Here is a 72,089-nt window from a genome sequence, read left to right as displayed (position 1 = left end):
GACGCTCAATCCTGCTGAGCTGTCGTGAGCACAAATGTAAAGTATGAGGAGATACAGTTGGGGGGATCTGCCTTGTGTGGGGCTGAATAAGTTCTCTAAATTTAATAGGCCATGGGAAGAAGTCATAAAAATCTATCTGAGCCAAAGAATGGTTCGATCTGAGCTATACTTTAAAGAGATTGATCCAACAGCATTATGTGCGATGGCTTCAGAGGCAAGAGAGACTAGGGGCAAGAAGAATAAGAAAGCAGACAAAATAATCCTGGGCAGAAGATAATGAGGGATTGAACTAGGCCAGCTGAGCTGGGAAGGAGGAAATTGATGGACGGGAGAGAAACTGCCAGTGCAGAAAACTGACATGATTTGACAGCCCTAAGTAAGAAATCCTTCACAAACATGTGTGCCACTCCTAGTCACTGTTTCTTAGGGCAGCCGAGATCAGTGGACCATCTGTCATTAATGCTAATGAATAAGTCGGATTTTATTCCACATTTAAAGCAGACTGCCAGGGACCCAGAGACCCCGCATTCACAGAAGTAAGGGACTATCTTTTTAAGGTTTATTTTTATTATTCTTTTGGTGTGGTGTTTTGGGGTTTTGTTTTGTTTTGTTGAGACAGGGTTTCTATGTATAGCCTGGCTGTCCTAGAACTCTCTCTCTCTCTCTCTGTACACCAGGCTGCCCTCAAACTCAGAAATCACCTGCCTCTGCCTCTGCCTCCCCAATGCTGGGATTAAAGGAATGTACCGCCACTCTCTGGCTATTTGTATTATTCATTACATAAAGGCGTGTGTTCCTGCATGTGGGTGGGTGTGAGGGGTGCAAGTGCCCTTGAGGAACTGGAGTTACGGACGGTTGTAAGCCACCTGACATGAATGCTGGGAACTGAGTTCACATCATCTGGAAAAGCAGCCACTGGCTAACCACTGAGCCACCGCTCTAGCTCACGGCCAGGACCAACTACCTACTTATACCTGTATACCCAGAACAGCTGTAATTCCCATACCTCTAATCCCAAGAGGAGCATTCGGGAGGTTGTCATCTTGATCCTGACTTTCCTCAGGGTCTCCTACGCCTGTCCTGCGCCAAGAGGTAAACCTGTTTCAGAGCTTCCTAAGGGAGTGGCCTCGAGGCAAGAGACCCAAAATAATCCACAGAGAACAAGACCTAGCACGGAGTAGAGGCAGAGGACATAAATGATTTAGTCTTTGAATGAGTTCCAAGAATCCCAGCATGTCCCAGCGCTCTCTGGAGACCACAGCTATTGCGCTGCTCATCTTCTGAAGTATCCTAGAGAAAGGTGAGCTCTCTCCAGCTTCCGCTGCAACCTGTGTGCACTGACAGGGAAGTAGGGAAGAGGAAGGGCACAGGGCCGAGTTGCAACTTCTTCCCTAGCCGCACCCCACCTCCATCACCAGGGAAATTGACAGCAGTGTTCTCTCAAGGGCAGACAGAAAAACCGAATGCACTAAATAATATCTTTTTAAATTGAAGTCAATAAAGCATTCGGGAATATTTGCAGCATGAACAACTCTCACAACGAAATAGCGTTCCCAGCTCCTTCCACAGCAATAGCTTCTGTTCCAACACTTGTTCCCCTCCTTATCATCCCTCTGTTGCTTCAAGCCATGATTTGATGAAACTCAGCACCAGGAATAAAACAAAACTTATTAAAATGAAGCTGTCAGACTGTTGTCATTTTACTCCGTGGCATTTTCGGTTGTTTAAAAACAAGGTTTGCTCTCCAACCTTTGGGGCCAGGCTTGGAAGCAGCACCCGCCTCGGGTCTTTCTGCTTGTCTCTTGTGTCTACAGAAGGTTTTCCTCCAATATTGAAGTTCACAAAGGTCCACAGGGAGAGCCCTCTAGATCCCCCTCCTCCGACTATCTGCGGGCTGTCATTATGTAGGTGTGAAGCTTGGAGATTGAAAAATGACAGTAATGAGAATTCTGCTACACTGCACTCCAGGAGGAGTCCTTGAAGGCCCTGGGAAAGTCAGGGGGAGGGGGGACAGAGTACATTATGATATGCTGTGGACACACTCAAGGGAAAAGCTTTACCTTCCTCCAGTTACGGCCATGTCAATGATCTTAGACTTGCAGATGAGCCACATGGAAGAGACTCAGGAACTTTCAAGGTGAGCTTAACACTTGTGGTGAAAGGGATGCAACCTCCTAGTCTCCTCAGATGACAATGTGACATTATCAAAGAGTGATGGTGCCCTCCATGGAAACCATGTGCCTACAGTGGTGGTTGGTTTTAATTGTTGGTTTAATTGGATTGAGAACCACCTAGGAGACTAATAAGATATATATCTGACCATGCCTGGGGTAGAGAGACACCAGAGAAAGCTGATATATGGGAACAGCAGCTGGGTGGAAAGACTGCCCAGAATACAAACTGTAGCATCTGGTAAGCTAGAAGCCTGAGTGGGACAAAAAGTATAGGAGGAAGAAGCCAGGCCGTGTGTGCAAACCTCACTCTCACAGTGTCTTCTGCCACTGCCACTGTCTGTGTGCATCCATCCCCAGTGTCTTCACTCTAGCCTCTTACCACGGACCCATACCAGCTAACTTCCAGAAAGACCCCAAGCTTTTGGTTTCAGGTTGAGGCTGCACGCTCCTTAGACTGAGCAGACACTTGGTTATCTAACTTTCACCATGAAGAGTATGAATGTAGCATTATCCAGCCTCCAGTTAAATACATAAGCCAACCTAATAAGCCACCTTTGTGCTCTCTCTTTCTCTCTCTCTTACACACACACACACTTGGTATACTCACTTTTCTCAACACGATGGCAAAATACTTGACATAAGCGATTTAAAGAAGTGGAGGTTAGTTTGGCTCACAGCGTTAAGGTACAGTCCATCATGGTGAAGAAAACATGACAGCGGAAACACTAGCAGCTAGCCACGTTGCATCCACAGTCATGAATCAAAGAGATGAATCCTGGTGCTGAGCTCAGTTTCCCAGAATCCCACTCTATGGGATGGTGCTGCCTTAATTCAGGGAGGTCTTCCCTCCTCAATTAAAAATCTTCCGGAAACCCTATCACAGACACAACCAGAGATATGTTTCCATAGTAGTTTTAAATCCGGCCAAGTTGACAATGAAGACTAGCCATCATGCCTGACCCAAAGGTGGGACCAGCATTTAGAGAGATCAGGTGACCATGCCTGGATGAAGCCATGCCAAGAAAGCTAGAAAAGGAAACAAGAGGTTCAGGAACCTGAAAACAACAGTGGCTAAACTACCTGGCAGAACTTGAGAGAAAACACAGTGACAGCACGGTAGGCCATCATCTCTCTCAGATCACATACACTTCCTCCCTCTTGCGTTTCCACGTGGTGTGGTTTTAATTTGGTTCCTCAATGCCTTTTCTAATAGGATTTAACACACTCACACATAACATCTCTTCAGCTGATACAGGGCCAGGAAAGATGCAGGTATCTGGTCTGGTATAATCAACAGAGATCAGACCATGCCCAGGTCCTTGGAAGAGCAGAGACAGGGGCAGCAGCAAAGAGCTGGGTGCTGGGTGGAGGAGCAGAAAAGAGAACAAACTGTGAGAATGAGGTTAGAGGTGGTGCTGGATCTCCCCCTCATGCTGCAGTACCCCCTCTCCAGCCTGCATGGACTGAAGAGTATGGGCTACAGACTAAGGAGAGAAGCTTAAGAGCACACTTTGCACCCGGATTGAATTGGGCTCCCTTCCACGTTACCTTGAACACAACACTGAGTATCTCTAAGCTTCTATTGTTTTCATTTGTTTACAGTGGGCGCTATATCACAGTCGATTGTTGCTAGGGTAACATGAGATGATAAATGTAAACCTTCGATGGTATTTCAGAGTCAACCCATTATCCCTACTAATCCTAGCAAAACTTGCCTCTTTCTTTGCGGAACTGCATTTCCACTCAGATTTGGGCTACGCTGTCTGGTGAGACTTGCTACTTTTTTATATGACGTTGATGATAGTGACTGATGATGTGCTGACCACGCATCCCAGGTTATTCTAAGCATGGTACATTTCTCATAAGTACCGTCATTGATTCTAGGATGCGCATATAGCTCAAGTACCTGACTCTTTGAAAGGAACAGGGGTGCAGATGTTGAGATGCCTGGCTTTGGTTATCCTGCTTTTCTGTGACCTGGTAATCTAATTTGAATAGTGGTTCTGTGACATGAGAGAAAAATAATTCTGTGTAAGCCAGAAGTGGGATGCTTAACACAACAGAGCCTAAAATATGGGACTGATTGTATTAAAGCAGTTGTCTTTTAGAACTTAAAAAAAAAAAAAAAAAAAACAACATTCTGAGCCCTTCTGGCTTTTCAGATTTCTACTGAGAAATCTGCTGTTATTCAGACAGGTCTGTGGCTGCTAAAGCAGTTTTAACATGTCTGCAATCTTCTGACACTCCTGCCTTTAAGAGGGAGACCCTCTGTTCTTGGCACCTGCCCGGATAAAAGAATAGAAATGACACTGTGTGGTTCCTGGAGTTAGGAAAAAAAACACTGTCGGTCTTCTGCTGCTTCTATAGGACATCCACTCTGTGGTCTTTAGTTCTAAAGAAAGTCAGTCGGAACCTGTCCACCTGAGGTAGAGAACCATGTGGAGAGACCTGCCCAGAGGATCTAGCATGGTGGGTTCTTTTCAGCCTGGCCACTCTTTGAGATGAAGAGACTTTTCAAGGGACCCCAACCAACCCTAACTTTTATCTGCAACCTTGGCTGAGACCTGCCTCTCTGAGCCCAGTAAACTCCTCAGAATCACAAGCACATGATGTATTATTGTATTATTTCAGGCACTATGTGGAGAGCATTACCAAGTGGAAGCAGATAAGTAGGAAGGGGAAGTCAGGGGCCATCATTCTGACACCAATCTTTACTAAGAACCAGTAAAACTAAATTATCAGTTCTGTGTCTGGGGACTTGGCACATGGAGATTAACGCTTTAGGGACTTAATCGAGCTGAGAATGATTTAATGCATCATAGTGCCTATACATTGCAGAATATGAGAAGCTGCTTCTAGAACCAGTAAAAAGAAATGGACATCACCCAAGATATACAACGGCGCATTGTTGAGCCATATTAGGTGGCCTGACAGATACTAGCAAGCTTGAGATCTATTGACGATGGATCCTTCTGACATGAAAAGCAGCTTACGAAGCCAAGAACTGAAGCTTCTAGACTCCATTGTTACTGGGCATCCTACAACCTCCCCATCACCTCTACCAAAACAAATCCGGAGACAGAGGTTAGAGGCAGAGGCCCATTTCATTCAAGTTTGGTGTTGAGAAGATGGGGTAAAGCCTGCCCCAATTCAAGCACAGGTATAACCCATTTTTCCAAACAGGGAATGGTCTCGGGAGCCTCGTAAAGTGATGGATGGAAGACTCATGCACTTGGCAGAGTTCTGCGACACAGACTTTGACTGGAAGGTCTATAGAGTGGTGGTCTCGTCTATCATTTCCTTCAAAGTCATCTTCAGGCCTCACCTCCTATGTCCTTGTTAACACACTAATGTGCAAGTAAAGAAACCACAGTGATAGGCAAAGAAAGAGAGGGTTGGGATTGCCTCTCCTTAAACTTTTAAAAACCATGTGCCAGGATAGTTACAGATGGAACAAAGCAAGGAAAATGGAGGTAGCAAAGCTTTGTTGAGACTGATAAGGAAAAGACTATTTTTTCCTAGTAATACATTGCCACCTTCATAAATTCGTTTTTATTCTCTTCGTTTAATTCTTTTTAATCTGCTCTGCTCCATGTTATAAAAATAGGATCTGAGTCCTAGCTCAGGACTTGTTAGTGACAAGACATTCTGCACAGCCTAGAAGGTCATAAGGTTACTATCAAGCTGAGGCTTTCTGGTAAAGAACAAAGATACACCACGTACGAGTCAGTCACTATGGGCCTGTCAGTTGCTTGGACAGACCCTCTCAGGTTAAGCTGCCTGTTCTAAAGAACTTACAAATACCATAAAGCCTATATAAAAATGTGGGTGGGCACAACAGTCCCGTGGGCCTTTGGTCACTATCCTGGGCGTGTCATGCTTGACCTTGTAATGAATTCCGCCTATCTTCTTTACTACCCTTTGTGTCTCACCTAAATTCCTTCCATGGAAATCTGTTGGGATTGTTCTGATGCCTTATTATTATGCTAATGACCGGCCCTCAAGATACTGGTTACACTAACTATCCTTGTTTTGTTTATCTGCCTAAGACATTATACCTGATTGGTTTATTAATAACCTATACCTGGGTGGGGCAGGATGGGGTAGGCGTGGCTAATGTTCCCTTGCTTTACAGGACAGGAGAATCATGAGAAGTAGATGGATGGGAAGAGAGGAGGAAGGAGAATGCCATGATGGGTTAGCAGGGAGAAGGAGCTACATGGGCTGAGAGGAAGAACTCCAAGGATGGTGTGTATGGAAAAAACACCGAGATGAAAAATATAAGCAAATATATTGGGATTATGGATGGAAGGTAGACCAGATGAGGATGATTAAGGTGGATGGAATTGGATGGGGGCTGGGAGATGGATGGTGAGGTTATTCAGACAGCGTTGGTAGAAATATCTGCCCAGCCCAATGTAATAAGGCAAGTATAAACTCTAACAGGTGTCTGTGTTTTATTATCTGTGATAGTGGATCAAATAATAGTACTGCAATAATTATAGGGCTAATAATAAACATTATAAAAGCCAAAGGGAGACCAGAGTGAGATCTCAGATAACAAACATGATTTCAGAACATTTCAAAATGCTGAGATGGCTCAGGGAGTGAGGCTGCTGGCCACCAAGTCTGATTAGCTGAGTTCTTTCCCCAAAGCTCACTCAGCCAAAGAGAGAACTGATTTTAGAACATTGTCTTCTGACCTCCATACGCCTACTGTAGAAGGCACATACATAAACACACAAATAAATGTTTTAAAAAATGCTGAGTGTGATTGCAGTTTTTGCATGCTACATTTAAATTCAAGTAGATGGGACATGTTTTGAAATGTCTTGAAAGGACTGTGGCTGTTGAGGTGGGACATTGAACAGATAACGACATGGGCTGCACTGGATTCATTTTTATTGTTACCCAGAAACTCTCCCTTCATTGGAAAACAAGCCTTTCTCTCTCCTCTCCTGAGAGGCTTAAGAAACCCATCCTTCCCCTGCTCCTTCTAAGATGGAAGGCTGTCACTGTCTTATAAAATCCTGTCTCAGCAATCACCAATGACCAAGAGATTAAACACCCGGATGTTGGGAGAACTCAGGGTCTGCCCCCACCTCCCACCCTGCTCTGCTCATACCTGAGTGGGGACTCAGCAGTATGGGAGGGAGAGACTCTGCCTTCCCTTCCAGGTGTGAATCTGAGAATTGACAAGTTGAATCTGACAGTGGAAATGGTCCCAGCCCCCATGAACAATGAAGCCTACACTTGCAGGAAGGAATTAGTGGGCCCCAGGAGGACCATGTGATGTTTCCCCAGCTTACTCACACAGCCAGCACTGTTTGATTATCTGCAGCAAAAAGTATCCTTTACCACAGTACCAGTGACACGGGAGCACACCTAATAAATGCTTCCACCTCCTGCTGTTTCCCTGCTGTGCTCCTGGCAAGCAAGAAAAAAGTCACGTGTTTGTGAGAGCATTCAAAGCCAACAGAACTCCACTCAGCTGGGGTCAGTGGTGTGCTTACCTTCCAGCTTCCTGGGAAGCCTTTAAGATGTAGAAATGGAATTCTCACCCCAGACCCCTTAGTAAGAATCTTCAGGGATGGGATCTGGGTATCTACATATAGTTAAGTGTCTATGAGTGGGTTTCTGATTAAATAAACACAGTTGTTCATCTCTACTTCTTCTAAAAACCCACTGAAATGACAGCAAAAGTAGTAAAGCAAAAAGAATAAAAGAGACAAGGTGAAGCCTGGCTTGTTGGCGCACGCCTTTGGTCCCAGCACTCTTGAGGCAGAGGCAGTCAGATCTCTGTGAGTTTGAGGCTAGCCTGGTCTACAGAGCAAGTGCAGGGTTACGTAGAGAAACCCTGTCTCAAAACACATACACACAAAGAGAAAGAGGAGAGAATGTGTAACACAGAAACTCCATCCAAGATGAAAAAGTTTTATTGTGACTGCTTCTAACGCAGTCTCTTCCTCATTTGAGGAAGTCTTCCTCATAGATGACTACTTTCACAGGGGTCATGGGATGCTGTCCCCAGAGGCTTCACCTGTCCTAAAATCCAAGTTGACCTCACATTTAGCACAGTGACTTATCTCTGTGCCTTCAGCCAAAGTTAAGGAGATATAAATAAATGAATGAAGAAAGGAAGGAAGGAAGGAAGGAAGGAAGGAAGGAAGGAAGGAAGGAAGGAAGGCTTTTGTCATGCTTACAGTGACGACACGGGCCCAAGTCAGAAGTCAGTGCTCTTTAGCCAAAGCAGCTCTCAACGGTCTGTTTCACTACCTGGAGAGTTAAGCTGCTGCAAGAAGGAAAGCCCAGAGACAATAAGAAACCCAGAAGAAATAAAGATAATGCAGAAAAGAAAACCTCCATAGAAGCTACAATTAATAGTTACAGATATTAAAAGATAACAAATCAATGAAATAAAACGCTCTTTAAAAACTATTTCAGAGCAAGAGGAATCAAATAGGAAATATGTTAAATGCTTCCAGAAATTAGAATGTTTTAAACAGAGCACTTTCTATGTAGAGGAAAGATGAATGGCCATTCAAAAAGTATCCCAAAAGCAAAAGCATGAGGAAAGAAATTAATCTCCCCAAACAAGTACTAGAAAAAAAAAATTCTTAGAGCAAAGGACTTGGGCTTCCCTCTTATAACGGTAGAAAATAGAGAACCCAAGCCTAGAACCCCCAAACCTCTGACCTCATCACAGGAAATGCACGAGATTGGCACAGGAAGCACGCAGGTACCGGCTGTGTTTTACATAATTTCTACTTCACTTAATCCTCATGATGATACTAAAAATTTGATGCCATCATTATTTCTGTTTGAGATGAAAATGTTAAGACACAAAGAAAGTAATCTGAGGACTTAGATTCAACATTCAACTTACATTCTTTCTCCTAAGCACTGTGCTTTGTGGTTTTGGCTGGTTGGCTGGTTGGTTGGTGGGTGTGTGAGTGACTGGGTGGGTAATTGGTTCTCTGGTTAGTTGGTTGTCTGGTTAGTTGGTTTACTTTGGTTTTTGTTATTTGAGACCTAATAGGTTCTCATTATGCAGTCCATGAAGGGCTCTAACAGGCCCAAGAATGGCAGCCCTGCTCTGGCAGACATTCTCTCCCCAATTACCCTCTCTTGGTAAATCATTAGATTCCCCTTTTTAGACACTTTCATACTCCTAAAGCTAGTCATCAAGGTCCATTTGCTTATTCGGCCACTTCCTTATGCCTGACTCATTCCTCAAGCTAATCACCCAGGTCCAGGTATCAAAATTTTCTATTTGGCTACACTGACTAACAGGACCAATCAGAACAGACCAACTCATCCTAATTCATCTTAGTACAGACCTCCTTTTTTTTCCCATTGAAAACCACCCCTGCAGGACTGAAGAGATGCTCATCGGTTAAGATTGGCCTGCTCTTTAATTAGCTCCCCCTGAGGGGGAAGCAGCATTACCAGGCCACAGAAGAAGACAATGCAGCCACTCCTGATGAGACCTAAATGACTAGGATCAGAAGGAAGGAAAAGAAGTCCTCCCCTATCAGTGGACTTGGGGAGGGGCATGCATGCAGAGGGTGGAGGAAGGGAGGGATTGGGACGGGAGGAGGGAAGGAACCACAGAGGGGATACAAAGTGAATAAAGTATAATTAATAAAGAATAATAATAATAATAATAATAATAATAATAATAATAATAATAATAATAAAAGATTGGCTGCTCTTCCGGAGAATCAAAGTTCAATTCCCAGCACCCACACGGCAGCTCACAACTGTCTGTAACTCCAATTTCAGGGGGTCCAACAACATCACACAGACATACATGCAGTCAAAACACCAATCAAGGCTCATAAAATAAAAATAAATGAATCATTTAAAAAAAAAAAAAAAAAAAAAAAAACAAACCTTTAAAAAAAAAAAAAAAAAAAGGAAACCACTCCTGCAAAGCCATTTGCTGCTGTTGCTACCAGATTCAGATTCAGCCACTTCAGCAGGACTATCGGACGTGCCAGCAATATAAATAATAACACAAAGGCTTATTGATATTTTACTCTAACTTTATCCCAGCTAAGCCTGGCACTACGTCCAGCCGTGTGGCCAGGTCTACCCCTCTGCTTCCCTGTGATGCCCATTCGTTCACGCCTGTGTACACTGATAAATCTCTCGCCTCTCATTTCTTCTCCCAGAATCCCTCTCTCTGACCGGAAATTCCACCTTCCACTTCCTGCTCAGCTATTGGCCGTCAGATCTTCAGTATAGCCAATAGATAAATGAGGAAGGATAAGTATTTACAAAGTATTAGACTGGTGATGGGCCAAAGAAATAACAATAACAAGATCCCGCTGGTCTTTAGCTCTCTGCCAAAACAGAATTAACAACTGAATACACAGAGACACAGATCACACAGTGCACCCCAACAAGCCACCTCATCTCTTGCTTACTAAAGGACCTCTTTAGTAAGTGCACTTTAGTGGTGCACTTCTTTAATCCCAGCACTTGGCAGGCAGAGGCAGGTGGAGCTTTGTGAGTTCAAGGCCGGCCTGGTCTACAAAGAGAGTTCCAGGACAGCCAGGGCTATACACATACCCACCCCCCACCCCCCAAAAAAGAGAGATATCTTTGTGTTGGAAATGGTGTGGTCTGTGCCTCGGCCAGGTCAAGAGAAGAACACCCTACAGTGTGTGTGTCCCTTTAGTCCAGGCTAGCTTTGAACTCATGTTTCTCCTGTCTCAGCTTCCTAGGTTCTGGGATTATATGCATGTGCCACTACGCTCTGCCCATTTTGCTGCTCTGTCCCTTGTCTGTTAACATGTATATACACATGTATGTACACCCAGGTGCACACCGGCCTTAAACTGTGCTATCTCTCTCTTACTTCTCAGGTAGCTGTTAATGAGTATCATTTGGTGCATTAGTTTACTTTTTTATTCAGTCTTCGGAAAGACTTAATTTTTTTTTTTTTTTTGGCCATATTTTAAGTTGATGATTCTCTGCTTTTCTCTCAGGAACTTCACACAGAAATGTGAAAGATGGGTCAGCCTCTCCGTGTGACTGACGTACCAGCTCCCATGGCCCATCAAGCTGCCAAACATTCTTTGCAAGTCAAAACACCCTGGGAAAGAAGTCTTCAGTTTGTCCCATCTACTGGGGTAGGGACCTGCTGGGAAGGGCTTTGGGAGAGTGGGAGAGCTCCCCTACCGGGTGAACTGTGAGGGCCAGCTGGCAGAGTGGGCAGATCCTGACACAAGAGCAGGGATCGTTTTATTTGAAATTGTGAAGAGAAAGTCAACCGTGTCTATCTTTGGGATGCTCCCTGTGTATTCGGCTGGGCTCAGGCAACCCTCTAAGTAAGATCAGAGATAGAAATTGCCACAGAAGGTGGCTTCTGAGGACACTGTATTAAATGCAATCAAAACCTCATAAAATGAGTCAAAAGCTACAGGGCCACTGCACAGCACGAAAAAGGCCATCATCCAGGTGCCACTGGTGCAGCTGGGTAAGGTCCGTGACATCTGTCTGTGTCTCTGTTCCCATAGCGCCTCCAAGGCTCCCTTTCAGCTTTGCAAAGATCTTGCGTAAGTAATGCTTATTTTCTAACAAAGGCCGTCTGTGATGGTCAGCTTGACAGGATCTGGATTCATCTAGGTGACAAGCTTCCAGGCGTACCTGTGAGGGGTTGCTTAGCCTCTGGGCAGACCCGTGAGGGGTTGTGTTGACTAGGCTAACTGAAGGGGGAAGGTGTACAGGAAAAGTCAGTCACGCCATTCCCTAGGATGGGGTTCTAGACTGTATGAAAAGGAAAAGACGGAGCACGGGCATTGATTGCTTTCTTCTCCAAGCTCCTACTGCCGTGACTGCCTCACCCTGATAAACAGCACCAGAGAACCGTGGGTCAAAATAAGTTGTATCCCTTAAACTATGCTTCTCGGATTATTTTAATCACAGCAATGAGAAAAGAAAGGAAGACACCGCCTCTTCTGGATTCTCAGAGGATGAAAGGGCCAGCGGGGAAACTAGGGCTGCTCTAGAGGCTGTGGGTCAGATCTTTACCACTGGCCAAGCCATTGGAGAGATTAAAAAGCAAGAGAGGCACAAACCGGGAAAGGGAGAAAAGGTGGACAGACCAGAGCCACTTTCAGGAAGAGTTGTCCTGCCAGGTCACTGAAACTGGGTTTTGGGTAACATAAGAGCATTGGTTTTTGTTTTTAAGCCTCTACATTTTAAGTATGCCTTTCACTGTTTAAAGGCTAATTTAAAAAAAAATCTTAGAAATCATCTGTATCTAGATCAAATTTCATGAAAGATAGCATTCAACAAACTGGACATCACTAAATCATTCCAGAGTGGATAACACAAAGCTATTCCACTTGAATATTTTTAAATTAATGTGAAAAGTTGATAAAATAATAAGGAGCTGTGCAGTTAAACCAGCTTCTCCACATATTTAGGGAGGTGTTGGATACTCTTTATGAACTGGAGAGATGGCTCAGTGGGTAAGGCACTTGCCACCCAGCCTGAGCACCTGAGTTCAATCCCTGGGTCTCACATGGGAAAGGAAGACTTGACTCCTGATAGATGTCTTCTGACCTCTGTAGGTGCACCATGGCCATGCACAACAACACACACACACACTAAATAAATTACAATGAAACAGTATGTGTAATAAAAAGTCATTTTTATGAAGCAGAAAGACTTTTTTCTCTTTGTTTTATAAGAAGGAAACTCTGAAGATATGGAAAGCTTAGAGATTTGCCCTTGGTCATAGCATTAGCAGTAAGAACTGATAATGACTGAATTAGTGTAGTTTGAGGCTAGAGCTAGACCCAAAGGCCCCTGTGTCAAGGACTTGGTGACCAGCTAGAGGCACTACTAGAGGAGGTAAAACCTTGGGTGGTAGCCTAGGGGAAGGAAGTTAGGTCTTTGGGTGTGTGTCCTTAAGGGGAAACGGGGACTCAAGCCCTTTCTCCTTGTTTCTCTGCCACTGTGAAGTGTATCGGCCTCCTCATGTGCTATGATGAACTGGGAACCACAGGCCTAAAGTAATGGGGCCAAGCAACCATGAACTGAAACCTTTGAACCATGAACCAAAATCAACTTTTCTTCCTCATAAGTCGGTCATCTTGAGCACTTTGTCACAGGGACAGAAAGTCAATTAACGTTGTGCTACCCAAGATAGAAAGCATTTGTGAATGCATCATACCCTGTGGGACCTTCCTGATGGTTCTGAGAAAACAATGTTGCTTGTGGGACCAGTTAACTGAAGCTCTGAAGGTGAGAATTTCCTTTTCCAAGATCTCATGGTATCTCTGACTGGCTCATATAATACCTATATTCCAGATTCCAAAGTCACCCTTTTCCCATAAGAATTCAAACCCAGGTTTCCTGAACCGTGAATCCATTCCACTTTCTGCTAAACCTCTGATGCTTGAGAGGTTGGAGATCCTGAGTGGGATCTATTGAGCCAGATATTCTGAGAGCCCTGGCCTCCCAAGGCTCTGCGTTGCTTCTTCCAGCTCAGTGGGTATGGAAGTCTACACAAATCGATTGAAACTGTTCCACAAACAGAACATACCTTGGGCAGTATGGAAGTCCTGGCATGCCCCTGTGTAGCACAATATTTGGGATTTGAGATCCAACCAAGAAAGACCACAGTTTTTGACGACCTACGTGTATCTCAATGTGTGTCGTCGCTCAGCCATCTACCAGGTCCATACATGAAATTGAAAACTCTGCAAAGGCAGGATCTCACAATGCAACTGGTGAGCAGACATCTACAAAACTGCCCCGCTAACCCCCACACGCAAAGCACTCTCCTCCCAGTGTTCAAAGTCAGGACCCAGTGTGCAAGGATGCATCTATTAACTTGACTGTCACTTTTTTAAAATTCAAAGTTAACTTCATTCTGACATTGATTTTGATGTCTAGTGTAATTTCATTTTTCAAGCAAAATTTAAAGACTGTCATTTCCACATACTTGCACCCAATAAGAAACAGCTTTCGTGACAACTTTTTTTTATTAAGTTTCCTCATGGCCAAACAATAGTGCCTCATTCATCTGGATTGAAAGACAGGGTTGTCAGAAAATCTGTAAGTAGTTTCTGCACAAATCCCCACATGCTATGAATAGAGCCTCTGTCCAGTCCTTTTCATAGATTGGCTTCAGCACAACACTTGGCCCGGTAGGTTTCTTAAAACCAATCTTCAGATGCCATAAATGTCCCTGGGGTTTTCTGTTGACTCTGGAAACACCATCTACTGTATTGAATCTTTTCATGCAGAGTGTTCATTCCTTTACTTTCTACATTCCTGAAATATTGCAAGGTTCTGGTGTACCGGAGGTGTGCTTTTGAAAACTCATGTTGCTCATTGCTTCTCAAATTTGGTGAAAAATAATAAACGCTGCTTTTTTTTTTTTCTGTCGACATTTTCACTTTCCTAAGCAAAGTAAAGGCAGCAGCTATGAGAAAACAAACCTTTACATTAAATTAAAAAAGTTAAAAGTTTTTCTCTTTTTGTGTATCTAATTCTTATGTAACCGTGAAACTGGTTTTCTGTTTTATTTTATCTACTCCTTATGTAACCAGTTTTTTAATTCACTCTGAATCAGTGGAAATCTCGGTCCCACGAGAACCATGAGGGATTTGAAAGAGAAATAATTCCTCTGGCATATGGAGCAAGCCTCTATCTGAGAAGTCACCTTCTCAGGGGGAGGTTTCTCCGAGGTCAGGATGGGAAGGAGGCTGGTCTGTCACCAGCAGCCTATGAAGGAGGCAGAAAAGGTGGAGCAGGTGGGATGTGAGTATTCTCAGGTTATGTTTTTTTTTTTTTAAGCAATTAAATAAAAAGTTAGGAACCCTATGCTTGTTCACATTTGTTTTGGTTGTAGCTGCTCCTGGGAAGGACAGTATTTTTACCATCTGCAAACTGGCAGTAACTCTCAGCCCCTCCATTACGGAGCAGCATATGTTGGAAGGCAGATTTTCTGCCTCTAGCGTGCTTGCTCTGCTCCTCCGGCCCCTACTTTACAGTCACTTTTTCTGTGCGTCCATGTGTGGAAGTCCACCATCCTGCTGTGTAAGCCAGGGCTGGGCGTTTCTGTTTAATCGGTTGCCACTCCGAGTCTGCCGTTCTGCCAGGCAGCTTGGTCCGTTTGTCCATCTCCGTGTTCTCTACAACCCCCAGGGGTGAGTTTTGATGACCCGGCTTGATAGATGATTAAACCAGGGTTCAGAGGGATAAAAGGTGACTCATTCACAGTCAGGAAGCTCATTGGTGGGAGAAGCTGAGAACCCAGGAGTTCCTGATTCCAGAGCCTGGCCCGTCCATCCCGGTGTGGCGGTCCTTACACAACGTGTCACATCCGCTAGGAGATGTGAAAGGCCTGCAAGTACAAAGAGCCAGGGTGTGGTGTGCAAAGGGCACACGGGTTGTGAGTTAGGCCTAGCAGGAACCATCTAGTTCAAGCTTCTATCCCAATAAGCAAATTCTCTCTACAGCATCCCATCCAAACACTGTCTCAGCCTGTGCTACAATTATTCTAAAACACAGTAAATGGCTACAAATAGGAGTTCGTGTAAGCATAAATATTCTCCCATGGTTGAGTTTCCGCAGCAACATTCTGTTTAGGAGCAAGCGTGCAAACAGAGGCACTCAGGTTGGATCAGAGAATTCCCACCCGCAGAGCCCGGCGCCTGGGGAGAGACCATCAGGGAGCTGCAATCAGGATCTGCCCTCCTGGTTACCATTTACATGCCTGCCTGGGGCTCACAGTCTTGAAAGTGGTCCCCCAAAGGGCTGCACAAACAAGATAAGTACAACACAAGCTCAAAGAGGAAGCCCTCATAAGCCCACCAGCCAAAAATCATCTGTTTGTAGTCTTCTTGCTTCCTGCCAGGCCTTGCCCACATGTAAACACGATTTTTAGAGTTGTAATCAAATGTACATTCAATTTTCTCTTCCACTTTGCAATAATATTATATCATAAGCATCCGATGCTCTACACAGACTGCATAATTACAATTTTTAGTGACTGTATGATAGTCCATCAAAATGACATGACATAATTTGCTTAACTACGCACTCTTAAGCTGTTTCTGGTGTTTTCTTCATTATAAATTACTCCACAATGATCATCTTCTTTTTTTTTTTTTAATTGATTTTTCTCTTCTTTTGACTGGTATGCCCTGTAAAGATACATTTAAATGGAGTTTATATCTTCAGGGAGGCAGCACACAGTTCCAAGACCTTAGCAGGGCTGGTGTTGTGTGTGGCTGTTCGTTCGCATGTTACTTAATATTGCGTGTCTAACAAGTGTGTGTTGTAAGCCCATGAAAAGCCTGCTCTCACTGAGCCGACATGCTAAAAGAAATAAAGCTGAGTCGTAGAGTGTTTGCCTGTCTAAAATTTACAAGGCCTACATTTTGGAAAAAGAAAGAGAGACAGAAACAATTTTCAAATCTTCACTAATCTTGTCATCTTTCGGTGTGTGTGTGTGTGTGTGTGTGTGTGTGTGTGTGTGTGTGTTGGTTGGTTTGGGAGCATTGTTCTGTTTTGTTGAGTCTTTCTGTTTTACAGTGTTGGGGGTTCAAACCTAATATCTTGCACATGTTAGGCAAATGCCCTGCCACAGAGTGTCTAAAACCCCAGCCCCTCACTTTTTCATCTTTAAATTCTACCATATTCACTTACCTTTTCATAATATTTGTTTTACTTTTAATTGCATGTGTGCTCACACACACGAGTCGAAGAATTTGTAGAGGCAAGAGGTACCGGCTTCTATGGAACTGGAGTTACAAGCGGTTGTGAATCACCCCGTATGGGTGTTTGTAACCAAACTCAGGTCTTCTGCAAGAGCAGCATTTCCTTTTAGCCACTGAGCCATCTCTCCGTCCCCTGTGTGCAATGTTGGGGATCAAACACAAGCCATCATGTAAGGTAGGCAAACATCCCACCAGCTGGGCCACACACTCAGCCACGTTCACTTCTTACAGCTTCTTACAGCTTCTTACAGCTTCAGACACAGGCTTTTAAGCATGACGTTTTTGTTACTGGATCTGTTGTCAGAAAGATACTGGACGGAGCAGAGCTTAAAGGTCCAGTTAGGAGACCACAGCGACAGCTCAGAGAAACTGGATTGGATTCTGGAGATGCGGGATGGAGAGGGGGCTACAAGCCCAGAGACATTCATAGAAAGGCAACAGGCTCGAAGTCCAACTCATCCACTGTGCAGATGTGACAAGTTCACTTGTTTGGTAGCTCTTGGGGGTTGGGGACGGGTCAGAAAAATGATCCTGCCCTGGTGTTGCGTATAGGACACACTCTGAAATCTCTGTGCTTGTCTGCCAAAACCCCAGCACAAGGAAGTCATTTCGGCTGACATCTAGCCATCAGCTCCCGAGTACCAACACATTCTGTTGTTCATAAAGTACCCCTGAAGTTGGGGCTCTGAGCCCTAGTCTTTACTGAGTGATCATGGCAAGCCACCTACTGTTTATCTTCCCAGTAGATAAAATACCTTCTGACTGTCTTACTAGTTGGCTCCAAGCATCACGTGGAATCAGGTATGAGATTTTTCTTGCCAACTCTGATGTCTACAGAGGTTCTGGGTCGGGGTTGGGGGATGAGAGGGTTGAAAGGGGAAGCAGCTAGCTGTGTGTCCCAAGCTGAACAACAACAACAACAACAAAAAGGCAGAGCCCTAAAAGAACATCCTGTGAGGTACATAAATGCTAAGAGTGAGCCAGAAAGGTTGTACTGGTTAGCTGGCTGTCACAAAAGACCACACACTGGTTGGCTGGACAGCCCAATGTCAAGGTGCCAGGGCTCTTGGTGCTGGCTTTCTACCTGGCTGAGAAGCAGCTACCTGCTAACCCTGTCTTTGCATAGAGGACAGAAGGAACTCTAGGAAGACTCCCTCTTCTTACGAGTGCTGTCGTGAGGGCCTCATCCTCGGGACTTACTGACATCTGATGAATTACCTTCCAGAGCTGTCTCCTTCGCTAGGGTAGGGCTTTTAGATTTTTGTACGTGACAAGACTTGATTTGGGAGGACAGAGCACTAACAGGAACAGACTTGAGTGGGAGGCTGATGGGGCGCTGAGCCCCAAGACAAGGAGGACTGAAGGTGGAAAATGAGTTTGTGAATGGTGGCTCCATCACGCCCCCACCCCCACCCCCCATACCACCCTAGGAAGCTACCAACTTCACCGCACGTTGGCCATTTCATCTAGAGTGGAAACTCCCTTAGTCTCCACCAAATATTTTATGGAGTAGCTGCCGAGTGCCAGCAAGTGTTCTCAGTGCTGGCAGATACGGCGGAGCAGGCCCTGCTTAGCGTGCAGCTCATTGGATGCTAAGGTGACCCAGGGGCACTCAAGAAACACATGGTCTAGCCCATCAGGCCCAGTGGCTGTGCAGGGTACAGGCTCTAGGATTATTATCTGGTATCCATTTCACCATGTTTTCTGGGGCTGGTCTTGTTACGATGTTCTCTGAAGAGAACAAATGAATAGAAATCAGAGGCATTAACCCAGAGGTCTGTTCACACATCCCATCTGTTTGTATTTACTCTGTGGATAGACCTTCCAGGGTCACCCCCACACGGCTCCCCTCACTGAGTAGCCAATATCTGTGTATGCTGTTTAACTATTCTCTAGGCTCCCTTCTTTCAGCAAGTCCAGAAGGGCGTTGCTTATTTAGCAAATGACATGTTCCGAGTTATTAATACATTCCAAATATTAAAATTTCAGTAGAAGCGCTGGGAAAATCATGGCAGGATCATAATTTAGGGATGCCAGGTGGCTAATGAATGCTTAGTGCCCAGGAATATCTTGATTCCTCTGCCCCTCTCTCCCAATTAACAAAAGCGCTGATGATCTCAGGGCTGTTTCTGGCCAGCTGGAATAAATCAGCCCCCTGGCAGCTGTCCAAATGATATATTTTAAGGGCGCAGGCCATGTGGCTCTCTATTGCAAAGCAATTGGGGTCACTGTGTTTGCATATGGATTAAGTCAGTGCACAGGGACCCTACCTACTAACGGTGCCCGCTGCGGCTTGACACTCAATAGCTATTCAGCAATGATAAAGAGGAGGCCGACCTAAGGACCTTTCGGAATGCTTCCCGTATTCCTGCCTCACCGTTCCCATTTATATTCCTTTGAGCAAGAAGAATTCAGTTGTCTTCCCCTCTCTAGTCGCACTGTTCCTATTCTTAGAAGGAGTTTTCTACAGTTGACCAAAAAAAAGATAGCCAGGTGAACACGATCAGAGAAAATTCAAAGGTCCAGTCAGACGGGATTTGCAAATTGTCGGCTGGGGTTGCTAGTTCTCAGTGATTCCAAGGCAAGAAACATGCAAGTTAGAGTAGTTTTGAATAAACTATTAATTGGATGCGCTGTCCTCTAGGGAAACCCAGGGCAAATCCCAGCGAACTCAAGTGCTGATAGCTCAGCTATAAGGAGTGTCGAATCTAGGAAGTCCTGAATATTCAGTCTCTACTCCCTGGAGCAATCCCCAGAGACACAGAGGAGGCAACTGACTTAGTCCCTGTTCAGCCACTCAATAAACATTCGCCAATGGCCTAGTGTGCTCAGCACACCGTATCAAACAAAGCAAGGATGCAAAATGCTCTGAGAGCGACCCTAGCAAGCTAGGAGCTTGGTGTTTAAGAAGGATTTAGAAGTCCACAAGAGAACACAATGTTGCCAGTGTGCACTCATGAGATCTGTCGACCCAAGTCCTGAATTTCCTAGGCTTGTTTTAACACTTTATTTTCTATGCTGTGGTCCCCATAAATCATTGAGATATCCCAAAGGTTCTTCTTCTGCCTGGAAGTGAAACCAAAAACTTTTGTCTAACACTGAGTTCTTAGTTTTAGTCTTTATTTATCTGAGTGTGTCATACGATAAGGTGACAAAGCCACCCAAACTCTGCGAACAGGAAACACGAGATCTTTCGGTGAGGTCTGCTGTCCTGTAGCTCGCTCTTGTCTGTGTCAGTTAATTGACTAAGCACCGGCCAGGTGAACAACAGTGAAGAAGGCACAATTCTGAGTTCCCAGGAAAAGCGACATATGAACATATGGACATGTGAACTGGATGTACTTGAGATTTGCCCTTTGACCTTTGCAGTAGCAGCACTGGGAACCGCAATGGGAGCTTAAGCAGATGCTTCAGGGCCTGTGAGCTGCGCTTTAGAAGAGTTGATGTCACCACAGCACAGAGATAGGCAGCGGAAGTGGAAGTGGCCTATCACATAAAACCCCACGGAGAGTGGTCTGAAGGGACTTTTGGTGTTGTGCTATTTCTGCAGTGCTGGGATTTATCCCTGCGCTCCTTTAGGAAGGTGTGCTGCCACAAAGCTAGGCCACTCCTATCCTTTCGTACTTTTTTTTTTTTTTTTTTTTTTTGAAACAGGGTCTTGCTAAGTTGCCCAAGGGAGCCTTGAACCTGCAGCCAAGGCCCTTGTCTCAGCAGGTCTGTGCCATTAGGTCCAGCTGTGAATTCAGGTCTTGAGAGAAAGCATGTGGTATGAAGGCCACAAGTCACCTCCAGGAAGGCAGGAGACATTTGTCTCAGCCCTGTCCCCAGCCTCCCATCACTACAGGCTACACACATTAGCACATTCTGACGTGATGGAGAGAAGGAGGCAGCTTGGAGGGGGAGGGGCTAACGTTGACTTGAAGTTAACCCTTCTAAGCGGGCCCCACATAAATGTAGAAAGTTCTGAGTTGGCTGAGCTAAAGGGAGGAAACCGTGCTTTGACGGTCCCTAAGAAAGATAGTAAACAAACCCGTCTTTCTCTTTAGGGCGTGGTATTCTGTTTTCTGGGGTATATGTACCATCAACGCAGTATTTTATTTTTATTTTATTTAATGCTGCCAATGTGAAAATGTTCTCTCTGTACTAACTCCAAACAGCCTGGGCAGTAGGAAATGGGAAAGAGAAAGCGAATAAGACCCACGAGGCTCAGCGCACCGGAAGGGGAGGGGGAGGAATCTGGGAAAACGCACGGGACATTAATTGCCGGTGACAGCCCCTACACCAGTGTCCTCCAAGTCCCCGTAGGTTGTATATGTCAGTGACACAATCAGAAAATTCTAGAAGTGGCATGGGGATGTAGCTCGGGTAGTAGAATGCTTGCCTAGCAGGCACAAAGCCCTAGATTCAATCCCCGGCACACTGGGTGTGGCTAGTCTCCACGTTTGGCATGAAGTGGGCAGGATCAGCCCTTCTTCGCTGAGCCGGTCACTCCTCATCTGGGGCGGAGCCTCAGAAGACCCTCTCCCGCCTCTGCTGGGATGCTAACCGGATTGACCCTGTGCAGCTAGCCGCTGGGAGTTCATGAGTCAACTGTCACGCCCTGTGCAGAAGGCCGCACTACACAGCACCGCTCCCCAACCTCCGGCTCTTCCGCCCACGTTCATGCGGCGTTCACTGAGCTTCAGAAGGTTAGTATGACTGTCTCGTTCAGCAATCACTCAACAGCCGTTTGCTCTCAGCCTTGTTCTGAGATCAGTTCTGAGTCTGCGAGGACTGCCGCCCACTGTGAAAAGATCGCTCCTAGCCGGATGTGGTGGCGCGCGCCTTTAATCCCAGCGCCCGGGAGGCAGAGGCAGGTAGATCTCTTGAGTTCCAGGCCAGTCTGGTCTACTGGGCGAGTTCCTGGACAGCAACAAAGACTAGGGTTGACATCAGCACTGATGTATGGGTAAACGTAAGCATTAGAAGGCAGTTAGACAACGTGCCGATTTAACAAGACAACAGTAGTAGGTCCCCTTACCAAGGCCTGTGACTTCCCCAGGCATGCATGTTTGACCATGTTTGCAGTACCAGGCAGTAACTTCCTCCGGTGAAGTAGACCTCCAGTTAGAAAACAGTTGGCTATACCTTCTACAGTGATGTCACTATTGTTTTAGTGGGCACATGTTGCCTGACAGGTTCTTCTGTGAATATAATCCCTGTGTTTTTGCCCCTCTGTTCTGTCAGGCCATGATCATGAAGCCAGTCCTTACCTATTCTAGATGTACAGTGTGATACGCTGTTTCACACACATGCAATGGCCTCCTTCATTTGTGACTAACTTCTCGGTGAGCATCTTTTCTGATATTTGGTGAGTTTCTTACAATCAGGAGCCACACGTCATTGCTAATGCATGACCCCATCCCAATCACAACACCCACGTGGAAGGCAGAGTTGGAGTCTAACAACGAGCCTGATCTGGGTAGGTGTATGGGGCAGGCAGTTATCCGACCCCATTCTCCATGGGCCCCCAGTCTTCCTTCCGTGTTGTCTTCTCCGCTCTCATTCACAAATCATATTCTACAAATACACGCTTGACCTTCAAGCCGCCAAATACATGCCAACTTGACAGAATGAGCTCAGAGAAAGCAACCTGCAGCCCCTACCCTTCTCAACCCAGCTGCTTGTTCTCTGTGTGAGTTCGGGTTCTGTGGATGTGGCAAGATCTTGCATTCTCAAATCCTCACTCTCTCCTCAGCGCTGATGTGCCTCCAATCCACCTGTTCCCCGCTTGCTCCCTCCACTCTCTCTCCTCAAAGTTCCCCTTCTTGCTTAACTGTAGGTCCATTCTCTCCTCTGTTATTATTGTTGTTGTTATTAGCGGAGTCTAATGATAGCCCAGGCTAGCCTTGGATTCACTGGGTAGCCAGGCATGACCTTGAACGGCTGGTCCTTTGCCCTCTGAGTCTCTTCATCAATCCTCCTGATTTTTTTTTCCTTCTTCCCCTTCATGCTAGAGTTCTTAAAGAGAATTGCTCCATTTTCAGCCTTCATCTCCTCCCACCCACTCGCTGTTATTTATTATTTTATGCGCACATTTCTTGAATAGCTAATACGTGCTTTCAATTCAGAGTTTAAAACACTGCAGAATATGCACAGCGAATCCTTGTCCTTCCAGCAGTGTCCCAAGCCCCACACTCTCCCCAGAGGCAGTCCCCGAGTCCAGCGCCTTCCTTAATCTCCATAGATCATGTGCGTATATGTTTATTGGAATCTTTATACAAACAATGGCAGCTATAGATATTTTCTACCCTTGGGGTTTTATTCATTTAAAATGTTTTAGAGGTTGTCCTGTGTCAGGATAGCCAAATCTGCCTCATTCTTCCAGACAGCTGCCAAGATCTCCCTGTGAGGTCATGCCCTCAGCCCTCTTCCCTGGACACCGAAGCTCTCTCCGTCCTTTGTTCTAACAAGCACGCTGCCGAGAGCATCCTCACGCGTGTGCGCTTTCTCACCCTTCCGGGCGCCTTTTACAGAGTAAAATCCGCAGAAGGAAGTTGCATTCTACATTTGGAAATCGAATTGCTCTCCACAGAAGTCAAACCATCTCATCAGCCCACAGCAAGCCCTGGGAAGGCCTCGTTTCCCCTCGGACTATGCAAGAGACTTTTTAAAACAACTTTTTACTTTTGCTAGTTTGAAAGTATACTTTTTTTTTTTAAATTTCACACGCATTTAATTCTTTACCTTCTCCTTCCCCTTCAAATTTCTCCTGTACCCCCAAATCCCCCTCTCGAGCTAATGTTCTCTATAATTTTATAGCTACGTATGCACGTGTGTCTGGATTCTAGAACCTGTGGCTAGAGAGTTCCTAGACCCTTAATTCCATTTTGCTAAACTGATATAATACCCGACTGTCTTCTGAATGTGTATCCTCATCTTCAGATCAGAGCAGCTCTCAGCCCTTATCAAAGAAGCCTCATTTCGAAGCAGGCAGAGGCTATTACAGAGCGCCACAGGGAGTCAAGGTACAGAGGATAAGGGACAGTAGGGAGCACAGCCCCAAGGAGGACCATCTATAGTACAAGCCCTGCCCCTGGTGTTCAGAGAACATCTCGGAAGAAGAGGTGGAAAGATTGTAAGAGCCAGAGGCCGGGAAGGACCGCTGGAGAGTGGTGTCTTCTGAAATGGTGTCTACTTACCTGCATGAGACTACACCGGACAACCTTCCACAAGCCCTAACTCTTGTTAAAAAGCTGTGGAAGGGCAGTGTCTGCTGGGGATGGGAGACTCAGTTTGCTCCATGGACAATCTTCCTGCTATGCTGTCCATGCCCAAATAGTCATCCCTACCCTCAAAAATGTGTGGGAACACCAAAGGCACTTTCAGTCTGCATGGGTTTTTATGGATATACTAAAGCACTCTCATTTTTCAGCCTTTGGAGTTTCTCCCTCTGTTCCTATCTTGGGCCTGGTTGGAGATGGTCTTTGATGGATCCTGGGACCACGCTAAATTAGAAAAAAATCAATTCCTTGACTGTGATATTAGTGGCACATATTTTTAGTCACTGAGTAACCTTCTATAATACACATTATATGCCCAATAAAACAAATGCACCTACTGTGCTATTTGTTTCCCCTGCCTTCTGATGGCAAAAATCCAAAGCCTTTGTTGGCCCTCATGCTCTTCAGCACCCAGCTCTGTTGGTCCATGCTGTGAACAATCTCTTTCAACTACATGCAGTCTGGATTAAGGCTCGCCTCCTGCTTCTCTGTCCTGTCTCTTTGGCCTCCCTGGAACTCCTGAGACAGAATCCTTGGAAAGGCCATCTGCTCACCCTCGCTCAGCAAAGACAAGGAAAAGCCCAGCTGGGTCACACTGGGCCCTGTCCTGCACCATTAATGGGATGTGCAGACGACTGTTTTACACGCATCTATAGGGTGTGCAGACAAGGGCATCACACCCGTCTAGAGGGTGTGTAGACAAAGGAGTTACACACATCTTGGAGATGTACAAAGGTTTTTACACACATCTGGGGCGTGTCCAGACAAAGCGGCGTATGCTGCTCACCAGACTCTTTTTGCCTCGCAGCAAACTTCACAGTCTAAAAATCGCCCCGCGCAGCTCTCCCCCACTGGGCTTCTGCTACTCTCGAAGTCCTGGTAAGTCTGAAACTGTGAGCCGAGGCTCATCCAGGGTTGCCTATCTCTGCTAGGGGCAGTCTCTCTCATCCCTTTCTTCCCTTGCAGCCCCACACCCCTGCTCTCAGCAGCAGCTCCACAGAAGCATGCCTTTCTTGACCCTTTTCTTGCTGTTTTTCAAGACAGGGTTTCTCTGTGTAGCCTTGGCTGGCCTTTCTTGATCCTTAAACACTCCCCTGCTGCAGTCCTTGGCACACCCATGCTCAGGAAACTTCATTCCCTCCCAGGCACCAGCCCTGGGTCAGTCCTCAGCAGAGAATTCTGAAACAGCTAAGCTCCCTAGTGTGGCTTGGGGTACCCTGGCTCCAGATGAGGTACCACGACAGAAGAGTCCTTCTTCAAATGTGAGGAGAAAAAAAAAGGGCGGGAGGTGTTCCCCGGTGGAACGCATTCTCAGGACCACACAAACCAAGAGCATTGCCCAACACCTGTGATCGGAGAACTCCAGAGGCGGTGGCAGGAGAATTCCAAGTTTAAGGTCATCCTCAGGTACATATGGAGTTCTGGGTCATCCTGAGCTACATGACTGTCAACGACGACAGAAAAGTAAAATGTCTTCTCTGTTCACGTAATGGCGCTGTTTACTTACGTATGTTCGTACGACTTGTACAAGCATCTCGTTTCTTCCTTTGGCTGCGTCCCATCAGCGTTTGGGAGAAGGGTTTCCTACCGTTTCTGTTTAATTGTTACCGACTTAACTGTAGGTGTTTTTTATTCCCGTCTCCCCATTTCCTCTGCTCCAGGCCCCTTCTGCTTGGGTTTCACTGTTGCTGCAACTTACACCCCTCCCCCTAGAGAATCCAGTGGCAGAAGGCCATCTCTGAGAGTCTGCCCCACGCTCTAGTTCCAAGAGAGTCCAGCCGTGTCCCCCCGCCCCCGAAGCCCCCGACCCAGTGGAAAGGTGTCCTAACATGCACTTAGGCCAGGGTGGCCGGAGACTCAGAATCCCTTGCACACTCAGAGTTAGTTGTCTGGGCTTCGGACTGGGGACAGTGAGGAGAGGGCACATCTGAGAGAGCAGGACAAGCCGAGTAGGCTGCTCGGGGTGGAGGGAGAAGGGAGGGGAGAGGTGCGGTGCTGGAAGGGGTGGGGACAGGAGGGCTGGCCAGGGCAGGAAGCTGCCGCGGCTACCGCTGTGGGTGCAGGGGCATTCCTTGTTGAGACAGCACAACAGAGGACCCCCCCCCCCCCCGAAGTCGCTTGCTTCTCCACCTTGGGCCATGGCAGAAAACTCGGACAAAGTTCCTATCACCATGGTAGGGCCCGACGACACCGAGTTTTGCAGTCCCCCGGTGAGTACCTCCTGAGTCCCCAGTCCTGGTGTGGAGCAGATCCGGGCGCAGGGACCCCGGCTGCGTGTGGGTGCCATATCCACTTCTGGGATCAGGGGCCTGTGCCATTGAATGCGTGGTGGCGAGGGAATCAAAAGAGGGTGCCCGGTGTGGGGGTGGAGCGGCAGGGCAAACAGGACCCACCGCGGGTGTGGAGGGACCCTCAGAGGGTGCCGGTCTGCGGGGCTGGGGCCCTGCCTGGGGGAACAGTCTGCCATGGTCCGTCCACGCCCCGGGAGGCAGCCATGTGCGTGTGCCCGGGCCAAGGCTTTCTACTCCAGTCCTCGGGGGTCCCGCGAGCGTGGGTGGTGCGGCGACCCGACCCTCTCCCGCTCCGCAGGCGTACGCCACCGTGACCGTGAAGCCCTCCGGCCCTACACGGCTGCTCAAGGTCGGAGCCGTGGTCCTCATTTCTGGCGCCGTGCTGCTGCTCTTCGGGGCCATCGGGGCCTTCTACTTCTGGAAGGGGAACGACCATCACGTAAGTTCGAGGAGCGTGGCTCCAGGGGCCGTGCGCCCGGAGCTGGGACGCAAGGGCCGCCAGGACCCCCTAGGTGGAGCCAGAGCGCGCCAGAGCGCCGCGGGGCGCAACTTGCAGCTTCCTTTGGTCCCCTGGGTCCTCTTGGGACGCCTCCCGTCGTGGACACAGGGCACAGAGGAGACAAACCCAGGGTCTCTGGGACGAAAACAGGAAGGGAGAATGTTCGAGGACGCCCTGAACACTACGGGAGAAGCCGTTCTCTGCCATCTCTGCCTAAGGCAGAAGCCGCCCAGGCAGTTGGGAGACAGTGGGTAGGGCAAGCGGCCTCTCTGAAATTCTCATCCAGAGAGAAAGAAAGCAAAGTAAATGATCCTGAAGGCCCGTCCCGGCTGAGAAAAGCTATAAATTGTTAAAAGGCAAGGGTAGAAAGAATATTGAGACCCGAGGCAGGGGCTAAATCTTTATCTATCAGGTTTTCGTGTGTGCGACCTTCTCTGTGTTAAAACAGAAAGTCAGACTTCCTTGGAGGTGACAAATCTCTTTTAAGACTCGGTCTGGTCACCTGTGATTTAATGGCAAATGTCTCGCTAACCACTCTCCTACTCATTTATATTAAGGCTGGGTAGACTCTCAAGGAGTATAAAAACGGCTTCTGTCTGAACTGGGCAGAATTCCAGCGTGCTCTCTAAATACCTGACTGTGTCCACCTATGTAAAAGGGGCCATTTTATCTTGATGACCATTGCCACGCCAGGCGTAAGCTTATTTCAACTAATGGAAAAGAATTCCATCTCCAGGGTGCACACAAAGGGCTCTTTCTTAATCACTGTCCTCCGAGCCTCGCTGACTGCTGCTGTTTCCTCCTCTTCCCATGAAATTCAAAGCATGAACGAATTCCAGTACTTAGAGAAAATGGTGCTGAAAGCAATTCAACCATTTTACACATCACATCTTCTGCAGTCACTGCATAATTTGTATTTTTAACTCAAATGCCTAATGTAGATAAGCATGCCATTTAGCACTGAGTCTGTTTTAGAGAGACTATATCAAATTTACAAGCATCAATTTGTAAGATCAGAATTGCGCTGTATTTTGTGCGGATTTGAAAAGTGCCTTAATGTATTTGTGTTTTAAATATAGATGCTGGGCCAGATGCTCATACATGAAAGCAGGGAATTTGAACATGAGAATGTTTTCAATGTCTTCATCCCCATTAGGAGCAGGGTTGAGATCGGCACCCTTTTGGGAAATTTGATGGTGTTAGAATGTAAATATCTTTTAGGTAACAAAATCTCAATAATGGAAGTCACTTGGAAACAAAATTAACTTTGCTTTTTAAGGTTGTTTGTTTGTTTGTTTTTTGGTAAATATTTTGGCCATGAAATGCATGAAAGCAATGCTATTTGGCATTTAATTATTCAAGATAAACATGGCTGGCCGACAAGCTTCTTGGAGAGAGTGAGCCATCACACTGAAGAAGCGGGCTCCCTTTCCTTATAGCTTTCATTTTACTGTAAGACGTTTGGTTGTCTGGTTCAAGAGCGCAGGATTAAATTCTAAGAATACAGAGGAATAGTGAATCACATTTTTATTGTCAACAATCAAAGTTATTGCTATTTCCTACGCGGACAGAAGGATGAAGAAAATCATGGCAGTTCTTTTTTTTTTTTTTTCTGGAAAAAATTGTCTAATGCCGTTCCATATTATTTAAGTCTGGAAAACAAATCACAAAATTTGAAGTAGAGTACATTTGGCACTGCCTATGCGGTGCACATGCACAGGCTTGGGTCTGCTTTCTTCGAATAGAAATCTAAATAACCCAAAGACTGCACAGTCAAAAAGGATAAGTCTCTATCAAGCAGAAGCAATCATCAAACTAATGGACACTCCATCCTCTGGAGAGTTTCCTGTGCTTTCTGCATCAGTTTACAAAGGAGAGCCGGCTAGGAAGCCCTTGCCCCTCCCTTTCATATGGCTCAATCCCCAACCACAGGTATGATGAAATTTAGCTGGAGGGCTACCAAGCACGGAGTACTAATAATGAGGGGATCACTGACTGCGCTCAAATATTGAGGCCATTTTTCATCCACATTATTGTAAATGGAACAAGGCACTGAAATATGGGAAATTCCCATCAGTGCCAGATAACTGACAACTCTACCCCTTCAGTGAGGGAGGAGACAATTGCTTGGGGCCCTTTTCTTAGATTAATTTTTCCAGACATTTTCCCAAACAATATGTAATTAATCTTATAGAACCAAGGCCTTATTAAAAACTCATTAGCAAATATCCTTGGCTGTAAAAGGCACCATATTGAGCAGAATTTTGGCAAATAATAAACTTCATTGTACTAGGCGAGAAATGGCCTGAGGTGCCAACAGCTCCCCGGGCTTAGAGCAGTTAATGTAATCGCTGCTCCAACAACTCAGCTTCCTGCCCTGCTTAGGGCCCAGAACTTTAGAAAGCACAGACTGCCTTCTACCCTCCCCATCACTTCAAGAGGGCACAGGCATTTCCTGTAGCCACCATGGTGAGCATGCAGGTGAGGCCAACTCTGTATTTAAGGTATGGAAGCTGTGGCTAAGGAGCCTTTGCTGACGAAAAAAGTGGAAGTGATGGAAAGAGAAATTTGGACTGGAAGGGTCAAAGCCAGCCTGGCTACATAATATGATAAACCCAAGACCACCTTGGGCTGCATATTGAGACAGAGAGAGGGAGAAGAGGGAGAGAGGGAGAAAAGGAGAGGAAAGGAAGGAAGGAGGGGGTGGAGGAGAGGGAGGGAGGAAGAAGAAGGAACTAACCAAAAAAGAATTTCTAAATGGTTAACTTCTTTGATGTTGCACTGCTTTAGTTTGTTGTCACCTGAGAGGAGGACAATGGTGCCAGCGAGAACCCCATGCCAGGTTCCTCTGACAGTCATGACTAACCCGTGTGTACAATGGTTGCTCTTAGCTCCTGGGGCAGAGCAGAGCCCTCTTTCTCAGCTGGGCTGTAGAAAGGCCTGGCTCCACCAAAAACAAAAAGCAAAACTCCAGGCTTCCCTAACTAGGCTGCTTCTAGGGGAGAAGGTGAAACAGGCTGTTGGGCTCCGCCCTATCGCTGCTAAGTCAGAATCCTACAGGTTGCCCTGAGGTCAGGGTGGCAGCATAGGGAACTGGAGGTGTCTGAGTTCCCGGAAGGAGGCAAGTGGGGCCAGGATTCGAGGTGGTGCTGACATTTCTTCTCTTACCAGACAAAGACGGGAAGAAGAGTGGGAGTGACAAAGCCATTTCCACATCTCTGATGATAAAGTAGTGCTCTACGGATCTAGTAATAACGAGCTTTCTTCAAGTAATGATCCAGTAACAACAGCTACGTTGTTTACTAGTGTTTATCCATGCAGTCGTCACTCTTCGTAATGAGGGAGAAAAATCAGACTTGAATAAAATCACAGCTATTTGCAGTTCTGACTGGCCGACCCGGCACAAGGTGGAAACTCTTTCATCCATTCTCCGTCTTTTGCCTTTGAAGACTTGCACATATGTATTTGTGCATGAGCGTGCATACACGTTATATGTCAGATGGATAGTAACTAGATAATGGACAGTTAATGGAGACAGGTAGATAGAGAGCAAAAGTCCAAGGAAGGAAGGAAGGAAGGAAGGAAGGAAGGAAGGAAGGAAGGAAGAAGAAAGACGAGCCCCACCACATACAGAAAGATCTGGCAGGACAGCAGCTGGGTGGGAGCAGTGTATAAATTATTTTAAGCTATTGTAGTGATAAGCTGTCCCAACCAAGAAAGCCCTTTGGAGCATGTAATTTAGCGATACAATTTTGGTTTTTTTTGTTTTCAGAGATAGTTTCTCTAGGTAGCCCTGAATATCCTGGAGTTTGCTATGTACATCAGGCTGGTCTTGAGCTCATAAGAATCTGCCTGCCTCTGCCTTCCAAGTGCTGTTTTGTAAAAGACATAACCCAGTCCTGTCTGCAGTCCTTGCCATATGCTACTCTTCATATCTAATCTTAACCAATGAACTTTAAAAATCAATCTTCAAACAAAGATGCCATTTTTTTTTTTCAGCAAAAACCTTTCCATCTCTCTGTGGTTGGTTCTCAGTCCAGCTGCAAACAGAATTAAACTTTAGAAAACCAAAGATGGATGCTCAACTCCTAACTGCACAGGCTTTGGCTTAATTGGTCCAGAAATGGTGACTTCTGATGTATAGCCAAGATCTGGTCTTTGAGCTATTTAAATAGCTATCAATACCACCAAAGATTTTACTTAGAATGTATTTTAAAACAAATCAGACTGGGGAGATGGCTCATTTGGAAAAGTGCTTGCCATGCAAACTTGAGAAACTGAATTTGATTTCCCAGAACCACAGTGTAATCCTGTCACTGGGGAGGCCAAGACAGGCTTGCTGGCCAGCCAGTCTAGTTGAATTGGTCAGTTCCAAGTTCAGTGAGACAACATGTCTCAAAAAAGTAAGGTGGTTAGTGATTAAGGAAGACACCTGACATTACTATCTGGCTTACACACACACACACACACACACATGCACACGCACACACACACAGGGGGCATGCATTTATCCATGTGCACAAATACATGCATCCTCATACACACACACAAGAAATCGTTGTAGTAAGTGACTGGTGTATGAACAGAGTCCTCAAATGTATTGCAGTTAATGGTGTCTTCATGTATTTGTGAAAAGATGACCCTTCTCACACATTTTGGGCTTAAAGATAAGCCCCAAATTGCTGGGAGAGTGCATCAATGACTCTTATGCTCACTTCTAGATTTACAATGTCCATTACACCATGAGTATCAACGGGAAATTACAAGATGGCTCAATGGAAATAGATGCTGCGAATAACTTGGAGACCTTTAAAATGGGAAGCGGGGCTGAAGAAGCGATTGAAGTGAATGATTTCCAGAACGTAAGTACATTTTACGAATTTAGAGAGTCTGACAGGTGAGCCCTGGCTTTTCCGGTTGGAGGAGAAGCAGCAGCTCTCAAGTCCACACCATGGTGCCTGTTCTTCACAGCAGCTTCGGTGCCACCAACCCATCTGTATTGTGTAGCTGCTGCTCCTTTAGGAAGGGCCTGGTCTTGCCCTCCATGTTCTCAAGAGGAAAGACAAACATGGGAGAATACACAAAACAACAAAACCCTTTTGGGTGCAGTAGGCCCCACTGTTAGGGAGGATGACACAGGAGGACATCACTCAAGCCCAGGAGTTTGAAACAGCCTGGGCGATATGAGAGTCCCATCTCTAAGCAAGAAAAAGGGGGGATTTAAAAAGGAAACAAATAAGGCAAGACAAAACAGTTCATGCCCTTGGAGAACTGTTTGAAAAGTGAATTTATTTCTAGAAAATAAAAGATACATGAACTTGGAAGTCAAAACAAAGTTTTTTTTTTTTTTATGGGAAAACATAATGTCATTGACAAGAACAGAGTCTTCTTGGAACTGCACAAAGTTCTCAAGAAGGACTCATGAAAACTAAGTCACTCCAAGTGATCTTCTAGAACTTGGCATACAAAATGCTCAAATAATCTTCAAAGACAGTAAGGGCAAAACTTTGGATTTCTAAAGAACCAAGACATTTTAATGACTAGATAGTTTGTCAACAACAATGAGTTCTACTTCCACATTTTTCTAATTTCCATTTAATCCAGAAAATAAGGATGGATGAATTCCTATTAACAGTCCAGGTTTTTCTGGCATGGCCTATTAGAAAAGAAACATTTGAGTCCCCTTTTTGTTTTGACCGAAATATAATTTACAGGCAATTTGAGACATTGGACTGTTCACTGATGCTTCAGTGTGCATCTGCTAACAGAATTGTCACTCAGGCTGACAAAATCTCATTCTCTTATGTTCTGTGATGAGGAAGAAGCATCAGTATTTGCTAAATCTGCAGACGAAGGAGGTGAAGCTTCATAATGAAGGAGGGCTCTTGAAAATAATGTCTCTTCTGATAGTTTATTGGTCTACAAACATCTCATCAACCCATCTTTCTCTTATTGATGAGACAAACGAAAGAAGCTTTTCATTTACACCAAAGCACTCCTCTTGTGGGAACCAAAACACGCTTCCCAGGCCTTTGTGAATTCCCAGCAGATGCTAGCGTTAGTGCTCTGAGCTGCTGAGCCTCGACGCTGACAAGGCCTGGCTGTGTCCATAGAGGGCCCTGCCCCGGGGACAGGCTCTGCAGCTCTGCGTGCACCCAGCTGCACTTTGTTTGGTTACCACACTGCAAATGGTTCTGGTCTGTGCACAAGTATAATTTCTCTGGACCTATTAAATGCTTTTACTGCAAAACCCAGGACAGGAAAAAACATTTTTTTTTTCTCTGCACTACTCAATATAAACCCATAAAATGCGGCTCCACCACACGCATCATTCAGTCTAGAGCAAAATGGAATACCTATGCTGTGCCACAATGCCAAAATATGCAAAGAGGGCTGTGAGGATGAATTATAAAAGGCCCCTCACTCTGAAGAGGTCGATGTGTCAAGGACATTCTCTGAAAATATTTTAATCCCAAACCTATATATCTGTTTTATAATCCTTTGGTTCTTTCTAATAATGGTATTGATTGTGTTTTGTTCTCATAGACCAACAGGACCACAAATATTTTATAAACTGATCAATTCTCTTTGATAGCTTCTACATTTCTCTAAGTCAAAACTGGTGAGTGGAACATTTTTTTGATGGATAGTGCCTGTTATGGGTTTAAACAAGCCTGGACTTCTGAAAAGTCATGAATCAGCCTCTGTGGTCATCTCCTATTACTTTTGCCTCTATTTTAAAACATCAGTCAAACAAAGGAAGTGTTGATTGAGGTTCACTGTATGCGGGGATGGTGTTAAGCACAAGGGATTCAAGATGACTGACATTTATCCTTCAAGGACCTTCTGGTCCAGTCGAGGAGAAAGACGTACACACAGAAATGTCTTAGGTCAGCCCAGAAATGTGGCATGATGAGCTATGGGCAGAGGGAGCATGGTCCACAGGCAAAGGCATCCCTGCCAATTAGAGGCTTTGCACAGGCCTGGCAGAGGTGAAGACACAGTAATTGAATAACGTCCTGAGGAATGATTTGTGGTGCTGGGAACTGAAGCAAGGGCCTTTCTCATGCTAGACTGGCACTCTGCCACTGAGCTATAGCCCCAGCCCTTTTGAGAAATGCCTTGAACTTTAACAGGGTGGGCTGGGAAGGATACTACGAAAGGATTAGCAGTCTGCCTCCCAATGTGGTCAGCTCGGTCAAGGATGGGAATGGAGATCGATGGAGGTTCGGGTGGGGCTAGATCGTGAACAGTTCCGAACCGTGAATTGATACCCAGGACCCCAGTTTTTTAACAGAGCTCAACAGAGAACAGACGCTTTAAGAGAGAGGAGCATTGAAAAAAAAAGTGCTCTAAACTTTGTTCCCTGAGACAAAAGCAAAACAAAACAAAAACAAAAAACAAGACAGGGTTGATTCACAGTGCGTGATTTATATTTTAAAAGATTACGCCCTGACAAGCATCCATGCTATTGGCTAAAGCCAAGTTCCTCAGACCTGAAACCATATTTTAGTTTTAAAAAAGGCCATGAGTAGAAACTAAGAATAGACAGTAGCAGTAAGTGAGTATGAGTATTCTGGGTTTTCAGAAAACAATTCTTTTAATATGTGGATATTTGAAATTTGTGATTTAAAAGCTGGAGGGGGAAAAATACAGCATAACGGTAGGCTATTGATTTCAAAAATCAATATAACCCTCAACTGTAATATAAAGGAACAGTAAAATGAAGGTAATTTGTTGTGAAATATGGATTTCATATGTACATGCTCAGCCAGACACATTAGCTGACGTTAATAAAGTGAAGTACATGCACTGGTCATTCAAGGACTTTTCAGTGCCACGCCTGCAAATCAGATGGTCACACGTGTGCTTTGACACCTAAATGTTATGAATCTTTCTCAAGCAGTAGGGCTCAGTATTGAGCTCTGGATAGACATGGCTATGCATGCCTGCCATTCCGGAACTTGAGAAACTGAAATGGGATTGTGAGTTTGAGACAAGCCTGAGAGTCTGTCTGGAAAATAAAACAAAAACTAATTTATTTCCACTTCTAAGCAACTGTTTACAGGAACCTCACTGTGCTGTGAGCTATGCCCAGTCACTTTCATATGTAAAATGAAAAGGGCCTTCTGTGCCAGGAGAAACACCTACAAACAGCTTCGTTTTCGAGGGCCCAAGACAGTTGGTTCTATGGGAATCCAGGACTTTAGGGGACCCACCAAGGCCAGACTACCCCAATCTTTATATCAGACTCTCCCAAAGATTTCTGAAATGCCTGTTGGTGGGGAGCAAGACATCCTTCTCTCCTTGAAGCCCTCCCTTAGGAAGCACAGCCAGAGTGATTATCATGTGGCTCTTTTGATGAATAAGTGTTAGCTTTTTTATTTTTTGTTCTTTTTTTTTTTTTTTTTAATCTTCACTTGTTGCCTTTGTTAGCAAATCTCCTCATTATCACTGGCTTCCAGGGCCCTGCATGCTTGCTAACACAGGCGGTCTGCTTGACTTTCTTGTACTTCTCCATATGTTTAATCTCTTACTATATCTGTCCACTTGTAAATCTGCAGCTAGGCAGGATGGCTACGTGTGAATTTCTTTCCACTGGTCCCACCCTGTGGGCTGTCAGCAACCCGTGCGGTGTGTGCACCGTCAGAAGTAACTCAGCGCTAGGCCCACTTTCAGTGTCTCTCCGGGTGTGCTGGAATGATGTATGGTTTCCTCCCAACACATCTCATATTCAGAGAGCATGTGCATTTGAAGCTAGAAAACATACCACATAGGTTAAAAACAAAAAAAAAAACAAAAAACCTTCTCTCATTTTTTAGGCTGCAAGTCCTAGGTTTCCGTGCAGAGCAGGAGCAGCAGAACTTTGGGAAATAGCATAGCAGACACCAGATACCTCAAGCTGTATTCTTTGAGGTAGCAGCAAGGCAGTCTTTGAGGGCTTGCTGCAAATATAAACTTCGGACACACTGAATCAGAAAACCTCCCCTGGGCTTGAGACCCAACCCTCTGGGTTTTGTCCCAGTGACTCTGGTACAAACAGATGCTTATGAGCCCCAGGTACAGGAGAAACTCGAGCTAAAAGACTGTTACAATCATTTGAAAAACTACTCTGAACAAGTTTCCTTTGCCCTAAACTGCTGGGCCTCAATTCTAGCTGTCCGTCATTGACATCTGGTAGGTTAAGAATACTCGGAGACTGAGCCCCACATTACAGTGCAATAAGACTCTCTTGGGACAGCCCAGCAGCTAGGTTCTGTTTTTAGGTTGCTTTAGCTTGTTTATTTTGACAAGATCTCATATACCCTAGGCTGGCCTACATGCTCAACTATATAACCAAGGATGACCTTGAACTTTTAACCCTCCTGCCTCCACCTCCCCAGTGCTGTACTGCCAAGCCCGTTTTTGCCCACTATGTTCTTAAAATCTCTCCAGGGGACTTTGGTGCCCAAAGTAGACCTCTGTAGTCAGACATGCCTCTGGCCTGTGCAGGAGCTGGGTCAGGAGAAACAAGATAACAGGGCTTTTAATGGATGTATGATCAAGAAGACCTCAAGGCAAAGAATGGGCCATACAGGAAGACTCATCTTCCCTCCTTTATTCCAAGTCAGCCTCCGTAGTTTTCAGGTCCTGAGTGTGACTATGGTTGGCCCCTGTGATTCTCCTCCAGCATGACTTCATTGGAGGTCAACTTCATTCTCCATTTAAGAATCCCGAGCCTGCAGCACTGGATTTGTGCTTTCCTTCCCCCACTCATTAGCACTGACTCAAACAGGTTCATCCTTGTCCTATACTGACCTCAACATGACAGGTGGCCATCAAGGATCAGACATGTGGTGGAATCTACACTATTAAGTATACATTTTATGACCTTTAAGAATATTCAGATGCCTCTAATTCATCATGAGCAGACATCAGCAGAGTCAAAGCAATCGCTCTCACGTCCTCTGCAGGTGAAAGCAGTGCCCAGCCATCAACTCGAAAGGAGCTCGGTGCCGATGCGTCCCTTAAGGCTGGTCCCCAGCCAGGAGGAGACAGTGTTTATATCTCAGAGGGGACAAAACAAAACTCTAAGTCCTTGGGTAAGGGTTATCTCCTGGTGCTGTGTAAAGCTTTCCTGTTTACATCAGACTCAGCAACTTGGGAAAGCTCAGAATTAAGGGAATTCATTAATTTGACCAGCATCTCATGAGAAGCTTTGCAGGATCACAGATGCGCACACGCACATGCGCACACCGGATGCTAAGCTCAAGAAGTTTACAACTGAGAGCCGTAGATCAAGTGCCAATGCGCACACCGGATGCTAAGCTCAAGAAGTTTACAACTGAGAGCCGTAGATCAAGTGCCAAATGAAAGACGAAGCTTTGGAACAGTCAGAGACCAAGAACGCACCCAGGCCACAAGCTCAGAAAAGGCTGCGTGGATGGAGGGGCAGTTCATCCCAGCTTCGGGATGGATGGATGGAGTAAACTTGAAGCAGGTGGCCCACATAGCACCCCCTCACAGCCACGCCTCCTGAGGGCGCTCTCTGAAGCACCCTCCTCTGCCTCTCCTAGCCTTTTCATCAGGCTTATTTTTCTCTACAACTCTTCTTTCTACCGCAATTTATAGTTTCTTCTTATTGGAGAACAACGCTAAAGGTAAATTCCATGAGAGTCAGGATTTCATCTTGTGAGTTTATCCCTATACCCAACAGCTGGGATGGTTGGCGTGTAAGACGCATAATGAACCGAGTCAATAAGTGATGGACGGATATGCTTTTATCTCATAGGGTATCACCGGGATCCGATTTGCTGGAGGAGAGAAGTGCTACATCAAAGCACAGGTGAAGGCTCGCGTCCCTGAGGTGGGCACTGTGACCAAGCAGAGCATCTCCGAACTGGTGGGTATCACCACACGTGACAGGCGGACACTGAAGACACCATCTTTTTCCTGGGCAGGTTCATGACTACAACCTACCTTTTATTTCTTCTCTGCCAGAAGAATGTAGCTGTCCTGCTGGCTCCAGGCGATCTTTCTGCTGTGGTGCAGCATAGTTAAAGGTTGGGGAGAGCCATGTTTTAAGGTGCCTTAGGTGTGACAGCTCAGTGAGTAAAGGCACTTGCTGCCAAGTGTTAATCCTAAAACTCAAGAGAGAGAAAAAAAAAAACAGTTCCACAATTTTGAGCCAAATTTGAAGCAAGCTTTAATTAAATAGTGGCCACGTTGATGGACTCTGGTCAGGTCCATTCCTGCCTCCCAGGGAATGACCACAAGTCACATTTTGCATAGGCTTAAAAAAGGCAAAACCCACAATTCACTGCATTTCCCATCAGGTCCAATCCGGTCCAAGCTTACATCGTGATGTATTATTTCCTTCCTACAGACCTCCCTCCTATATCCACATCTGGTACAAAGAAACTTGTTTAGGAAAGCAAAAACAGTGGCTTGGGCAAGCAGGGCTTACAGGTTAACTTTGTCTCTTACACAAGCCTGACAGCTTGAGCTGGATCCTGGAACCCACGTGGTAGAAAAAAGAAACCAGCTCCCTCAAGTAGTTTTCCAACTGCCACTGTGTGCTATGGTCATACCCCCCCCCCCGAGTGTGTGCATGCACAGACACATGCACACACACTCACATACATTCAAGTGCACACACACAAATAAATAACCATAAAAAATGTTGAGGTGCATTAGGGCCTTGGCATATAGATGGCCCTTATTTATCCAATGTTAAATGCTATCAAATCAATGGCTAGAATTTCAAAATAAATAAATGTTAAAGTCCACAAGGGAAAATCTTCATTAAAGGGACTTTAAGAAGCCCCCTGGCCTCAGCCCCACAAAATGTAGGAATCCTTCCCAATATTCTGCATAGCTGGTCATGCAGCCTCTTCCAGAAAGCTGGGGCAGAGCACTCTCTCATGGGTGTTTTGTCCAGCCCTGAGCTGAGATACTCTCCTGCAGTTCTCCCCTTATGTCCAAGTCAGCTTAATGAAGCTGGACACACCCTGTGGGTTGTTTTTCTAAGCAAGAAAATTGAATCAAAGGTCTTGCTAGCAGGGCCTAAGCTATATCCCTGTTTTTTTTTTTTTTTTTTTTTTACACACAGGCTCTCACTAAGTCACTCAGTGTCGAGGTTAGCCATGAAAGCTTAGGATAGGATAGAACTCACTACATAACCCGGGCTGACCTCAAACTCTCTACATATTCTAGAAAGCACACTCCTCCCATTGGTTATGAGTAGCTTGCCTGGTGTTTTGTTGGTTTTGTGTCACTGGCACTTGAACTTAAGGCCTCACACATACTAGGTAACCACTCCACAAGATACACACACACCAGTCCTGGACGCAGTTAATAATAATGCTTCCCATCCTACACCTTTAGGGCCTACAGAGTAGTCACACCCAAGACTGTCTTTCTGAGCTGAGGCGGGGTGGTAGGAGGAAGGCACACTTGGGCACCATGAAAACATCCAAACCCCAGCTCTGCCACCTGCTGCAAATGTGGCTATAACTCTTTGGGCCTCAGTTTTGTCATCTTCAAACTGTTGCGTACACACTGTGTGCATGGCCTTAGAACCTTAGAACCAACCAGAAGGAGAATGGGAAGACTGCTGCTCATAATTGCTAATTTTATTATGATCATCTCTGAGCCTTCAGTATCCCAGAGAGGGAAGTGAATGGAGTTCAGATCCCTCAGGGCCACAAAGGGAAAAGGTGCCTGGAAACCACCTAATTGTTTGTTCCCATGGGAGCAGCAGCAGGTGATGTCAAAACAGAACAAAACATAAACTACAGACAAACCTGTGGCCTTTGAAAGAGGGCTGGGATGTCCCCTGTCACATCTTGTGTACAGCCAGGTACCACAGTGTTCTCACTGTGAGATGGCAGCCGAACCTCCACTCTCCATTCATTCTCCCTGTGAGCTGTGCTGCTCAGAGTCAAAGGCCATGTGCTCAGTAAGAACTCACAAATGGCAGCCTAAAAATGGGTGGGAACTTGATAAGCCAGGCAGTGGGGGCATGTGCCTTTAATCCCAGGACTCAGGAGGCAGACGCAAGTTTGAGGCCAACCTGATCTACAAATCTAATTCCAGGACAACCAGGGCTAGACAGAGAAACCCTTGGTAAAAAAAAAATTGATAAATACATGGAAGTGTAGGGATGAGTATCACAACTACATAATGTTAATAGTTGAATTTTGAAAGTCTTTTAGCCAAATATTTTGGGTTCCCTCAATTTCAGATAATAGTACTTGAAAGTAATTATTCAGCTGTGATAATTTTTTGTATTTTAATTTTTGCACTTGCTTCTTAGATGAAAGTAGATTGTCTCAAATTTTTTTTGTCACTTACAGCCTGCATGGTGGATCCTATGATAGATAAAAATAAATCTGGGAAGTGCAGTTGGGTAAATCAGCCATGTTTGTAGCCCACATGCTCTAAGACGGACAGCACTCCTGGTTCACAGAACGCATCTGCGTGGAGCATCCCACCACCCCCATCTCCACACTCTTCAGGCTATGACGGGGCAAATTTATGTGCCACTTGCTCTCATAAATTTTTCAGCAGTTTTGAATAACTTTAAAAGGCTCCTGTGCTCAAAGAGCATTCATTTCCTAGTTGGAGCCATTTAATTTGAGGTAAATAACTGGATTACCTGAGTGTTAACTTCCTCCAATAACTTCAAGTTGCTTAATGCAGCCCTATGCCTGAGGGAGAAAACACAAGTGAAGTGCTGCTTTTACCTCAAGTGAGGAGAAAATATTTTAATTTCTCCAACCTACTGCAAAGTAATAAATACATGAAAGGAACAACCTGGCAAAAATAAATTTGTCTCCTGGGTTATCAAGCAGTCCTCAGCATCTCGCCGTAGAAGGAAATCTGAGGCTTAGCTTTGAAATCTCAGTGGCGCGCTTGATGTGAGGAACATCTGAGATGTTTTGCTATAGCTGGGAACCGGAGAAATGGTTTATGTTAAATAATACTTTGAACTGGAGACATTAAAGAACCAATCACTTGCTTTTTCCATTGTTGTTTGGAAGCTGCAGAACAAAACCCCCAAAAGATTTTCACTTCAAATGAAGGGTTCCTCTATCCTTTATAGGATTTCAGACTTTGTTCAATTGCTTTTCCTCAAAAACATCTTTGATCAAAAACATCAGATTAACCTAAATCTCAAAGTTGGTATCAAGCAATTTTCACTTCGACTCTAAACACGTCTATTCACACATTACAGCTGTCAGGAAGCAGGGTGTTGGGAGGTGTGCTGACTACTGGGAGAGCTAGACACTGGACCCTTAAAATGTGCACGCATAGTAGGTGCGCACACAGAATTGTCCCTGAGTTTGCACAAAGCAAAATAATCCTTCTGTAGTCTGACTCAACAAGCAGCACGCTCCACCGTCCTCTGCTCACATGCATTTTCTTTTTACAGGAAGGCAAGATCATGCCAGTCAAATACGAAGAAAACTCTCTCATCTGGGTGGCCATGGACCAGCCCGTGAAGGACGACAGCTTCTTGAGTTCTAAAATCCTTGAACTCTGTGGCAACCTGCCTATTTTCTGGCTTAAACCTATGTACCCAAAAGGTACGGTTTTACATAATAGTTTCCTGTATAACAGAGCTTGGAATGCTCCCTGTCACTATGGCTCTTGGGAGCCTCCTCCGCCTGAGCATGGGACCAAAAAAAAAAAAAAAAAAAAGGGGGCAACCTGGAACAATTGTTGGCTGAGTGTTGGTAACAGGCATGAGAGATAAAAGAAAAATGATGGGGTGGGGATGAGGGAATGGGGATGGGGCTGAAGGGGTGGGGTGGACTTGCAGTGTGGAAAGAAGCACAACGGGGTTCACAGGAGGCAAGGCAGGAAGACAGAGCACCTCTGTATACCTGCCGCTTTTATTTATGACACCCTTGCTTCTTCCTGCTCTGCCCCTTAATCTCAGCTGTTTGCACCTTCCAATTTTACATTTCTTTATTCTCAGAGTATAGCATCAGGGGACTAAGAAGCTGTCATGCTGCTGCTGCTTTATTATATTCGAACCTAGAATTATGGGACAGCCAAAAGCTGCTGTGGGTATAGGCTGAGATTCTTCAAGTTCAAGGCTTGAGCATCTGCTTCAAACCCAAAGAAAATAAGCGCAGGGTCCCCATGGCGTCAGGCTGAAGCACACCTTTGGGCATTTCTGGGTGACAAAGGGCAGGTGAGCCCAGCGGGCCTTACTTTCTCTCATCCCCGAAGGGCCTCACACTTCATTTCTACCATGGTCAACACACTGGTTTCCCCAAGGCCTACTTTGCAGCTGTGGCTCAGGCGGAGGGGGAGACCATTCTCCTTGCACATATGAGATAGGCTGTTTTCAGAAAGGTTTTATTCAATAGTAGAAGACAGCAATGAGGGAATGGGAAAATGCAGGCATTGAACCCATTACGCTTGGTAGGGCACTGTTTAAAGAAGAAAGAACCATATACCTTAAAAAAAAACAAACAAAAACAGCTCCGTGGATGGAGGGTGGTGATGGTTATATAGCCGTGCTGGTGAATGTGCTTAATGCCCTGAGCTATACAGCTAAAACCCACTAAAGTGAGCCGGGGCTGGTAGCACTGTTGTTAACCCTGGCACTAGCAAGGCTGAGGCAGGATCCTCAGTTGGAGGCTATCCTCAGCTACACAGTGAGGGCAGCCTGTGCTATATGATACCCTGACCCTTGCTATGCTTGCTTTACCACAATCAGAACAATACCCTACCAGGCATAGAAAGTATAGATTTCTGATTCTACTATGATTGACTAACTGACTGTTCACAAGTGTCACCTTGCTCCAAAAGTGTGGAGAAGATGGCTACTCAAAGCCCACATCAAGTAGTGCCACGTCACACCCGTCAGAGGGTAGAGAAAGACCCTGAGGCCACAGGCAAGGCTCAGTAAGAAACAATGGCCCAAGACTGTAGAGCTAAAGCAAGACCACAGAGTGCACTCGCTGCATTCCTGCCATCTCTGTCCATGTACCTCAATCCCATGGCCACAGCCCGCTCGCCAGTCCCCACTACTGTGATCTAGTTGGGACTTTTTGCTTTCTACCACCCAGAAATATCATGTTCTCCATTCAAGGACTAGAGTCTACCCACTACCACGTACAGCTCTTCATGATCTCAGGATAAGCCTCAGAACTACTTTGCGTTCACTCACTCATTTACAAAGTGTAATTTACAGACTTACATTTATGAAGGCCTATCCTGCGCCATGTCACCTGTTCTAGGTATGAGATGCATCAGGGACCACAACAGAAAGCAATCTATACTCTCAAAGAGTTTCATGTTGCAGGGCCGGAAAGACAGCTCAGTGGATAAGGATCGTGGTGAGTACCAGGTCCCAGTAAGAAACCAATATTTAAGAAAATGCAAAAACAAACAAACAAACAAAAAGGTTGATGGCTCCTGAAGAACAAGGTTAACCTCTGACCTACACACATGCGAAAATATGTAGACTGTGTAGTAACAGGAGATGCTAAGCAAAATACACTGCAAGCGACAGGGAGTGAAAATGGAGTCTGGACAAATGGCAGTACCAAGATGAACGAACGACACCACCCCTAGAAACAAGCTTATTCCCCTTGTCTAAGATGCCCCTTTGACCCTTCTAGCATAAACACATGATAGGATCTTTCACACTCAGTCAGTACAATATCTACACAAGATTTACTGAAGGTGAAGGCTGGAGGTAGAGAGCAGAGTACTTGCCTGGTTTGATACCCAGCACCATAAAAAATAGACATTACAATGGAGACTTTATATAAAAATGCCTCAGATTAGCGAAGGACTAAGTAAATATTCACATGTACATAAGAATATCATAGGCATTAAAATGAGCTTCCCCCAGTCTGTGATAAGTGCAGTTGTACTTTATGATAAAATGAAGAAATTAAATCTCTCCCCTGGGATGCCCACCTCCTGTCTGGTTCTAGTAAGTCTTGCAGCCCGAACGCTGTTGATGACAACAGATCAGCATCACACTGATGGATAATCAAAGGTGGATGGTGGGCGGACACAGAGCAGAGATGGACAGCCAATGTCCTAGAGCAACACACTTTGTCCTCATTTATTCTTTACCAACAACTGCCGACACAACTACTCATAGACCCAAGATCCAGAAAGAAAGATACTAAGATGAAGAGGGACTAATTTGCCTGAGGTTCTTCAACTAGCTGAGGACATGTGAGCTGAATTCAAGTCTGCTTGGTGTTTCTCCCATCAAGCTAGCTACGGCTTCAAAGCACACCTAACTTCTCCAAAATAACAAATCATAGGAATGCTACCAAACATTTGTATGCTTATTACATGCCAAGACCCTTAGATATGGTTTTCTTTAGCCCTACTATTACTCTATGAATGAGGTACTATCTCCATTTTAAACAAAGAAATTAGGGCTCAGAGAGACTACAGTAAATGCTACGTGGACCTTTCCTCTGTTACTCACCTGTCAGCTGCACTGCAGGATATGTGCCGAGATGCTTAACCGGAGCGCTGGGTTGGAAGCAAGGGTTCTCGTCTAGTCCTTGCTGTCATTCAGTCTGTGATCTTGGCCAGCACCTTGATGTCTGCACCTTGCTGCCCTGATACATAAAAGCATCTGATTTTTTTTTTATCCCATGGGATTTGTTTTTGAAGAATTAACCTAGACAATGTCTCATGAAAATGTACAGCTTTATATCTATGTAATTGAGTATATATATTCAATTAGGATTACATAAGGCTGTGGGTTATAGCATACTTGACCAGCATGATTTCAGTGCTCAGGCTGTTTTGTATACTTATAACCCAAAGTCAGTAGATACAAGGTTTCTGGCATTGTGGCCACTCCATGACACCAGAAGTCTCCTTTTAGCTTACCATTTTGCTCTCTGTAGCATCTACCTTATCATCCTTGTGCTTATTTATCAGTTCCCAATTCTAGATAGCCCAGCTACACCCAGGAAAAACACACAAAAACAACTTTCTGTCCTCTTTTATCAAAAAAGCAAAAGCTTTCCCACACACAACGCTAACCTATTCTGCTTATATCTTAGACTTAGAAATAGCTTGCTGGCTGCTCCTCGCTGCAAAGAATGCAGAGAAAATGGGTAATGTTTTATTTTCCCCTATAGTGAAGTAAGGAAAAGAAAAAGGGCTTGTAATAAAAGCCTGTCAAACAACCACCAGTGTCTGCTCCAATCGGTGTTATAAGGCTGAATGAGAAGCCAGTGTCTGGCTCATACTGCAGCTGTCACTCTAGGACGCAGGTCTGGCTGCCTTAATTGTTCATGTAAAAGAATAATTAATAGCAACTTTTGCAGAAACCCAGAGAGAGAGAAGAGAAGTAGTGAGAAACATTCTTTCTACCACGAGGAGACCACAGAGTGAATCTCGAGGCAACCCAGGCCCTAGAAGACAGAATAATGAGACCAGGCCCAGTGTTCAGGACGACGCAGAACCTTTCAACCCGGACAACCCTTACCACGTGCGTACCAGTGTTTTCATGCCATGGCCAGACAAATACATTACATGTGATGCTGAAAGGGCATTTCTAAGTGGGGCTTCATGCAAGCATAGACATTCTCATGTATTTGGTGCAAATTCAAAGTTGTTTCCTGTGCCTTTTTTTGGGGGGAGAGGGTGCAGGGGGGAGGGTGTTGTTCGTTTTTATTTGGTTTTATTTTTTTGGTCTGAAGGAAAATCCATGAAAATAAACACTACCAGGAATCTGATCATTTAAGTGTTCCCAAAAGTGTGCCCTCAAGGCAACACACAGAATGAAAGTATTCTCTTTCCCTGCTTACATCCATTCCGTTCATCCACTCCACACACATTTGTGGATTTCCTGATCTTTCTCAGGCCCTGTGCCCAGAGAGTCGACTCCTACTTCTGCCCTCAGGGCTCTCAGTCCAGACAGGGGATAGACTTACACTGTAAAATACTCTAAGCTGAAGTGCTGAAAACTGGGGCTTGTAAGAAGGGCACTAACGGATTAAAACCCCAAATCTTTTAAGAGATATTATTTCCCATTACTATACTTAGCAGAGAACAAAAATAGAATATTTATATGTGTAGCTAGTTTTAAAACTAAGTATAAGCACACTTTTAAAAAATAGAATTAAAATATACAGTGAAATTGAGCTTCCAAAACCTTCTACCCCAGACATCTTCCCTACAACAGCTTATTAATGACTATTTGTTCAAATTCTTTGCAGGAGTACACACAGAGAAAAGCACACCCTTTCAGTACAAAAATTCCCTTCTGTCTTTCAAGTAGAATATAGTATTTTGAGAAGTCCTCTGTCCCTTTTTATATTGTACCACCCTCAGTTAATGGCTTTTATCTAGTTAGGAGCATTCTAACAAAGAAACAGGTATGTGCTAAAACTTAACTCATTTGGCTGTAGTGGGCTAAAAGCCGCTCCCTCTCATTCACTACTGCTAATGCTGTTGTAGAACACCTCTGCATGAGATCTTAGCGTAGAGACACTATGAGGGAACTATGTTGCTGGCATAAATACCAAAGCATAGTTCTGACACATAAAGTAGATAGCAGTTGTGGATATTGCTGGAGCTCTCCAAACTGTTTTCCAAGAGACACACCATCTATGTGTCTGTAGAAGGTAATGGAAGGTCCCAGTTCCTACCAGACTTTCCTGGACACATGGCACGGCAGGGACTACTGAATCCAAGCATCTTGCTTGCTAAGTATAGACCCTACCACTGGCTCCGCTCCCAGTCCTATTACACCTTTGCCACTCTCTTGGGTATATAAATTATATCTTCTGCCTATTTATCTTGCCTGTCTTTAATTATATGTAAGGTTGAACATCTTTTTACACACCAAATCACTGGTTCTCAATCCATGGGTCAAGATCCCTTTGGAGCTGAATGACCTGTTCACAGGGGTCACCTAAGACAATTGGGAAACAAAGATATTTACATGATAATTCACAAGAGTAGCACAATTACAGTCATGAAGTAGCAATGGAAATAATTTTATGATTGGGGTCACCACAACACAAAGAACTGTATTAAAGGGCCTCAGCATTAGGAAGGTTGAGACCTGCTGCACTAAATCCTTTGTGTATTCTCTCCCTGCCCTAACAGTTTATTCAGTCCTACACTGCTTCACATATTACAAACATATTTCTAGTTTATCATTTTAGACTAATGTATTTTAGAAGGATTTAGAGCAAAAGGCATTCTCTAAATAACCCAAGGCTTATCAGAAAATTCAGAACACCATAGTACTTTATTCCCTAAGCTCTGAAAATAACAGAAAGTATAATCTGAATAGGCAAACAAAATTTAATATCGTCTATTCCCCAGGTAGCCAGGTAGATGGATTTGTTCCTGGTCTAAAGCTATCAGGCCTTTTCCAGAAGGGCAGGGTGTGACTCTGCCCTGGCTACTGATTTGAGTAATCCACATCCCTTGACAAATTCCCAACCACAACTACGTCAACTTCCTCCTTTATCACATGCTGAGTTTTAAGCAAAAATATTTCAAGCATTTTCCCCAAGATCTGACCTTCATATGCTCCTCTAAGGAAAAATCCTAGAGCAACAGCTTGAGATTTCCTCCCAATTTCGTTAATCCTAATGAGCCTCCCTATGAGGAAACACCTCCATTACCACCTCCACCCCCGCACCCCCAGAGGTCTACGATTAATCAGGGGCTGTCTGAGCTGTCTAAATGAGCCTATTTCAGGAGGGAAAGCGGAAAGTGGTCCGCAGAACTGACAAATGGTCTGAGGGAACCAAATAGGCATTCTGCAAACAGTACCTGAACGGATACCTCAGACAGTGCTTTAGGAATTGCTCACTCTCTTTAGGAATTGCTCACTCTCTTAGGTGTGACAATGGCAGTGAAGTTGTGTAAAAACTATTCATTCCTTTTAGAAGTACTTCTTCTACTTAGGATTGAAATGTCACGATGCCTTCAACCTTCCTTAAATTCATATCAGAACCCTCTTTACAGTACTTCAAAAAAAAAAAAAAAAAAAAAAGCAAGTAAACTTGATAACAGGTTAGCAGCTGTCAAAATAAGCAAGTGTACTGATGTTCCATAAAGCTTTTCCCACTTTCAAGAAAATTTTAACTTTCCTCAAATTGACTAGACTTTAAGCAACAAACCAATTCACAGGATAGAGCCAGCTACCTCCAGGATGGATAATTAAATAAAGAATTTAAATAGAGAATTTAAAAATAAGGATTTTGCTGAGTGTGGTACTTATACTATAGCCCAGACATTCAAAAGGTTGAAGCAAGGATTGCTCCAAGATCAAGGCCAACCTGGACTACAGACTAAGTTCAAGGCTAACCTGGGAGAATGTGAGATCCTGTATCACCCCATGTTCCCAAGTAAAGAGGAACAAGGGCTTCTTGCCAATATAGTCAATGCATATTTAAAAACATATAGAAACCTGACCTGTAGATCCTTGAAAGGATTAACCAGATATAAAATTGAGCAAAAGGCAAGTCCCTTCCAGTATTGTGATCTAACAATGACAGGGGAGTTTTATTTCCATATGACCATGTTTGGAAACACTGAAGGCCTCTTTTTCCCCATGTGCTCTTGCTGATATACAGGCAGGAGGAAGTAAATGGCCCAACAGTGTTCTGGGAGCAGTGGGGAGTGGAATTAAAATATAGCCTGGCAGCAGGGTGTGGTGGCACACACCTGTAATCCTAGCACTTGAGAAGGCAGGGGCAAGCAGGTCTCTTTGAGTTCAAAGCTAGCTGGTCTACTAAAGCAAGCCCAGGACAGCCAAGGCAAGGCTATACAGAGAAATCCTGTCTTGAAAAACCAAAAACCAACCCCCTCAAAAAAGAAAGGAAAAAAAAATAAGAAAGAGAAAAGAAAGAAAAAAAAAAAGAAAGAAAGAAAGAAAGAAAGAAATTTAGCCTGGCCCCAGATCACTGAGTTTAAAATGTGCACTCAGAAACCACTGGCCACTGCCTTAAACTTAAACTTAGCAGTTAGAATAATCCTTTTGATTATGCTTCCCTTTTGTGTTATTTAAAACAAAATGAGCCACTACTGAGTGGTAACCATGGCTTTTTACAGGCACGGAGGAACTTCCGGATATCATTAAAATATGGTACAACTTTCTGCTGGTGACAGGTTAAGTAGGCAAAGGTTCCTTGATGTCAGAAGGAATTCTGAGGGGTGTCAGGTTACAAGTTTAAAAACTTACAACTGATTGTGGTGATTTCTTGGGAACTCATTTTAAAATAACATGCATGATGTAACCTTAGTAGAAGGAAGAAAATAAAAAATTGTCTTTCATTACACAGCAGCAGGAAGGAGAAAGCATGACATTCGACCCTAGACTGGACCATGAAGGCATCTGCTGTATAGAGTGCAGGCGGAGCTACACCCACTGCCAGAAGATCTGCGAGCCACTGGGAGGCTACTATCCATGGCCTTACAATTACCAAGGATGCCGTTCAGCCTGCAGAGTTGTCATGCCATGTAGCTGGTGGGTTGCCCGCATCTTGGGCATGGTGTAAAACCATTTCATCTACCAGGTACTGTCAATCATGAATTAACTTTAGAGTTGACAACCAAAGAAGTGTAAAGCATGTTCAGGCCAAGGGACCACAAAGTATTTTATATCAACCTGAATGATGCTATCGCAAGTGCTGCAACAGAACCTCTCTACTGTGTGTGCAAATGTACTGAGAGGGTAGTTTAAATCTACAATTATTATCCCGTTACTCTTTGCTTTGCTGATAAAGCCCACTGCAAGTCTTTAAGAGCTACTTTTGAAATAAACATAAAAAGTTATTTACAATTTGTCCCAGATCTGTCATATACTTGAATTCCTTTTAATCAAATCATGACTGAAATCATCCCAGTGGTTCTATTGTTTATATGAAGTTCAAACATTCTTAACCTTCATTGTACTGTTATTTTCAGTCATGCAAATATGCCCAGAATTCTGAGGTGGGGCCGAGAGAAAGAAAAAGAAATAAAAAAGGAAAAAAAGAAAAAAAAATGAACTCAAATAAAAAGGGGAAAGGGGCGTATAGAATGGAACTCACTTAAAAGCAAACATTGGAACCTTCAATGGGTACCTCATCTGGAATTATTACCTATAGTTGCCACTGGCAAGTGATTAACGAGAGGCAAAACTATGTTAAAAGCCACCTTCCAAGCTGGGTGGTGGTGGTGCACAACTTTGATCACAGCACTCAGGAGGCAGAAGTGCAGGCAGCTCTGAGTTCAAGGCCAGCCTGGTCTACAGAGTTCCAGGACAGTCAAAGCTGCATAGAGAAATGTCATCTTGAAAAAAAAAAAAGGAAAAAAAGCAAAGAAAGAACAAATGAACATCACCCTCCAGAAAGGAAGCAATAAGATAAAGAACAACACACAAGAGGGTAAATGAGACACATGGGAAGAACTCGGCAACATTCTGAAAGCACGTCTTCACACTCCTGTCTATCTGTTTTCAATGAGCAGCCAGAGTAAGCAGTGCCATGGTTTTACCACTGTAGAACAGATCAGGCGGCCACTGTAGTCCAATTACCAGGCAGTTACTCTCCTAGAGACGGGCCTGGGAGAGTACAGCTGGAGAGGAACAGCTTAGAATGACACAAAGGAAACCCCTCAGGAACAAGCACCGTCTTCAGATATTAGATCAGGAGGATACGGAAGAATTTTGTTATTGACATTTTAGTTTTGAATCCCATAGTTTGAGAGAAAAAAGAACAACTTGCCTGAGAAGAACTTTTACCCAAACAAAATTCTGAGATAATAGAAGGGTCTTTTTTTTTTAATATTTATTTATTTATTATGTGTAATTGCTCTATCTGCATGTACTCTACATTCCAGAAGAGGACAACAGATGCCAGTATAGATGGTTGTAAACCACCATGTGGTTGCTGGGAATTGAACTCAGGACCTCTGGAAGAGCAGAGAGTGCTCTTAACTGCTGAGCCATTTCTCCAGCCCCAATAGAAGGGTCTTAATGCTAACACATTCTGAACAAACCTTGTCTTTTTAGTGTCAATTAAAATCTGTAAGACACAGAAAATTTAAAGCCTAGTTATCAAATGCTTTTAGTTAGTGGGATAATCAGATCAGCGCCTGAAGAAGGAAGAATGAAGGAATACATGTGTAATGGTGTCATGCTGTGCTCAGGCAGAAGCTACTGTCTGAAGTTTAATTTTTCAAGCCCAATCTTTAAGGTGGTTGCTTTCCTATTAACCAAGCAAAACATGGGCCGTATAGTTCTACCCATGTTTGCACACCCACAGAGCCTCACACTCGGTTCTAGAAACAAGATCAAAGAGATACAGATAGTCAGTATTCAAAACCCTGAAGATGGAGGCAATGGGATTCTTGGAGAATTCCTACGTGGAGGGTTTCACGTTAGCAAGAACTAGCCTATGAAGTGAGAGAGCGGGTATTCCAAGCAGAGGCAATACGTTGGGGTAAAGTAGGGGGTGTGACACCTCATGGGACAAGCTGAAAATGGAGCTCTTAGGCAGGAAATCTCAAGATGGAATAACAGCCAGAAGCTACACCGATGTCAGCTTGATACAGAATTGGGAACCAATCAGATTCCAGATAGGGAGATGGCTGGTTAGATTTGCATGTTCCGTGAATAGCCTGGGTAGCTTTCCTTTGAATGGGGGCAATCCAGAAGCCAAGGAGCAACTTAGCAAGGAGCACAGGTCACAAGACAAAGCTGTCTCCTGCAAGAGGCTTTCCTAGATGGAAATAGAGGTGGATTGTTTATATTTATTTTTACAGATGAGGGATCATTGTTATAAAGTCACTGAATACAAAGGACACCAATAGTTGGAAAAAAAAAAAAAACCTGTTGGTTGGATGATAGGAGACCCAAAGTGGTCTTTAGGGGAAAGGAAAAAAAAAAAAAATCTAAGTTCTGCTTTGAAAGAGAAGAGTCAAATGAGAAGAAACACATTTAGTTAAGAGAGGACACAAAAAGCAAAAGTTTCCCATGAATTTTTACTAATTCCCTATTGGCTCTAAGCATGCCAATCCCAAGCTGCAAACACAGCTGATATTTCCTATGTTGAATTTTGACTGAAACATATCAGTGTGTACAGATAAACACTTGTATTGCTATTAACATTTTAGACACTTATTTCTCAGTGGTGGTGTAGGCTGAAGGTCCTAATGTGACCCAGAATAGAACAGTAGGCTCACTCAGGCTTAGATGTGGTAGATGTCAATGGACACAAAGAAACGAAGGAAAGGCCCTACTAGGTTTCAATCAGAATTGTGGTCATATTAACTTACATCACTGAAAGTATGCCAACATTCACCACAGCCTGTTTAAAAACGTGTGGACCTCATCCCTACATTTCTTCTACCATCTCAAACAATTTTAACATTGAAAAGATACACTAAAATTATTCAATCCACTCAACCATTTATTTTACATCAGATTTTATTACAGTGAAATACAATCTCCATTTTACAAAACACAAATGCTTTGAGTGGTTTCTGTATAAGCTGGCTATATTGACTAGTTCAACAGTGTGTACTTAATAGAAATGACCACACTTTTAAAGGTAACTAATTTATTCGGGAGTAGGAAAAAAACCTACACGCACTGCTGGTTTTGAAAGCGTATCACAAAGATGCAAATCTGAGCAATGACTAACCTTAGTAAAAAAAACACGTACATGCAGAGTGCTTTGGTTGTGAAGGAAAGGTGAAATCCCTGTTTGTGTTTTGTGTGTGTATACACATGTATATGCATGCTCATATTCTACATGAATATGCAAGTGTATTTCATTTTGAAATAAAGATTTAGTATTAGAATCAAATTTACAAAACAAGTTAGTTTTAACTAACTGGAGGAAATCACCATAGGTTTTATTTAAACTATGCATATTCAAAAGGATTTAATTTAGTTTTTAGATATTTAATGTGAGGAAATATACATATGTATATATATATATATATAAATATAGATTTTTGTATGTATAATCTAAGCTTAGCAAATAGTTAACAGTATTTCCCAAGACATTTATGTCATTGAACCTTTTATACTTAGTTGTCTTTACATAAAAATATATGAATCAGTCCCTTGTACAGTCCTATATGTTATCAACAAAAAGCAAAGATTATTAATGGGACTGGAAATAATATAACTATACTATGCTAAAATAAATCAATATTGAAAATGCCAAATTACAAACTGGGAATGGGGGTGCACACTTTCAATCCCATCACTGGAGGCAGAGGCAGATGTATCTCTGTTGAGTTCAGGGCCAACCTGGTCTACACAGAGTTCCAGGACAGCCAGAGCTACAAGGCCTCAGGCAACAACGAATTTAGACACAGCTCAGGCAGGAGTGAAGAACTTGCTATCCTTGCAGAGGACACTGTTTGGTTTCCAGGACTCACTTAGCAGCTAGTGACAACCCTGTCACTCCAGTTTCAGGGGGGATTTGACACTTTCTTCGGGTCTCCATGGGCACCAAGCATGCACATGGCACTTATATATACATACATACAAGTATTCAGTCACGTAAAATCTTTAAAATAAGAACAACTTGAGTGGTTATGCCCCAATTGCCGCTGATTCATTAAAAACAATGTTTCCTATTTCTGCTCCCCTTTTGTGCCTGCTCCTCTGTAAATGTTCCCTCACCTATGATTTGTAACAATTGGTTTGGGAACCCCGAAAAAATGAGTTTTTCCTACCCTCCTCTGTGGATAGCTATGGAACTTCCAAAAGCAACCAGGAAGTCTGGAATACCTTTTAACTGACCTGTATGCAACTTTACTTGCAAGTACTTTGCTTTTTGATACATGGCTTTTGTGGCTTTCTATTATTCTGCTTTCCAAGTTGTAAATTATTTAATAGCTAAGAATTTTATTCTCCAAAGCCTATATCCTTACTTAGCCACACTCTTACCTATCTTTTTATGAGTCTAACTTACACTGACAGAGTCAAAGACCTGGAACAATTAGTCAAGCATGAAATTTCTCTTAGCAGGACATAATGTTGCTAAATGTAACTCGTTTGTTTTCCGTTAATATCATATTCTAAAAACCAGGGATGGCCCAGTGTTTGTAATCACAGCAACTGGGAGGCCAGGCAGGAAGACTGCTAAAAGTCTGATGCCAGCCTATTGCAGAGACCCTATCCCAAATCCAAAACAAACCAAACACATTCTATTACTAAGGGACTATTATGTGGAAAAGAGATCTCTGTAAGGTGCACACTACCACGCTAGCAGCCCACTCAGCGATCATTCACACATTAAAATAGTCACTCTGTACCTATGCATTACATAGGCAATAATGAGAGTTGGGAAGAAATAGTGCCTCGTTACAAATCAGTATCATAGCACAGCCATCTGCTGTTCTCTGCTCAATCTAAATACAAGACACTGATAAACTTCTGTCCTGCCCAAATGCAGAGGCAGGTTTCCTTTCACATGTAGTGCCAGACACTGACTCAATGACTTCATCCTAAGGTCCCCAAAGATCAAAATAACCACTGAGCAACTCTCCTCTGTCTTACAAGAACAACAAAAACCCCTCAGTATCATTGGGAATTGAATCCAAGGCCTCAAACACTAGGGCAAGTATTCTACCAATAACTTTTATCGTCAGCCCTTACTTATTTAATGCATTTCCCTACACGTGGGTATGTGTACTACATGAATGCCTGGTGCCAGGCAGGCCAGAAGAGGACCTGGGTCCCCTGGAACTGGAGTTATAGCTGGTTGTTAGCTATCATGTGGATGCTGGGAATTGAACACAGGTCCTCTCCAAGAGCAGTAAGTGCTCTTAACTCCTTAAGCAGTCTTCCTTGCCCCCGCCCTGTCATTTAATTTCCATTAATTAGTCTGAGCCAAATTCTTCAAAGCTGTACTTTTTTACTCTCTTCTAAAATGGCCAGAAGGCCCTAGAGGTGATGAATGTGGCCTCATTTTTTTTTTTAACCTTCTCCTTTACTAAGTGCTCTAAATGCCACTCTTCATGGGCACCTGCTTCCGAATCCAATGACCCAAATCTTCAGGAGAGAAACCAAAGTGTACATTTCAAAATGAAACAAAACCTCTACGCTTTCCAGATGAACCCTATAGTAAATATTACGCGTAGCACCTTCCCAATGTCATAATTCCAACTGTCTGGTATTTTGAGAACTGTGGCATCACTAGATGATAAGGTGAGTTAAGATTCACGAACTGTTAGGAAGACAAGGCCATGACTGGGTGTGTGTGGAGGGGCTGTGAAGGCATCTGTAAACAAAGGTTTGGACTAAACAGTATTTACGATCCACTCTAGCTCTAAAATTCTCCGTTTTCCTTTTGTCTCTTCATCTTGACAGGCAGGGAATGCAAAATAGTTAAGGCAATGAAAGATTTCCAAACTACCTTTAGTCTTAGCAGATGGGCCATAAAAATGTGCTCTGCTGATATGGTTTTAACAAGACCTTTAAATATAAAATCCTATACCACACTTATCCTTACAGCCCTGCTCACAACCAGTCATTCTGTGTAATCCAATTTCATCTCTGTATTTATTCTGTTACAACGGTACTTACACTGCAAAACAACTGCTTTTGTAAGCAAAGCCTACAATGATGTGATATTACTTGTCATTTGGTATGTAAGGAAGGGCAGAAATAAGATTCAGATTTTCCTGAAAATACACCATGAATTAACTTCTATACAATTAGGGTATTCAAGGCAGAGTAAAATTACACTTCAATTCCTGATAGATGTACAAATTCCAATTTTTATTCCACCTCTGCCACGTTAACATTTACTCTCATTCCCAACACTGTTTGCGTACCGACACTTGGGCAGGCATGCTTGTGTGCGTGTGCGCGTGGGTACTTGCACACAGGCTTGTGTATTATGAAATCTATGGGGCTCCTTTTCCAGATTTGCTCACTATTACAGTTTCGTAGCTTCCTTAGCATGTGGCAAACACATCAGGCAACCTCCGGCTTTAGGACCTGCCAGGCTGGCTTTGAACTCCTAAATTCTGAGGCAGGACGGTTGCCTCAGGTTCAAGGATAGGTTGGACTATGTTAATAGCAGGCTAGCCTGTACAACACACCAAGATCTGACCTGGGAGAGGAGAGGAAGAGCGAGCAAGCCTCACATCAGCATCATATATTCTACCACAAAGCTCTACCTCCAGCATCAATTCTGTTTACCTAAGCCACTGTCTTAGGTGTACAAATTATATCTTCTGCCAATTTATCTTGCCCGTCTTTAATTATGTATAAAGCTGAACATCTTTTCACAGGCTAAATCATTTGTGTGTTGCCTGGCCCCCACAGCTTATTCAGTCCTACCCTGCTTCACTACAAATATATTTTCTAGTTTATCATTTTAGACTGATGTATTTTAGGAGGATTTGGAGCAAAAAGTATTCTCTAAATGACTGAAAGCTTATCAGAAAATTCAGAACACCTGTGGTACTTTATTCCCTAAGCTCGGAGAGAAAAAAATGGAGAGAGAAAAATGGAGAGAGAAAAGGTGTGCAGCAGATGTGGCAATGCCACACTTGGAAGGTAGAAGCAAGGAGGATTGGAGTTCAAGGTCAATCCTGGTGACAGTATACTGGAGACTGATTTAAGACACTAAAAGAAGTAACACTTGAGAAATAAACAGGGAAATCTAAAAAGACAACAGGTTTTTGTTTTGGTTTTTTTTTTTTTTTTTTTTTTTTAAAAAGGGTATCAGTGAGAGATGCATATTTAGAACTCTGTGGGAACCTTAGAGGCTTCCATTATCTGAAACAGTAAGGGAGAAGCAGTACTCTGGAATGGGCACTTTTGGATAAGTCTGGCCCATTTCTCAAAATTCCTTTGATGGATAAATCTAATGTAGTTAGGTACATTTTATAATGCTTTTAGTCATACATTAGGAAGTCCATTTACTCCAGCAAAATCCTGAATCTCAACAATGTGAAGCAAATATAGTTAATGGATAAGCATCTGTATATAATATAGCTTTAAAAATAAACGCAAAAATATTACTAGCTATAAAAAAAACCTCTTAAATGGTAAAACTGACATTTACAAATTTTTAATTAATTCTAAGATGCTGGATATTATTTAATAAAGGAATTAAAATGTAACAGGCTTAAAATTGGGGCTGGAGAAATGCCTCAGGCCTTAAGAGCACTTGTTCTTGCAGAGAACCCAGGTTTGGTTACCAGCTCCAACATGGAGGCTCACAAGTGTCTGTAACTCCATTTCCAGTGTATACTGTGCCCTCTTCCGGCCTCTGTGGCACTGAGTGTGCACACATGCACAAATGTACATACATTCACGCGACACACATACACACAAAATAAAAATATCTTTTTTGGGGGGGGGGCTTAACTGTTGAAAATTATAAAGTGAAGCTGGGTGGTAGTGGCGCACCCCTTTAATCTCAGTGCTCAGGAGGCAGAGGCAGGTGGATCTTCTTGAGTTCTAGGACAGCTTGGTCTACAGAGTGAGCTCCAGGACAGCCAGGGATACACAGAGAAATCCTGTCTTGAACAACCAAGGGAGAGAGAGAGGAGAGAGGGAGAGTGGGGGAGGAAGATTATGACGTGAGAGAGATTTGGACTTCAGATTCTTGTACAGTGCTGGAGTTGTCCTGGCTTCATTGCCTCTGTAGCAAGCGTCCTTTCTCCTTAGGATCAATAACACTGAGAAAATTTAACATCTAGAACATAACCCACTATCGTTTCCTGAAGCAGAGAATTCTTGAACTCCACTCAGCAAGAAGTCAATTTTACCTTTCCCTTTAAGGCTCAAGAACAAAGATGTTTCACTGCAGCTTTATGTGGGCAAAAGGACAGTTAGAACCCCAGCATGGACAACACTAATAAACAAAACAGATGGTGTGAATCTGAAATGCCAATACCAGCACTTGGCAGGCACTGGAAGGCAAGGCAAAAGAACCAGGAATTCAGAGACAAGCTCCAGTGTCCTTCCAGAAGCTGTTAACAAAGGGTCTGGGACCAGCTCACTGAACCTGTATGAATGCTCTAAATACGTCATACTGAAGGGTGAAGAGGAAGGAACTAAATTCCTACACTTTCTACAGCTGAAATGCTTGCCATGTGTTTATCCTTCACTTCAGGGTCAGTTCTGAGGTCACAAGGGAGTGCCTGGCCACAAAAATGATGCTGACTCTGCAAGTCACCTGTGATATGTGCATTATTACAGAAATAATTCTAGTCATAGAATGCAGTTTTTGGTTTGTTATAAAAAATAAACTATTCTTTAGTCCAGCATTCAACCATTCCTTCTCTCAGCTGTTAAAAACTCTGAACTTAAAGACATCTTTCCATTTTTGTTACCCTAGAAGTATCTACAGGTTCTTTCAGTGTCTTTCAGGCACAAAATAGTAAATACATGCACATTGATTTACTCGTGAAATAGCTAAAAACCAAAGTATTGAAACCAGTACAAAGGTGGAAACAGTGGAGTTCGCTTCCCTAGAGCCTTCTTAGGCTCTGCTTAAGATAACCGCTAGAAAGTTAAATCTGTGTAGTGTTAAACTCAAGAATCTATGCTTTATTCCACAATTTGGAAGACTGCAATTCCAAATACTCCTCATAAAAACTAAACGAAGGAATTCTCTGCAGTTAATTTCTCAAAGTTCTTAATTAAAAACCTAAGAGAAAAGTAAATAAAAGACCCTTCATAGAAAAATTTACAACACTCATTCAAAAGCAGCTCTTAAAAGTAAATACAACACTGAAGAGGAAAATTTTATGCCCACAAAAGTTGCCAGGTCTAATAAATTATTAACAGAACACCGCAACAAAAATAAGGCAATTATCCAAGATGTCATTAGAGATTTCTTCACTTCATATCTAGACAGAGCTGATCTATCTAGGAGCAAATGACATTTCATTCAGTTTCAGGACATATGAAATCCTTAAGGATAGAAATGATAATATGTGATCCTCACTCTTTAGAATATTTGCAGGAAAATCATTTCTAAAGCACAAAGAGGCAAGGAGGTTTAATCTTTCAAAAAGATACTGTTTGAAACTCAAGAATGTGATAAAGCACACAATGGGCACTCGCGAACAAACGCAATCCAGTGATAGCAAATAGATTTATTTAGTACTGTTTCCATTCCATGTCATCAGGAGGGTTGATTTCAACTTTTCTTTTACCTACATCAGACCAGTTGGTACTCAAGACTGTACCACCAGACTCCATCTGCAATTAAAAGAAAAAAAGAAAGGTTCATTTCTGTATTATATATCAAAATACAATCTTTCCTTTAAATGAACCAAACATGCTCTCCCAAATATAGGCTACTAAAAATAACTCAGTATAAACACAATACTTTTATTATCTTGGGCTTTCCAGAGAGGTCAGCAAGTTTGAAGACACCTGGCTAAAGACAATCCTAGAGTAATTAGGTAGGCACAGCCTGTACACATACACTGCCATATTCAAGACCACATATTCTTCCATTGGTAGAGGCATCATATGGAACATTTCCCTTTAATAGAAAACTAAATTCCTTTCCCCCCAAATTACATAATTTTATTTTGCTAAAAACAGTAAAAGCCAGGAAAAAAAAAAAACCTTTTTATGCCAGTTAAACAGAACTTTAAGGATCTACACTTAATGCTCCCTCTTTGCCAAACACACTCTAGTGTACTCTGAATTTTAATCTTTTTACTTAAGACACATACAAAAGAGATACACAAAGCCAACACCTTGTGACCTGGTTATCTACTTACATTGCAGTGAATATACAACCCACCAATAATCCTAGCATGTGCACGAAGCCATACCTTCCTTTAAACTGTTTTGGTCAACAATGAATTGTACTTAAAATTGTGATGTCATAGGATTACAACAAATAGATGAAGAATTCTGGCTGCAGAGTGATATTGTGGCCATTTATAATATCCATAATATAATACACAACTCTAGTGTCTACGGTGATACTTGTGTAGTCAAACTCATTGAATTGCTAGCCATATATAAGAACAGCTCATGCAATTATATACAGTACATAATAGGTGAAAACAAATATTATTAGTTTATTTACTAAACTATATTTTTGTAATATTAAAATATACTTCTACACTTATAAAAGTCTACTGTCAAATAATATTCTGTTACAGTTGCTGCAGCCTCAAACATCTTATATTCACGAAAACTTGATGACATTGAAAAGTCACCTCAGGCTGTGGGTACAGATGAACACGACAGCACATGCCTAGCATGGGCAAACCCCTGCAACACACACCAAAGAGGCTACATCAAGTGACTGACCTATACTATCCAGATGTATGAACACACCCAATGGTGTTACCTAACAAGGAAATCACCCAACAACAGAGTTCTCAGAACATGGCCAACTGTAAGCAATACCTAGCTGTGTCAAAGACTTGGACTGGAGAGCTATCTCTGCTGTTAAAGGCTAAGGTTCACACTTCGAAAACAGACAAAACTTCCATGTATTTGTGGTAAAAATTCACTGATGTGGATCAAAGCAGAGTACAATGTAAATTCCTAAAACCTACAATCTTTTAATTACCTGTATTCTGACAAATGCAGGAAGTTATTCACCCTTCTGAACTGGAACCTCAAGATAATCAATGCCTTCTGCAAAACTCCTTTGAGTTCCATTGCATGGGTGCTACTCTCTAGCCTGGTTTTTAGACCTTATCTTCCACGCATGAATGTCTGCACCTCTTGGTGGGCTTTGACTCTTATTTTTAAATTACATTTAGTTAGTGCATGTGCAAGTACACCTGTGTATGGGCCTGGGTATGCCACAGCACAAATGTAGAGGGCAGAGGACAACTGGTAGAAGTCAGCTCTTTCCCTCCAGCACAAATGGACCCAGGAATTTAACTCAGATGATCATGACTGGCAGCAAGTACCTTATCTGTTGAGCCATTTCCCCAGCCATCTTTCTTAAGATTCTTAGCTACCAGGCTGTAATCCCAATCTATCTGCTCTATAACTACCATTAATACACATGGCACCTTTGCAATTTAAGGATTCCTATCTTTTTCTTTTTTTTTTTTTTTTTTGCGTCTTGCTATGTAGCTCAGACTTGACCTTGAACTCAAAACCCTCCTGTCTCAGCATCCCAAGTGCTGGATTACCATCATATCCACTTAAGAGTTTGACTCTATATGTCTACTTCTCTTTATTGACTAGAACAACAACAACAACAACAAAAACAGTTCTTCAAAGGCATGAACTATATTTCACTAACATAAATATCCCTTGTTATCGACAGAGGATCCAGGCATGTCTTCTTCCACATACAACACTGTCTGCAGATGCTACAAACTTCTTATATAAAATGGTTCAGAATTTTCATATAACCTAGGCACACCTTTTCACTATGCTACAAATCATCACTAGAGTACCCATAATATCCAATGTTGCAGAACTATCATGTTGCCGACATATAGTGTTATTTGTGGAATGACAAGAAAAAAGTCTGTATAATAGGTACTCAATATAAATAAAACTCTTCCCCCTAACACTTTCAAATCACAAGTTAGTTGAACCCACAGATGTGGAATCCATGCAAAGAGCCGAATGTACTTACACTGCAGTCCTAATCATATGGCCAGGCACATAGCAGGCTTCAAATAAAATGACTGAATTAAATGTGACAAGTCTGTAAAATAAGCTACTCCTAAGAGGACTCTCAATTCTAAAACTCACAGAAGTGACTCTAGTTGATAATCTGGTCATATTTACTGAAGACAATTTTCCTTTCTCTCTTTATAGAATTTAGCATCTCCTCATTATTTTGTATGTTGGTCTTACACAATTAGACTGAAGAAAGGACAGTCTTTTGTCTTTCCACAGAGACAGAAGCAAGCTCTGCATTTAAGGTCAATGTTGCCACACAGATAGCTTACTTTATGGATATATTTCACTCTCTTAACTATCAATTTTCTGTATGAAAATAGATGTGGATTCTGTAATGCATCTTTTGACCTGACATATGGTCATTTTCTCTGGCACACTTTTTAAAAGTCAATAGTAAGGGTAAGTTTCTTGCCTGGAAAGACATGAGTAGACAATAATGTTCCTGGTAAAATTCATGGTTATATCTTTAAGAAAAATAATTATTAGGTAAGATGGCCCATTGGTACTTGGGAAATGGAGGCAGGGGATCAAGAGATCAAGGACATCTATAGCTACGCAGCAAACTCAAGGCCAGCCTGGGGCAACAGAAGGGTTCAGTTCCCAGTATCTACACAGCAGCTAATAACTGCCTGAAATTCTAGTTTGAGTAGCTCCAATTCTCTTTTCTGACCTCCAAAGGCACATACATAAACACAGACATGCATGTACGCCAAACAAACACACAACTTTATGTCTAAATAAACAATTTATGCAGTGTAAGAACAGTCAATGGTCAAGACCTCAGAACTGGAGGCCTGATTCAGATGGTAGTTAGGCTACTCTAGCAAAAGCCCAAATTCTCTTAATCAATTGAGAAATTAAGCCACTGAATAATAAATGGACACTTTCTACTAAGCCAATACTATTCTAGAAATTTCCATGCCAGAAAGTTCTTCATTTTAAAGAGGAAAACATATGTATGATTCTAGAAGATAAAACAGAGGGAGCTCATTGAGCTACTGTGACAAATTCAACTAAACAGTAAATTTCCACCAATGCCCCAATTTTAGTATTTCTTTGCTTTCTAACTCCTAATGCACAAGCGAGTTAGAATAAGCCACTTGTTTCTCATCCCTTCTGTAAGTTTTGGACTTCCCCAACCACTACTTTTAAGTCTAGAACAAGAAAAAATAAATGTTCAGCCAAAGTCTATCAAAAAAACTCTCCCAGCTATCTGGGTCATGCAGTTTGGCCACAAGCTCACTATTTGTTCTTACTTAAAATGTCTAAAGTTCACTCTTATAAACATATTCTTACAAATGATTTGTTCATGGCACGCTTCACTTCATCAGAACCATCTGAGTAGATCTGCTGAAATAACTTGTTTAAAGCTGCATCGCCCTCCAGCTTCTCATTTTTTTCTTCTTCTTTGATTTCACCAACCAATTTATCCCAGTTCCTGGTATAATGAGATGATGATGGATACAGGTTCTTTACATCTACAAAGTGAAAAGACAGAAATGATTAATCAGCATGTTTGATTATGTCAAGAAATATGTAAATGCTGTGACCACAGTATACAGAACATCTTAGCAAGTAGTTTAGGTCACTGAATTTCAAGTGTGCATTAAGTGTCTCTTTGCTATACATACCAATAATTAGATCTGCATTTCAAAAACTGAATCAGTTAGCATCCTACAAAATCTAGGACTTCCTCTAAGCAAAATAACAAAGTGGATGTTTTTGATACAATACACAAAGCTAGACTAAAAACACTGTATGCTAATCACAGGAGAAGCTGGGTTAAGTAGACAGAACTTCTTGTATGAAAAGTTACTCAAGAAGCTGGAGCAAGAAAATTGTAATGTAGTCAGCAGGCTGGGCTACATGATTAAGATTAAGGTCAGACTGCACTTAATGAGAACTGTCTCAAGAAAAAGAGAGGGGAGAAAATTAAAAGTTAAAAGCTGGTTGGAGATGGGTGAGGAGCCCCACAAGCCTAATAACCCAAGTTCAATCGCTAGAACCCATGAAAGACAGGGACTCTACAGTGTTGTCCTGTGACCCCCAACAAGTAACCTTTAAAAAAGAAGCAAAGGCTTGAAAATAGCAGCAAAGGGTAGCTCACAACCACTCATAACTATAGTTTCAAAGCCCACTTCTGACCTCCGGAAAAACCAGGCACACAAGGTGCACAGGCATACCTGTGAGCAAAACACATACATCAGGTAAGTAAACCTTTTTTTTAAAGGTTTAAAAGGTTTCTAAAATACCAGTGCGCACACATACCCTTTTAGGATGCTCCATATAAGAGGGTAGGGATGTTGGTCAATGGCAGAATGAATGCCTCCCATATGCAAAATACTTATGTCAATTCCAAATACTACCAAAAAGCTTACCTCATCTTAAAATGTCTAAAGCTTTTTGTAGAGAATTTTAATCCAGCAACATGGCTGCTTTGTTGGGAATACAGACATGCCTTTAATCTCAGGAGACAGAGGCAAGCAGATCCCTGAGTTTAAGGCCAGCCTGGTATAGGTCAAGTTTCAGGTAAAGAAAAGCTTAGGTCTAGGAGTGGTGGTGCACACCTTTAATCCAGTGCTCAGGAGACACAGGCAAGCAGATCTCTGAGCTCTGTTCAGGGAGTTCAATTGAGTCTGTGAGTTGAAAGGCAGTGCAGTTGGAGGTAGGTTTGTGGCAGTTCAGATCGTGGAATTCAGAGACAGTTTTAACAGGACAGTTATACAAAGACAGGTTGAAGAGAGAACAAGCTAGACACAGGCAAAGACAGAATGAGCCAGAGAATAAGAATGAACCAGAAGATTAGAACAAATTTCTAGAATTAGTTTAAAGCCAACCAGAGCTATCAGTGAGAAACTGAGAGAAGCCAGTTTGAATCAGTCAGCTCAGAAAGGAGTTTAAGCCAGAACAGCTGAGTTGAAACAAACAGCCAGAGTTCAGAAAGAACTGGAAAGGGTGAGCTTATTCAGCAGTAAGTCTCAGAGGCTGAAACATTCTAGGACTAGATTAAATTATACGGAGGTTAGAAGCTTCCAGGACGAGGCCTAGGTTAGTAAGTAAGCTAACAATTAAATCAAGTAAATAAAAGATACTTTTACAGCTTTTTTTGAGGTTTATTTGTACCTGTGTATTACATATATGTACCCTGTGTATGCAAGTGCCCTGAGCTAGAAGGTATCAGATGCCCTTAGAGTGTTGGGTACCAAACTTGGGTTTTGTATGAGAACAGCGAGTGGGCTAAACCACTAAACCATTTCTCCAGTAAACCTCTCACGATTGTAACATTCGAAATGTAGCTTTTCTATGAGATACTTAAGTATCTTCCAAAGCAGAAAAGCTCTAAAAATAAATGTTACCACATACTGAGTTAATGCTCCCTTTCCTAAACATACACACAGATCTTACATCAATAGAAAATATTAAGTAACTCTATGAGGCTAAAGAAATGGCTCAGAAGTTAAGTTGGCTGCTTTTCCATAGGACCCAAGTTCAATTCCCAGCATCCACAGGCAGCTCACAACTGCCTATAACTCCAGTTTCAGGGAATCCAATACCCTTACACAAACATGAACGCAGGCAAAACACTACTGCCCATAAAATTAAAACTAAATAAAAACAAGTAACTGCAAGTAATTACTTAAAAGTAATTCACTTACTTGCATACTCTTCATACAGCATCTAAAAATAACATATAAACTTATCTACATAATATAGAAAACAACGGAATTTGTATATCTATTTGGATAGAGATACTTGCATACAGAAGCTACTGGCCCAGCAACTCAAGGGATCCTCTAAGACTAAGAAAATAAAGATCTTGGCACACAAATAACTGGAAAACAGACAGACAAACAAACAAAATGACTAGGAGGTCTAAGACTGCTCTGTTCTTAGAAACTACAGTAATAGCCAGAAATGTAATCCACATACACACAGGACTTAACAATTTTAGTACTGTGTTATTAAAAGGAGCTGAGACAGTTTTATTTCACTTTAAAAATTACATGTATTGGGAATTGGAGAGATGGCTCAGCAGTTAGCAGCAACTGCTGCTATTGCAAAGGACCAGGTTCAGTTCCTTGCACCCACCATGGCAGCTCACAACTGTCCTAAGTCCAGCTCCAGGGGATAAACCACTCTCCTGACCTCCACATGCAACAAGCACAAACATGGCACACATACAAACATGCAGCCAAAACACAAAAAATGAAAAATAATCATTTTTGAAAATTACATTTATAGCTGGGTGGTGGTGATACCTGCCTTTAATCCCAGCACTTGGGAGCCAGAGTCAGGCAGATCTCTGAGTCCAAAGGCCAACCTGGTCTTCATAGTTCCAGGATACTCAAGGCTACACAGAAAAACCCTGTCTCAGAATAACAGAACAAAACAAAAAAAATTAAGTTGGTGGATTTTTTGGTTTTGTTTTGTTTTGTTTTTCCAAGACAGGGCCTTGGCTGTTCTGGACTTGTTTTGTAGACCAAGCTGGCCTCAAACTCACATAAAATAAAATTTTAAAGCTTCACTCATTCATTCATTGGGGGAGGGAGGTCCTCACACTCAAACTCCTGTCATTGTCAATAAGCACCTGTTTACTTAATCATCACCAGGCCCTTAATGTGCTCTTTAAACCTAACAGAGCAAGAAAGAATAGTATTTCAACACAAAGTCAACTGGAAAATACTAAAACACATTATGCTCCTTTTTTATATATATACATCTTAAGAATTGGGTATGCATTTCACATCTCAATGCATACTAATCCTACTTCATATGGTCAATAGCCAAGTAGCTACAGTAGCAGACAGCGTTGCTTACAGAGCTTTAAAAAAAGAGAGAAAAGAAAACAAAACGCTGATCCTAAATTTCCCTGTCACACTGGAACACACTAACACTAATCTAAATGTTCCTTCTTTCTATTTCCCTTTTCTAAAGATGATTGAGAAACTACTAAACAAACATATTCTGTTTGCCAGTGCCTATAAATAGGACCACTTTTTCTTTACCCATCCTCCATCAAAATAAATTCCAGGAAGACCTGGTATAGTTTCACTTAGGATATACATATTGCTTTGAAGAGCCTAAATGTCACTTCCCACTACTGGAAATGCTATTTGTACATTTTACTGGTAGCCAAGGAAAACAAAATATATATGACACGGTTAAGGAGCTGAGAACATGGATTTAATTAATTCTAATGCTGACTCCCAGGAAGAATGGGAATGAAGTTTTAATCTCTACTCCACAGATAAGAAAGCTGGCCCCGATAGGTTAAGTGACTTGCCCTTATCTACAGTTTCCAGCTTGCAGTACACAGGATCGGACAAGCATATTAATTCTTCACACAACACAACAGGACAGGGAGTGCATCCTGAATTTCTAAAAGATTCAGTTTAGAAAAACTTTTACGTACGCATGCATCCACCTACACATGCATGAACAACTTGAATAACTGGAGATGGTAGGTGAACTAGTGAGAGCAACCTAAGCGTCTGTTCACTCACTTTTCAGACAACTGTGCCGGCAGAGATCACCTCTACTGTTAGAAAAGGTATCCCACAGGAAGCAGCAGCAGTTGCCAGAACCACTCCCACACTCTGTAGCCCTGCATTCCAGTCCTCCACAAACCCACTAGGTGATCTGAGCCTATAAAAGGAAAGAGCTAATACTGGGCTGCCTTTTAATATGAACACTGTATTATACAGCTGTTCACTATATAAACCTCAGCCCCAAACCACTAGGAATCAGTCCCAAGAGACGGCCTTAAAGCTTTCACTCTTTGAAGAATCAACTAGAATCATCTTTGTTGTCTTCTCCTGGTTTTGCTAACTTTGCTGCTGATTAGTTAAGATGCTATCACTGGGTGTTTCAACTTCTATACATAGATGAAATTCTGAGACATACACACATAGAAGCTGTTAATAACCCACTTTCTAGAAGTTGTCACAAGCAAATATGTTTTCTACTGTAACAAAAGGGTTAAAAATCTGAAAATGGCTGAAATGCAACATTGGCTTGTTCCAGCCATCAACTCTGAGTATTAAATAACAAAAAGAAAAATTTCCCTATTCAGTAATCAGGCAATTACAATACACTCTTAGGTTGCAATTCTAAGAGGGTCCTGCAGATTAATTATTCCACTAGTAAAAAGATGCTTAACTGCTGATTATATATGCTTAGAATGGACTTCAACACATAAAAGGCTGTAGAATCAACTCTATTTGTCTCTTCTTCTAGGCCCCCCTTTACTGGCTTGTATTAATAACAGAAATAGCTCAAATGCCCTGCTCTGTGAAATCTTGAAATTCTAGGAACTCAGAGATGAGAAATCAGCTGGGAAAACAGAAAGGAATAAAGGAGGAATAGGAAGGGGTACATGAGCAATGCAAACCACCTCAGTATGGATCAGGAACACAATAGGCAGCACAAACAACTCTCAATGTAAAGCATAACGGCAACAGGGCAATTCCAACCCTGGTGGGGCCTTACCACCATTTGTCTCTGTTCAAGCTTTGGAAAGGAGAATGACTTTCTTATACTCAAAGTATCTTTTCTTCATAAATAATGAAGTAGGGACAATGCTCATTATTATTTAATTTCAACTGTACACTGAACTTAAACCCCAGCAAGGCCAAAATACAAACCTGCTGTGAACTGTTTTGGTGTGGGCACATCTCCTTGTCCCTCTAGCTTTTCCCATCTCACAGCCTCTGGCTTTTTCATTTTAATTTCAATCTGAAGGAAACACCAAATAAAATCCATTACTCAATATAAGATACATAAAACAGTAAAAAATGCAATTTTCTTAAATCATCAAAGTTTTATAAGGATTAATAGTGTCTCTAACAGTTTGTCTAAATCATATAAAGTTAAATCTGAAGAATTATGAAACATTTACTTTGTTTCTACTTTTAAAAATTTACCCCTCAAAGACAACACCCATATCATAAACTACAATCAACAGTCTTGAAATTCAGGCTGATGAGAGGGCCCAAGGGAAAAGTCATGTGGCTAAGACTGACAATTCATGGAACCCATGCGGAGGAAGAATGAACTGATTTCCAAGGTTGTCCTCTAACTTCTGTATGCATGTGTGTGTGTGCACTCGCTCTCTCCAAATAGTTTTTAAGGGTTTTGATATCTAAATGTTTTATTTTTCTTCTACAAAGGTGTTCTTAAGCAGGAAGGAGTCTGCCATTCGAGGCACATTTGACAATAGCAATAGATACCGATCTCTGCCCTAAGGTTGGTAAGTGGAAGGGGGATACAGACACCCACTGAAGAGGCTAGGGAATCCTCGCAACCCCTGCAATAGATTCATACAGAGCAAAGTTGGCAATGCTATCCGGGACACTGCTCTGAGGTTTACATTCACATGTATATTTCACTTGCTCTAAGAGATCTTACTCCATGTATAAAAACAGTATACTAATGTTGACAACTGTATAATTAAACAGATCATTTCAAGCTGAGACTCTTATTTGTTGCAATATTTGGAAGTCTAGACTTTTTTTTTTAAGATTTATTTATTTATTATTTATACAGTATTCTGTCTGCATTTGTGCCTGCAGGCAACAAGAGGGCATCAGATTTCATTATAGATGGTTTTGAGCCACCATGTGGTTGCTGGGAATTGAACTCAGGACCTTTAGAAGAACAGCCAGTGCTCTTAAACCTCTCAGCCATCTCTCCAGCCCCAAATTTTATATTTTTTTTTTTTTAAGATTTTTGCTTTTAAATAGTATGTCTTAGGATTAGGGCAAAAGCTAAAACAGGTTCATTTATATTTCAGATAGATACACAGCTTGCCAATCATTTTATACAATATAGCTGGGCGTGGTGGTGCATGCCTTTAGTCCCAGTACTCGGAAGGCAGAGGTAGGTAGGTCTCTGTGAGTTTGAGGCCAGCCTGCTTTACAAAATGAGTCCAGGACAGCCAAGGCTACACAGCGAAACTGTCTCAAAAAACCAAAACCAAAACAGTTTATACAATAGTTTTAGGGTGCATACATTAAAAACATTTTACTTTTATTTTTAGTGTGTGTATATGGTGTGTATCTGCACACGCTCTGTGTGCACATGTACACCTGCAAAGGATAAAGGAGGGAGCCTAGTGCCCTGAAGCTGAAGTTATAAGCAGCTGAGAGCAGCCAGGTTGGGTGCTGAGTACCAGGTTGGGTGCAAGGCACAGAGGTTAAAAGCACTGGTTGCTCTTTTCTCTAATCAGATTAGGGTTGGGCCCTAGAACTCGCCCCTTACTCCTTACACACTCAATGCTTCTAGGGAAACAAACAGCTATTGACCTCAACCAGGGTCTTTCAAGAGACAAAAAGATTGCATACAAGTCTAGCTTGGTGAACTAACGACTCCCATCAAGTTCATGTACATACTCATTAAAAAGTTCCTTGAATAAAGTGTAATTAATAAAAGTTAAATAAAAAAAATTAAAGTTCCTGTTTCACCTGAAAAACAGCACATATTAGCCCTCACATTTACTGAAAGCTACTGTAACCTGAGCATTTGTGCAGTATGAACAAAGAAGCCTTATAAAGCCAAATCTCTTAGCAACAACCTGTTTCAACTGAAACAGCTGACTTGAACTTGGAGGTATCCTTAATTCATTCATTATGACAGAAGCAAGCATGCAACAAACCATTTAAGACATTTTTTTTTTTAAGTTTAAAAGGTGGGTAGAACTGTGAATTCTTTTTTATTCAGAATTTTTAATTTGTACATGCTTTTAAAAATGAATTTTAAGTCTTGATGATTCTGGTAGAGACTTCTAGAATTACTTGCCCAGTTTCAGAAATGTTTTCACTGTAACCATTAATAAACCAACTCATTTTTACTTAAGTAACATTTCCTTAAAAGTTTGAGAAGATGGCTCAGTTGGTAAGTGACTGCTGGTGCCCCCACAGGCCCAAGGACCGAGCTTAGATCCCCAGCACCCATGTACAAATGGGCATGGAAACATGTGCTCGTGAGGGCAGAGGTAAGGAGATGAAGACGGGATCACTGGGCCCCAGGCTCAGTGAAAGACCCCGTCTCAGCAAGGGGGATGAAGCAGACGGCAGGTGTTGACCTTTGCACACATGTCCCACCCAACACAAACCATCTTTGATGGTTTATGTAAACATTACTCTCAGGTGCACACGAGGTTTCCAAGATAGCGTCTTTCAGAGCAGTGTCTGCAAGCCATCTTTAAGAGCCCACACTGCTGGGTCACCAGTTCTCAGATCTACACCACCATCCCCTTCTGAGGGCTCTCTCTGTTTATGAGAATTTATTACTTTTTCCCAGAGGACAATTCCTCCACCACTACTCCTAAGTAAGCATAGCATTCAGACACTGCCTTCTTAAGAAGCCATAAGACCCCTCTCGGCAGCCAGTATAGACTGGTGGTAGAAGGCTCTTTCACAGGGCCTGAAGAGCTGCGGCTATTTCCTGGCAAACTCTGCAAACCATTTGCTTCACAGTTGCATTTAGCGACTGGTTCTTAGTCTTCAGGAGAAGCCTTGCAAGCATTTTCTTACTGGTCCTTTACAGTTAAGTCCTTTGCTGTTAGAATAGTAGCTCAGGACCCCATGAGCTAATTCAATTATCTACCTTTATTTTTAATATTGAATCAATTAATCTTTTTTTTTACATTTTAGTTTTGCTTTCCATTTTTGTGTGGTGAGGTTTGCATAACCATGTACAGGTCAGAGGGCAATTTACAGGAAGATAGTTCTCCCCTCCTCTTCTAACTGCTTAACTCTAATATTCACTAAATGCCAAGACATCCTATCAGTTGTCTAAATGCCAGGGCAACCTATCAGTCACAATACAAAGGTATCATCATATTCTTTCCTCCATTATACATTATGACTTACACCAGAATCCTTGTTTCATATTACTCTTCTTGAAGACTCTGCCTTACAGCAACAACATTCCAGTGTGTTTCATGCATACTGAGAAATAGCTGTTTTCAAAAAGAATGTATACTAAAATGTCATCAGTGAGTGCAGTACACATTAAGATGCAGATGTCTAGATAGAAGCATGCTAAAATGTCATTAGTGGTAAAAGGGGTTACCTTTCAGTGCTTTTGTATGCTTCTCTGCCTTTCATAAGCTCTGCATGTACTGTTCTTTAGCCTGAATATAAAAATCTGAATTATGAAGGTATATAGTATTTGTTGAACACTCAGTATGTCCTTAGTGCTTTACATATGCCAGCTTATTTAACAGAACCATCTAAGATTACTATCTACATTTTATTTGCATGCCAACATGGCGTGCGTGCATATGTGTATGTGTGTATAATAGTATCAGGTGCCCTCCTCCATCATTCTCTACCTTCTGTCTTCACTGAACCTAGAGTACGGCATTTGAGCTAGTCTGACAAGCCAGCTTACTCCCTACCTCCACCTTCTGTGTACCGAGTCAGAAGCAGCCACCACACCCACCTGATTTAATGTAGGTTCTAGAAATCTGGTTCCTCACATGAGTGTGGAAGATCTTTACCCAAGG

The 72,089-nt window shown here is 43.1% G+C and overlaps 2 protein-coding genes across 3 annotated transcripts in view; one reads left to right on the top strand and one right to left on the bottom strand.

Moving 5' to 3' along the window:
• Positions 1-26,310: 26,310 nt before the first annotated feature.
• Cnmd (chondromodulin) lies at positions 26,311-49,768 on the top strand. Of its 2 annotated transcripts, none has more exons than XM_055609829.1 (7): positions 26,311-26,396; positions 26,776-26,916; positions 31,698-31,838; positions 37,748-37,858; positions 41,393-41,546; positions 45,288-45,451; positions 49,272-49,768. In XM_055609829.1, the coding sequence occupies exons 1-7, from the start codon at positions 26,325-26,327 to the stop codon at positions 49,482-49,484; spliced, it is 996 nt and encodes a 331-aa protein (XP_055465804.1). In that variant the 5' UTR covers positions 26,311-26,324; the 3' UTR covers positions 49,485-49,768. The 2 variants fall into 2 exon arrangements, with proteins under 2 accessions (XP_055465804.1, XP_055465803.1); XM_055609828.1 differs by having other exon boundaries at positions 49,269-49,768.
• A 9,264-nt stretch (positions 49,769-59,032) lies between these two features.
• Sugt1 (SGT1 homolog, MIS12 kinetochore complex assembly cochaperone) overlaps positions 59,033-72,089 on the bottom strand; it is a 45,418-nt gene continuing 32,361 nt past the window's right edge. Inside the window, exons 11-13 of the mRNA XM_055609661.1 lie at positions 68,224-68,314; positions 62,876-63,057; positions 59,033-59,158 (exon numbers count right to left, since the gene is read on the bottom strand). Of these exons, the coding sequence (XP_055465636.1) occupies positions 59,057-59,158; positions 62,876-63,057; positions 68,224-68,314 (375 nt within the window). The 3' untranslated portion in view covers positions 59,033-59,056. The remainder of the gene's footprint in view (positions 59,159-62,875; positions 63,058-68,223; positions 68,315-72,089) is intronic.

Source organism: Psammomys obesus, unplaced genomic scaffold, assembly GCF_907164565.1.
Source record: "Psammomys obesus unplaced genomic scaffold, mPsaObe1.curated_primary_1811, whole genome shotgun sequence".
NCBI classification, from domain to species: domain Eukaryota; kingdom Metazoa; phylum Chordata; class Mammalia; order Rodentia; family Muridae; genus Psammomys; species Psammomys obesus.
The sequence above is the reverse complement of the archived record's forward strand: the minus strand, read 5'-3'. Positions and strand labels throughout refer to the sequence as shown.

Excerpts from the sequence above, each read along its gene's own strand:
- Cnmd (XM_055609828.1), top strand. The coding sequence starts at position 26,325 with ATGGCAGAAAACTCGGACAAAGTTCCTATCACCATGGTAGGGCCCGAC. Across the intron at positions 26,917-31,697 it reads GGAAGGGGAACGACCATCAC|ATTTACAATGTCCATTACAC; the intron begins GTAAGTTCGAGG and ends GCTCACTTCTAG. Across the intron at positions 31,839-37,747 it reads AAGTGAATGATTTCCAGAAC|GGTATCACCGGGATCCGATT; the intron begins GTAAGTACATTT and ends TTTATCTCATAG.